Source organism: Sander vitreus, chromosome 9, assembly GCF_031162955.1.
Source record: "Sander vitreus isolate 19-12246 chromosome 9, sanVit1, whole genome shotgun sequence".
In the NCBI taxonomy this organism is placed as follows: domain Eukaryota; kingdom Metazoa; phylum Chordata; class Actinopteri; order Perciformes; family Percidae; genus Sander; species Sander vitreus.
The window spans coordinates 27,523,694-27,595,782 of record NC_135863.1 but is presented as its reverse complement, the minus strand read 5'-3'; the positions used below and the strand labels follow the sequence as shown (position 1 = coordinate 27,595,782).

Here is a 72,089-nt window from a genome sequence, read left to right as displayed (position 1 = left end):
ACGGGGGATAATGCCGACTCAGGGCACGCACTTACCATAGCTTTACTTATACTGTTTTTCAAAGCACTCACTACTGTATTGTGTAAAGCAGACCATTTCTGATTTAGTATCATGCATCTTCCATTTTCCTGTACCCCTCTATTCTGGTAACATCTTTATAAAAAGATGTATTGTTTTGAAGCCTACTTCTATATAGAATTGAGTTTGAAATTAATTATTTGGTTAAATAAGTTGCAGAATATATTTGACATAGATCTGATGAACAGACGTATTAAGGGATATGCAAATCCTGTTGTGTGTTCTAATTCATTTATTGGCAGTTTGCCAGCATGAAACAGAATGTTGGAATTTAACAAGGCATCACTAAGAAACACAGAGCTAAGTGTTGTGTTTCTCAGGGTTTGTGACTACAAATAGTTCTGCTAATCTCAGTTCAAAGGACAAACCAGCAATATTGCTGATGTGTCGTTGCCTTAGTGCAATTGTTGATAGTGAGGATGGTATTTTTAATGCTGGTTTTACAGAGTAAATTGGTTTACTGATTAAGTAAGGTTTGTGGTGTGTGCTCTACTTGAAGTGATGTTACTGCCTTTTTTTATTGTGGTAAACTAGTAGTAAAGGCCAAAATCACAAGGCTAGGTATGGTGATCCTGATGTGGGTGTTTTACGAATATTCTGCCTAATCTGTTCAGTTTTGGTGGCTGCAGCAGCACCCGTGGCTGGCAGACAAATGTCTGGACATGGACGCACAGACTGACAGTCTTCATCATATCATGTAGGCTTTGGGGGGTTGCAAGAGACACGTTGCCCTTAATATTTAGAACACATGCATTTTTCCCCCCAATAAAAATATGAAAGTGGCAGCTGACTTATTTTGAAGAACTACTAGAACGCGACTCATAGATGCAACAATGCCTCTGGTAATTTAGGTACCAGTATGCAACCTCAAAAGCAATGGTTGCAATTTGCCATAAAACAGAAAGAAGCAGATAGCGACAGATCATGCAGGGGGAGTCCTAAGGCAGGACTGGAGTAAAAACACAAACGCAAATTAGCTTGAAAACAAGGTAAAACAAAAGGCAGAGTTTAAGTCTGTCAACTACTTTACACTTTGAGGGAATTGTTCTTAAAGTGCTCATATTGTGCTTTTTGGCTTTTCCCCTTTCCTTTATTGTGTTATATATCTTTTTGTGTACATTATAGGTTTACAAAGTGAAAAAGCCCAAAGTCCACACCAAATGGACTTACCATCTTCCAGAGAAAACACTGTTCACAAACTGCTCCAAACAGCTCTATTGTAGTCCAGCCTTTACTTCCGTGACGAACGTGCGTCACTTTGTAACACACGTTATAATGCTCGCCTAGCTGCTAGCATGGCACTCCCTCATACTCTGCAACTGACTAGCTAGCAGTACTTAGTGCGCATGTGCGACTCCCAACAAAGATGGTACAGAAGTGAGCTGTCTCAATCTGTAGCTAAAACAGAGAGCTCAACACACAGAGTGAAAAGCGGAGCTGCAGCAATGTGCAGTACAACAAAAATACAACCTCTAAATACAATTATGAACCTGAAAATGAGCATAATATGAGCACTTTAAGGTAATTCTTCAACAGCATAAGTAGTTAACTATTGGCAACATTTATAGACCTCCCTCTGCACCTGATGACTCTTTTCACTGTATGGTCTCAAGGATAAACTCCATAACTTGTAAAAATTAATGTATTATATTCTGGGCCGTTAATAACAAACGTGGTCTGCTAAATTATCTTCCAAAGTAAAGAATATTTTTGGAAATATGAACTTAACTAATTACTGAGTCTCCTCGTGTTACATCTACATGTAAATCCCTGCTCGATTGGATACTTTTCTCACATCCAACATTCTTAAAATCAGGGGTCATGTCTGATTGCTTTAGTGATCATTCAATTGTATACTGTGGTATCTTTAGTTGCGATGCTGTGATGATGTGTGGAGAGGAAATCCCCTTGACACTGTACTTGATCATAAAGGTTTTATTACATCAAGTTTTCAGTATCAATGACGACTCCTGCAGAACCCGGAGAGTCACAGCCCAAAAATGCATTCTGCTCTTGCAGCAGCAAGAAGAGCAGGGTTATAAGGGGTACGTTTAGGTAACATGTTAGATAAAGTAAATAGATGTGAGTTGGCAAGTAAAGGTCCGAGTCCATCTCAGGGGCTCCAACACTACACATAAATTCAATGATCCCACTCAGCCACCAATCACAGAATCAAATATAACATCCTCTTCAACACATCACTCCGCTGAGAGGACAATCATTAAACTTAGGTCACTAACACAGTGCTCATAATGTCTCAGCACATTTGAGCTTTATACAGACGTTAACCTTATAGGGCCTTTAGATACCACAATACTGTATATGAAAGATCAAGTCCCTAAACTGCCACCTAAATTGAAAGTCAGGCAATATAAGAAAATTAATATCGATAATGTTATCAATTATTTAATAGCAATAAACGGGGACAGGTATCAACTAATTCCTGATGTACATGATACGAATTCACTGGGGTCATAGACAAACATGTACTCCTGAAGACTACTAAAGTCAAGGGAAAACATCTTCCTTGGATAACATCTAATCTCATAAGCACATTCAGACAGAGAAATAATGCTTGGGCCACTTTTAGAAAATCTAAGGATCTTGCTGACTGGGAACGGTACAGACAATTGATAAATGCAAGTAAAACCATGACCAAAAATGTTAAAACCAGAGGGAGGATCACGTGACCAGCACCCGCTATGGTTGCAAGAGACTAGAGTTCCTGCACTCATCTCCGCATTTCATTAAATAACCAGGTCTATTACTTTTTCTTCAACGCCAAATTGTTTGGTCTGTTATCACGGTGACTCAGTGAAACGCCTGCAGGCACAAAAAAGCAAGTCTCGTTGTCGCCTAAACTATCTACTCGTTCAGAGAAATCTGCTAGCATGGCGGCAGCTAATGGAGCAGTAGCTAACGTAGCAACTGATGTTAACGTGATCCCTAACATGGAGGACTTAATCGCTCAGGTCTTGGAAAAGCAACTAAGTATGCTTGAATCAGTGATCTACAACGCAGTGAACCAATTGTGTTAGCGGAAATTAAGGCCTCGCAGCAACACATCGGGGCAGAACCTGAGAGGCAGGAAATTATGGTATGCGAGTCGGAGCAATCTGACTGCGTCACATTCACGATCCAGCGGCTTCGGGTGCTTGAAGGGACACAACACGAGCTACAGGCTGAACGCAACTCAGACTTGTTTGTCCGCCGGGCCGCCCTGGGAGCGATCCATGGAGAGAGAGAGTTCGACTTTGCTGCAGCCGCGGAGCCAAGCGTTTTCTGGCTGGAGTTGGAGGCCGGCGTGACGCACACAAGGGCCACCCTGACTGTTGCCGACAGAGGAACCAGAGGGCGGCGGTGGGACTTAGCGTTCGCCAAAACTGGAGGACTCAGCACCTGTGGACTAACGGTATCTGGGCTATTGAACCGAGTTTGACTGGAGGACGCTGTGTGTAGGTTTTGGAACCAACCTTTGAAGGAATATTTAACCAGACTGTAAGAAATGATGAATGCTGGCTACTCAGTCTACAGTCTATATTTTGTGGACATTTAACCAGGCTGAAAAGAACATGATAAATCCTGAGGACACGGTATGTAAGTTTTGGAGCCAAGCTTTAAAGGGACACTTAACCAGACTGAAAATACATGATAAATACTGGCTGGTCAGTTTACAGTCTATGTTTGTTAACATTTAGCTAGACTGAAAGAACATGAGGGATGCGGTCTGTTCAGCTCATAGTCTGCTTGTTGCTCCAACTAGATTGGTGTGTTTTTTCACATAGCTTATTCCAGAAATTGTTTTTCACATAGCCTATTTCAAAACTTAATAGCTGGTTGAGACCTAGTTCTAAGATGTTTATAACATTGTTTATGTTTAACATAAGAATGCAATAGACCTGTTGAGTTTCACGCAAACTGCGTTTGATGTGGTCACGCATCTTACAGATAGGGGAGGGGGTCTGCGGTCTCAGAGGGTTAGGGGATTTATTAAATTTTTTATGTTTTTGTCACACCTTGCTCAGAGCTAACAGTTCACCCTTTGCTACAGAATTGTCAGCGAAATCCGGTAGTTTTTTTTTTTTATAAGTTGAATCTAATAAAAAAACATGTATACGTGTACATTTTAAATATGGCTGAGCTTTCAATCCTTTCAGTCAAACATCAGGGGGCTAAGAGGTAACCCTTTGCTTGTAAGCAGAGGCATTTATACTGTAAACCAGCTATTCAATGAGAAAGGTATGTTGAATTTTGAAGAGCTAGTTTTGAGGTCCCCAGGACATGCTTCTTCTTGTATCTGCGCTTAAGATCAGCCCTAAAATGTTATGGCGTGCCATGGGGAAACAGTCTTAAGGCACACCCAGTCATTAAATGGTTTGTTGATTTTCCTGTGAGAGGATTAGTGTCCAAGATCTATGCTAAACTGATGCAAATATCCATAGGAGAACTCCCAATAGTAAGGAAATGGGAGCGATAGCTGAGCCCTGAGGGGAACGCAATTAATTGGGAGACAGTTTGGGACAACATTTTCCATTGTTTCAAGAACCCAAAATCACCAGCAGATCCACTTTAACATATGTCATAGGACATACTGGACTCCTCAGAAGAGATACGTCTCTAAAGTTATTCCCACTCCCTATTGCACGTTCTGTAAACCTGAACAAACTGGAACTTTCCTGCACATGGTCTGGGAGTGTGAACAGGTGCATGACTTCTGGAATAAAACAACATCAATAATATCTGATGTGATAGGATGTCAAATTCCTACTGACTAGATTGTTACTTAATGACGACTCTAAATTACACCTGCTTGGGAGACAGAAAAAAGTTTGGCTAGCTGGCTCAACCGCAACCAAGAAAATGATAGCTCAACGCTGGCTTCCCCCCCGCACTTACTTTATATAAAACAGTGGTTGGCGTATTTTCTCTCTACAGCAAAGACAGCACAAGTATCAGTCCTAATGACCTCAGCATCACAACAATTAGAGGAGAGTGACTAGGCAAGGTGTGATTTTTGTTTTTGTTTTGTTTATTTGTTTTTGTTTTCCTCGAGACCGCAGTGGGTGGGGGGTGGGAGAGAGTTTTTGTGTGTTTTTGTATGTTCAAAAGTATAAAAACAATAAAAAGTTGATCTAAAAAAGAAAAATGCTAAAACCAACTACTATAAAGAATATCTTGCACATGACTTTAAGAACCCTAAACATTTCTTAAAAAAAATAAAAATAAAACTTCAACTAACCCATCATACTCAACCTTATCGACTCAAATTAGGGTCAACAACACTATACTAAATTTTTAGCATTTAATCAGCACTTCTGTTCTGTCCCACAGATTCATTTCTCTATGCTAGTGCTGATATTAATTAAGTGTTAGTCAATAACAGTACTTTCTACTTTAAGAAGATAACACCTGTCGAGGTTGATGATGGTATTAATGATTTCAAAACAAGCAGTGGACCAGGGCATGTTTTTTAAAATTATCATCACATATACGTATGTACCCTTATTGCGACCTTTTTAATATGTCCTTATCTACATGTGATATACCTCAATTATGGAAATGTTCACGAGATGTGCTGGAACTTAAGTTTAGAATATAGGTAGGTGGTGAAACCTGCTGGGCATTTCTGCCTGACGCACCTCCACCGGTGCCTAAGCAATTAAGATGTACATGTTGGAGAACACTACGGAGGGCATTTAAGGGTCATCAGCTGGGGACCACCAGTCACGGGTGTTTCGCTCCTTTAACCCCAGTACATCTCATGGTGGCGGAGCATCAGCAGGGAGTGGCAGGGAAAAATCCCCAACTCTTTGCCTTCCTTCTCAGCCACAGCCAGAAACTGCCTCTTTCTGCCTCTTCTGCCAGCTCTTTCATGGCTTTCCAGTGCCTTGCTCCTGTTGCACCCATGTCCTGTTGCACCCATGGAGCAGACTAGAGGTTGAAGAGCCCACAAACCCCCGGCACCCCACCTCCACAGGGTATGTGACTTCCATCCAACCAGCTGCAGCCAGGTCAGCATATTTGGCCCGCTTCCACTCATGGGCAGCTTCAAGCCCTCCTTCCCATGGGACTGTGAGTTCCACCATCAGGACAGTCTTGCAAGCAGTCATCACAAGGTCTGGACGCAAGGACGTTTCCACTTTCTCCCTGGGGAAAGGGAGCTGCTTCCCAAGATCGACTGCTAGTGTCCACCCCTTGCCTGGTGTGAGGTGTCTTGCTGGGTCCTTCAGGCGGTGGGTGTTGCCCCTCTCCCCAGCCCTCGCAAACAGGATGGAATATGTAATTAGGGTAGGGGCCTGCTGTTTGCTTCCTGCCTGCATGTCTCCACCACCTCAGCGAGCTTCTTCAGCACCAGGTCACGCCTCCACCTGTAGCGCCCTTGTGCCAAAGCTGTCTTGCAGCCCATCATGATGTGTTGGAAGCTTGCGTTGGTAGTATTACACAAGAGGCAAGATTCCTCATTGCCCATCCAACGGTGGAGGTTGCGGGGGCAAGGTAAGGTGTCATATGCCGCTCTGACGAGAAAACTTAGCCTGGCCTGTTGAGTTTTCCACAAGTCAGACCAAGACAGCGGTCTATCTAAAAGGCCTTCCCATGACAGCCAACTTCCCTGCTGGCCCTGGGACACTGCTTTGATGGTAAGTCTCGTGCTGAGCTCTCATCACCTCTGCTGCCTGTCCCCAAATGAGGCCTACCCAACCGCCCTGTACTCTGCCAACAACCTCCCGGTGTTGCAGCCTTCTCATTGCCAGGTCAACCACCTCCTCGGCTTTCCATTTTATCCCAGTTCGTACCTGGGCATCCGCAGCTCTCACCAGATGGTCTGTGGATCCTCTTAGCTCCATGACCAGCCGCGCCTTCTCCTGCTTATATCCCCCGCTGATGTAACGCAGGGGCAGTTGAAGCTTGGTCCTGCCAAAGAGGCCTACATCAGAAAGGCATCTTGGCAGACCGAGCCATTTCCTGATGTACGTATTTGCCAAGCTATCCAACTTGCTTACACTGGAGGAGGGGACTTCGCTCATCTTGAGTGGCCACATCATCCTCTGGTACAGCGTGAATTGGTAACAACAAACCTTGTACTTGTCTGGGAGCTGACTGTGATCCTGGCGAGGCCATCTGCCAGCTGCTTCTTCACCACGTTCCCCATATGTTTGTCAGAGAGGTCTGCCGAGTAGACTCGGCCGAGGCTCCGGACGGGCTGGCTAGATAGCAAGGTCATCTCCTTGCCTCCAGCGCCAAAGATGGTGCGGTCGCTCCTGATCCCTTTCTGAAGGGACAAGCTTTGTGACTTTGAGGGCTTGATCTTCATTCTTGCCCACTCCACGAGTTCATCAAACCTCTTGAGCAGTCTCACCGTACATGGAGCTGTCTGGAGTATGGTGGTAATGTCATCCATGTGCCCTCTCAGTGGAGGTAGCCTTTGACCTGATGGCAACTTCATTCCTCCAACCACCTGCCTTGCCCCAATGAGGATGATCTTGAATGCTGCTACAAACAAAATGGGGGAGTAGTGGTACTTCAAGTAGTTACCACTTTGTGGTGAAGTCTTCATGAGTGCAGCATATCCTTCTAGCCTTCTCTCTCTTTGCCCTCTGAATCTGTTCCCATATCACTGAAGGGACAACTTCTTTCTTCCACGCTGCTCCTAGAAGTTTCCACACAATCTTCTGCACACCAGTACAATGCTTGTACAGCTTGTATGGTATACCGTCGGGGCCTGGTGGGAACCCAGTGGAGTCAGTCTACCAGCATCACTGAACTGCTAACTGAAATGCTGTTCCAGCTCCTCCTTTGTTGTTTCCAGCTTCCCGCTCCTCTTGTCCTCCAGCAGCTGCCTTGTATGTTTGAAGGGATTCTTGAAGAAGTTGCTCCTCTCTTTCTCCTTTCGTTTTCTGCGCTTGTGAAAGCACTCAGCCCTTCACAAGCTGGCCAGACTCTTGTTCACCTCCTCCCACAGTGGCTTCAGACCTTCCCTCTCCTCTTCCTCTGCTTTCCTCCACTGCTTTTGGAGCTGGCGCAGCCTCTTCACCAGCTGCTCGATCTGTTGTTCCCTCCTTCCTTTCTGTCTTGGGCCTGCGCATTGCCCGAGATTGTTTTCCGAATCCTCATACAAGATGTCTCCGATGAAGTTGAGCTTGGCCTCAACATCGCCACGAACTGTTTCTGGACACGAGTGTTCCAGAATGGTACTGAGTTCCGCATCCATATGTTGCCACACTGTCATTTCCTTGGCTTTTGGCCACTTGACCGCTTGTCTCCGCCCTGGTTCTCTTCTGTCCCCTCTATGGACTGGCTCTTGGTTGTTAAGGTCGATTGATGTTCTGGTTGTGCTCTCCACAGGACCACCTTCAAGAGGATCACTCTCCACCATTGGGTCTCCTCCCTCGAGCTTGGTCTGTAATAATTACAGATCAATCTCAATCATCTGTGCTATTCCAAAAGTATTTGAAAAATCTATTTTTAATCACCGGTCTGCCTATCTCAATGAGTGTAATCTTTTATCACCCTTTCAATCTGGTTTTCGTTCAGACCACTCTACAATTACAGCTCTGTTAAAACTTACTAATGATATTTACTCTGCAACAAACAAGAATAAACTGCACGGGTGCAATTTTTATCGACTTAACAAATGCTTTTGATTTGGTTGACCACTATGTTTTGTTAGATAGTCAAGTAATGCTTTACTATGGTTCAATGCTTATTTACACAATAGAAAACAATGTGTAGTCACGCCGTGAAATAAATCTGATACCATCTTACAACAGCGTGAAGTTCCATAAGGTTCAACTCTTGGTCCACTTCTTTTTTCTTGTCTTTTTTTGTGATCAACTTTTTTTATTGTCCACTTCTTTTTTCCATCTTCATCAATCAAATCCCCTCTATATGTTCAGAATGTTGTGTTCATCTTCATGGAGATGATTATTTACACATCTTCAACAACCCTAGCACAGATTCCATCTTCTTTACAAACAGACTTACATTTTTTTACAGGCCTGGCTCATGGCAAACAAATTAATACTCAATAAAAGCAAAATCTCATATTATGTTATTTGGCACAGGTCAAAGCATCCAATCTAAGTCTAGAGATGCATCATGTCTTGATGGAACACCTCTGCAGAAAGCTGAACACACTAATACTTGGGAGTATGGCCGGAATCAGAACTTTCATATAAACAGCATTAGTCAAGTTATTAGGAAATTAAATTTTTCAGTTGTGACTCTACAGATCCAGACACTGATTTCTGTTAGAAAGAAATTATCATCACAACTTATTTTACCTATATTTGATTATGCCGACATTATTTATCAGTGTGCCTCCAAAACTTTTCTACTTCCCCTCAATACTGTTTGCAATAAATTAGCAAGATTTGTCCTTGGATGTTCTTTCTCAACTCATCATTGCATGGATCCCTAATCTGGCCTTCTTACATCAAGAAGACACATAACATTGGCTGCCATTTATTTTTAAATGTATTCATTTTAAGTATCCTCTCTATTTTAAGCAGCTGATGGTTCCTTTCTCTACCACTTACCAACTAAGACACTTCACAATATTTTATTTTCTGTTTCTGCAGTCTCCAAGTGTATAGCTAAATAGGTATTTATGTTTAAAGCTCCATCTGATTAGAATAATTTCCCTTACATTGATCTGTGTCATCTCTAAACTTATTACTTACTTACTTAAAATTATCTTTCATCTTATTATAGGAACAGCTGTAAATGTACTTAATCACAAATTGTGAAAAAATGTCTGAACTGTACTGTTTGCTGTCACTGATATTATTACTTTCCCATGTGACTTTACCCATTTGACTCTTCTCTATGAATATTGCATGCAAGATTAATGTTAAGTTTAAAAGTGTGTGTGTGTGTGTGTGTGTGTGTGTGTGTGTGTGTGTGTGTGTGTGTGTGTGTGTTGTTATTTGTCTTTGTTTTGTTTCTTTGTTTTTCCTTTTGTATGTTAAGAAATATGTTCTAAATATGTTTGTATTGTACTTATATGTTGTTGAGGACCCCATTGAAAACGAGATGGGTTCATCCCAAGGGGTTATTCCCAATAAAGAAGTAAGGAGTATTAGGGCCACTGTAAAAAAAAGAAATAATTTTTTTCAAGATTTAGAGAATAGACACGCTTTTGGCAATTTCTATTCTGTGTTTGTGAAGAATAATATTACTAATGATATTTTATTATTTAGTGACTGGGGAAGCCTGTCCCGCCCCTGGGAGCACTGACACAAAAAACACACACACACACACAATCTGCCATCAGTAGTAATGTGGCCCAATAATTAAGTTGTTTGACCACATCAAAGCCAGAGGCCTCTACATACTGTAAGTGTGACAATGCTGTTCTGTAAACTGTAAACTGCCTGACCTCTGCAGCGTGAAATCTACTGTCAATATAATGCAAAACAAAAGTCATATAGTAGACCTGCATAGTGCTTTTTTACTGAATCTTATGAAGTGCACTAAGAGAGAGACAGAGTAAGAGAGATCCACTGACAAACTATTTAAAATCTGGTCTGTTTTTTCCGTATCAAGGCAGAATTCCCCTACTCTGTCTGAGCATTCCTAAATCATTTCTTGGCTGTGGGCTTTGGCAGCAGCCCAGAGACGAGAGCGAGCATAAACATTTGGGAGCAGGGCCGTACACCTCCAGGCATGTGCACGTAGGCTCCCAGAGGGCTTGTTAATGACCAAATTATGAACCGGCTATACGTCACCGTGGTGTAATCTGCGTCATGTTCTGCCTCCTGCACGCTCTATCCAGGCGCAACATCATCATAATTGCTACAGTTACTATTGTGCTGTAAGAACTTTTCCCTGATTCTTGCAGTAACATTAATTTTAAAATATATACTCCAAAAAGTGCAAAACCAGTGCAGTAAAGAGCAATGAGAACAAAGGATTGCAACAATGGCTTTGCATTTGACTCGAAAGATTTTCATGTCATTGCACTGAAATTGATAGTATTTGCTAGTTGAGTTTATCCTTTCTCTTTCTTCACTCTTACTCTCTATCTCCCCCTCCTCCACTATGTCCGACATCACTCTTACCGTTTCAGCATGCAGACAACTCAAGACACAGTTCAAAACACAACAAACGGAGTTCTTCAGGGATTTAAACTGCCATGCTTAATGATGGCTCTTTGTTTGACAAAAATCATTAGAAACATAATTTCCGTGTGTTTTTCATGGAGTCTGTTAGTAAATGACATTGGGTCATTTACTTGAGGTCTTGTTGGATTTGACTGTTGACTCACTCCCAACTTTGCTTCATTATGGAGCTGGGGTTTGAGAAGCAAGGCAGGCTCCCACAGAGATCTGGCTCAAATACTTTGAGAATCCTAGAACATTTAGTGAACTTTGAGCACCAGCTGGGACAGGTTTGCTAGTTTATGACTATTGCTGTTGTTGGCTTCTTCTGAAGTGTTGCTGCATTTGAAATATTTACTTTCTAGTGGATCTGATTCCACTTCCTCACTCCTAAGCATGAAGCCTGGGTATCAACAACACTGACTGGTGACCTTCACTCTGCCCTGAAATGTAGACACAATAGTCCAGGTGAGGGTGCAGTCCACTCTGATTTCTTCAAAAACCCAAACAGAGTATCCTTCAGTGCAGAGCCTGAGCTAACAGCACAGACTGATGACTTCCTTAACGCAACTGCCTGACACACACACAGCACAATCGTGAGTGTGTGTGTGTGTGTGTGTGTGTGTGTGTGTGTGTGTGTGTGTGTGTGTGTGTGTGTGCAGTAACTAGCCAAAAACAGCACTTTAGCCTGTCTGCTTCCTTCCAACCAATTAGGGTTGAGGAGGGGTGGGTTTCCAGATAACCTGCTCAGGAAGTCATATGGAGTCTATCACTGACTTCACTAGCAAAGATTGTTGAAATTCAGAATAACATCAGAAAAAAAAAAATATATATATATATATATATATATGATAGCTGGTAGTAATGGAACACAATTGAATAATGAATAGCTTGAAGAGACACAGAGACTGGTCTGATATGATAATGCGGGGTACACACCACATGAGAATCAAGCCAATTTTGGGCCGTATTCCACCCTCCTGACAATCGTCAACAAAGCCCAGATTTGTTGATGATCCTAAAGATTAAAGAAAGATATAAAGAAAGGTTGTGAGGTATATCACAAGGGTTTTTTACATCCACCGATCTGCTTGGAAGTCCAATCCAGCCCAACCAACTTCAAATCGCAAATTAAAATGTTCGATATTTACGATCTAAGGGGCCAGCCAAGGACGCACATCTAGTCTTGTTGTACCTCGGCGAGATCGTTGCTCAAACAGGGATATGATGCATAAATACTGGAAAATAAGATGAAAAAAAAAATACACTTGAAGCAGTGGCATTAAGCCTGCAACTGGCGGTGGATTCATGATAGTTTGGACTGAGGGTTCATTCATGCACCTTATGTTGCATCTCCAGTTCCTTCCCTTGCGTCCCTACCATGCGTCTTAGCACCGCCCTCGTAAGATGCAAGGGAGAGAGAGTGAGGACAGTGGAATCGTTAGTTGGGAAATAGGACATCCTTGTTCATTCCAGTGTCACTTTTAAGCAGACTCCTTTACTTTAAAATAAATTCATCTGTTTTAATTCATGGTATTTATAGTGTTTTATTTTCTGTCCTGTATTTGTGTTTCCATGTCCTTTCACATTGGCATTCAGCGTCCTATAGATCCATGCATGGACCACAAACCTAGCCTAGAAATCTACATGCACCCTAGCGGCAGCAAATGTAATTTGCAGCCGCTAGGGTGCCAGTCAGTCTAGCAACTCTCTTGCTTGCAAGCTGGAAAAACCAAATACTGGTCAGGCCAATCACATCGTGTATATAGTCGTGGGTGGGTTTAACATAAGGACGGCAGAGTTGTGACGGTTCCGCGTGAATTCAAATCAAATCTGGCGCTGTAGGAGACGGCTGCCTCTCCAGTAGCTCTCCAGATTTCAGCTTTTTTAACCTATTTTATCCTCTCTTTCTATTTTTTTTTACTCTTCTTGCGAAGAGATTGTGTGTTTCATATATATCCTATGGATATTTCTACATTTAAAATGCAACCAAGAGCCAGCTTTCTCACTTACTCTAGAGAGGAATTGCTGGCTCTGCGCACAAAGGGATGAGCCGGGATACAGCACCCTATCCCGACGGAGCTGAGGAGGAGACCCAGGGGCTGCAAGGCTGGGGCCAAGCTAAAGGCCAAGCTAGCGGAGAATCGGAGGCGCTACAAGCCATCGATTCCATCTGTAATCATGGGGAATGTGAACTCGCTGCCGAACAAGATCGACGAGCTGTCCGCGCTGAACCAGCGGCTCTACCGTGAGAGCAGCTTGTTCATCTTTATAGAGACATGGCTAAACCACCTTGTACCGGATGCCAACGTTGACCTGCTGGGATTCACTGAGAGCCGACAGAGACACAAAAGCGAGTGGAAAAAGCAAAGGTGGGGGACTCATCATGTATGTCAACAACCGCTGGTGTAACCCAGGACATATCTCCGTAAAGACAGCCTCATGTTGCCAGGACCTCGAGCTGTTAGCCGTTAGCCTGCGGCCATATTATCTGCCGAGGGAGTTCAGTCACGTGATTACCGTCTGTGTTTACATCCATCCGAGAGCGGACACAGCCACTGCCTGTGAGAAGATCCACACCGTCACAGCAAGGCTGCAGACACAGCACCCGGAGGCTTTTATAATCATCTCTGGGGACTTTAATCATGCAACTTTGGATTCTACTTTGGCTGTTTTTCACCAGGTTGTAGACTGTCCTACAAGAAACAACAGGACAATTGATCTCCTGTATGCTAATGTGAGGGATGCATACAGAGCGACCCCCGTCCCCCCACTGGGGAAGTCTGATCACAACCTGGTTCACCTACAGCCACTGTACACTCCCCTGGTCCAACAACAGCCGGTGACAACTTGCACCATCAGGAGATGGTCAGATGAGATGGAAAGTGCCCTGAGAGACTGTTACAACACCTCAGTCCGGGATGTGCTGATCAACCCACCCAAAAAGGTGGAGCAGAAGCTGAGGGACAACAACATGAGGGAGGTCTGGGAAGGTGTGAGGACCATCACAGGTCACAACACAAAGACCAGAGCTACAGGGGGGACAATGGAGAGGGCGAATGAGCTGAATGACTTCTGCAACAGGTTTAACCAGCAATTGTCCTTGTCCCCCCCCCCCCCACCGCAGCCATCTCTCCTTCTTCCCTCTACACAACTCCCCCCTGACACCACAACCCCGCCCCCCTCCCCCCCCACCTCAACACAATCCCTGCCTCACATCACCACAGACCAGGTCAGAGGACAGCTGAGGAAGCTCCGGCCCAGGAAAGCAGCAGGCCCGGATAAAGTGTGTCCGAGACTACTAAAGACCTGCGCTGCAGAACTGGGGGAACCACTACAACGGATCTTCAACCTTAGCCTACAGCTAGGGAGAGTGCCTATCCTCTGGAAGACATCCTGCATCATTCCGGTTCCCAAGAAGAACAGGCCCAGCGAGCTCAACGACTTCCGACCGGTGGCACTCACTTCACACCTGATGAAGACGTTGGAGCGGTTCTTCCTCAGCCTCCTCAGACCTCAGGTACAACACGCCCAGGACCGGCTGCAGTTTGCGTACCAGCCAAATGTTAGTGTGGAGGACGCCATCCTCCACATGAGTCCACTCCCATCTGGATAAGGGAAGCGGCACAGTGAGGATCCTTTTCTTGGACTTCTCCAGTGCCTTCAATACCATCCAGCCCCCTATACTTCAGGACAAACTGAACAGGATGGGAGTGGACCCCTATCTGGTAGACTGGATCAAGGATTACCTCTCTGATAGGCCACAGTACGTCAGGCTGAAGGACACCACATCTGACACTGTAGTAAGCAGCACTGGAGCCCCCCAGGGCACAGTGCTGGCTCCTCTTCTCTTCACCCTGTACACCGCGGACTTCTGTTACAACTCGAAGCTGTGTCACATACAGAAGTACGCCGATGACACAGCCAACGTTGGGTGTATCAGGGGTGACAGAGAGGAGGAGTATCGGAGTCTGGTGGGGGATTTTGCTCTCTGGTGTCGCACTAACTGCCTACAGCTCAACACCTCTAAGACGAAGGAGCTGGTCATTGACTTTTGCGGTCTTTCAACATCTGCAGCAAACTGCTGTTGATGTTTTACCAGTCTGTGGTTACCAGCGTCCTCTTCTACACTGTGGTGTGCTGGGGGGCAGCATATCCAAGAAGGACACCTCCAGACTGGATAAACTGATCAGGCGGGCCGGCTCTGTGGTCGGCATGAAGCTGGACTCACTGGTGACGGTGGCAGAGAGGAGGACACTGGACATTACTGACAATGCCAGCCACCCCCTGCACAGCGTCATCAGCAACCAGAGGAGCCTGTTCAGTGGAAGGCTTCCCAAGTGTAGGACCAACAGACTCAAGAACTCCTTTGTCCCTCATGCCATCATACTCTACAACTCCTCACTCGGGGGGAGGAGGAAATAGAATAAATAGGGTAAAGAGAACAGAACAGAACAGGAAGGAAGGGAAGGAGTGGTAGCCACTCACTCATTCACTGTGCAATACATTAATAATCTACTCACATACATACTTGGACACTAACTGCTCTTAACTGCTAATTTATGCTAAATGTCATTTATTTATTAACTGTACAATAACACAATACCATACATAGTCCTATATATCTATATAGTTCTTTATTTATCTGTAGTTTATTGTTGTTTACTGTTTGTTTACTTTTTTGTAAAAAAATATTTAGCTAAAAGTTTATTGTCATTGTTATTCCTATACTGTATTTTTTCTATACTGTGTTTTTAAAAAAAAATGTATACCTCGTTATTTAAAGAGTGTTTTATATGCTGCTAAATCTGCTGCTGGAAATCTAATTTCCTTGCGGGAGTCATCCCAAAAGGATCAATAAAGAGAAGTCTAAGTCTAAGTCTATTCCCTGCTACTTGAAAACAAAGAAGATGACTGCTGCTGCTGGCGAACAGCGGTCTTTCAAATCGGCTTTAGCCGCGACTCTGGAAGACTTGGAGTTAAGCACTGAAGTAATTCTTAAAAAAGGAAGATGTGTGAATCTATCAACTAGCGTTGCTATGGTTGGCTATGAGTGCAGAGGAAATTTGAAAGACAACTGTTTATCCCGCCCCTCAGATTGAGCCCTGCCAATGGTGAGTTCCCAGACCCAACATCTTGATGTGGGCCTGGCTTGTCAGGCTACCACAAGCCACTATCAAGGGCTGAATTATAATCAATGGAACCATTATTCACTGTCTAAGTATATTTCACACCTTGAAATATTTGTAATAGAGAAGGATCTCCACATTCATTAAAGAGCTCAGCCAGTCCAGAACAGCTGTTGCATGCGCCATGACGACGCTGGTAGTGGAGCATTTATACCTGTGGAGCTATAACACTTTCACATAAGCTGCACTCGTGTATCCTTGCTTCCCTCTCCTCTGACCGCCTCCTCCCCTATCTAATGTTTCTGTTTACAACACTCTTCTGCTGGCTCTTGGAAACATTTAACCTCTATGTGCCCAGCTGAAGTTGTCAATGATCTATTTTAGCAAGTTGTAATTGCTTAAAGATGGCTAAACAAATGCAACATTTTTCATATAAAAGTTACACCACTTTGAGCAGATGTTGCACAGATGTGGTGAAGCAGAAAGAAGCATTTGTAATAAAAATGTAATCAAAGCTGCTTTGTGCTTTGCAGATCATCTGCAACGATTCAACAACTTAGGGCCCTATCTTGCACCCCTATCTTGAACCCCTATCTTGCACCCAGCACAGCACAAAGCCCAACGCAAGTGTCTTTGCTAATTTAAGACCGCAATTTCCCATCCAGCGCCCACGTTGTTTAAAAAGCAAATGCACCTGCCCCCATCTGAGCGCCCCTGGTCTTACAGGGAGTTGTGTTCAGGTGCATTCTTGGCGTATTGCTATCTTGAGGCAGCGGATAGTGATCGCGCCATTGACCAACAAAAACCTGGTCTAAAGTCGATAACGCAGCATTTCAGTTATTTTAACAGAGCATTAGTAAAAAAATGTGCCTAGGCTCGTGCACAATGCGCGCACACTATGGTTGTTACACACACACACAGACGTGCAGCAAAACATAAAAAATAATATTACGGTGCAAATACGCCATCATAATAACAATGTGCCAAGGTACATACGCGCCTGCATGTTATGTCCAAAACACACTTATGGATTAAGTACAACCCTTTTGTACCATGCACCTGCCGCACGGACCCTTTTTTCCGCTGTTAAACTAGCAAAAGTGGATTTGTACACACCCTAAACGCACATGTGCCAGGCGCTTCACGTGCACTTAGATCGTTAAAATAGGGCCCTTAATGTTACATTGTCACATCACAGGAAAGCACATTGAGTTCAGCTAATTTTCTGTAACATAATAAAGGCATGTTGGGTGGAATTAGCCAACTAGCCAGCGGCCGCAGCGGTCGGTCCCTCCACCCGCTTCGCTCCCCATCGCAGGGAGACTTTGCAGAGAGAATGGATGACAGCCTGGGAGATTGACAGTCTGGTTAGCTATTTCACACTGTACGCTGTCTTCCCGGCAGGGAGGGAAGCAAAGGGAGCGTAGGCTCTGTGCTGCTGTTGGCTGATTCAGTCAAACCCTGTTCAGTCGGCCTTTGTCGCTACTAGTTCTTGGCCTTCTGCTTGGTGTGTCAGGGCCGTAATTGTAGCAGGTCTCGCTGACACCGTGGGTCACCCTTAGCACAAACCACAGCCAAGACAGACTATTTGCAAGCAACACTCTTTATTTACAACTGCCCACACACTTTCAACAATAATGGACCTTTTCATAGCAGACATTTTGACTTGTCATAGTAGGAAAATCAAAGCTGAAATTGATAACCCTAACGATGACTCAATTCCATCAAGTGTCCCAGTAAGCCAGGGCCTCTCCTGAGTGGAATGCAGCCATCATTAATGGTTTTGAATACACCTGTGCTTTTCCTACTATGACATGCCCACATGTCTGCCGTGAACAAGATCTATTCACAAACTTTCTAACCGTGTACATTTGGCTGCCCAGGCACAGTCCTGTAGCTCACAGCTTTTAACAATGAACAAATATACCATTTCTCACAGTGTACCATTCGTACCTATGTTGGGTGTGCCATTGGAAGTCCAACACACTACTGTATATAAAGGGAGAGTGTAATTAGAACAACAAGAACCAGCTGTGTCAATTAACTCACATGGCACTGCTCTCATGAACTAGCCCCACACCTCTCTCCCTGCAGCTGAATGCTGGGGTTGTACCGACATGGTTAAATGCAATTATGGTAAGTCACTTTGGATAAAAATAGATATAATGTTAATTGTAATGTTTGCACTCTACTGATGAATGATTTTAAAGTGGCTGTACTCGACATTCAGGACAGACAAATATTTTCTATGTAAAGATATAGTGGAGTAATGGGGTTCTGAACATATAAATGGCATCCTACAACTGATAAAAAAAAATCAATAGTGAGTCCAATAATGGAGAGTAAAAGTACAAATTAAGTCAGTCTGTTTGGAATAAAGTTAGGAGGTCCAGGGATAGCTACTATTGTATCAATCAGTACAACGTTTATTTAAGGAGTGACCCTAGATCCCTCCAAATTACGTAAAAATTGTATGAGCATTAATGAGATATAAACTGTTCATATTTATAGTGCCCCCTAATGGCAAATGTTTTCTAATTATGGTCCAGAGCAAATAAAAACCTTAAGTTTTGCGTTGATAGCATTTCATTTGGACAAGGTTTTGAAGGTGCACGGTATAGGATTTATAGGGTAAAACACCTTATTTTTTTATTATAGTTCCCCCTTCTGGCAGAAGTGTGTCAATATTGTTTGCCTGAGGTCCCTGTAGGGTTCTGGACCAGCCCTGAAAATTGCACTGCCACACCATGCACAGTTTAGTCTGCAGCGACACTTTTAGCGACGTAAAAAATAGTAATAATAGGGTTCCGAGCCGGGTTGCTTTGCATACGTGGCTCCCAGCCTCTTCGGGCTTGGACCCCTAATAAGCTCAGTTTCTTCAATTTAAAACTCATTTGGGAGAAGTGCAACTGCCTTACAGTAAAGTTTGCTAGACACTCAAGTGATGCAGTAGAGCACCATTAAATACATTTTACTTTAATTCTACAATGGATTTTAGGATAGTTGACGTGGATTGCATTAAAATAATCTTGAATGGATAAGTTTACCCCCATTGCTCTCCTGTTTCATATGTCTCTACTGAAAACTATCAGCACTATATAGGCAAAACAGCCTGGGGGTTTGTATGTTGGTTTCCCGACCCATCCTTCTTTAAGTGATAGTGATGTCATCATGTTCCCAGATCTTAGCAATTAACTAGTTAAAAACAATGGTTTTATTATTGAGAGGAATGATTGATAATGATGAATAAACCAGATGTATCCTTAACACTCCCCTTGTTTGTGATTGTTATGCAGTCAGCAGGTCAACAGTAACTGCAGTGTTCTCCTACAGAGTGAGAGGGCAGTCAGGCTGGTGGGAAATTACTGAAGAACCTCACAAAAATTAAAATGCTCATATTATGCTTTTTGACTTTTTCCTTTTATTGTGTTATATCTTTGTTGTGCATGTTATACATGGATTTTTCGGCAATGTCATCACTGCTTGCGTACGCAACTGGGGGGCAGAAAGAAGACGTGTTACCTGTAGCTAGTAGTAGTAGTAGTAGTTGTAGTAGTAGTAGTAGTAGTAGCAGCAGCAGCATAGCGTAAGTCAAAATGCCAAGGAGTTGTTGCGTGGTTAATTGTACAAACAGAGCCAGTGATGGGTGCCTGATGTTTAACACACCTAGGGGGAAGCATGCTTTTGCCAAAAACCGGCGGAGGTTATGGCTTCAAGCCATAAGAAAGGCAGACTTGGGTCATACGCAAGAGTCAGGCTCCTATTGTATCAATCAGAAAAGTTGCAGCTTGTTCAGTTGTTCAGCTAAGTGATATCTACCTGTCAGGGCTGTAGTACTCGAGTCCGGACCATAGACAGTTAAAGGTCCGGACTCGAGACACGTTTAGACTGCTAGCTAAAGCTACGCCGATGTTTTGCTAACGTTAGCGCAACAGCGTTAGCCTAGCCTGCTAGGTAAATATTACGACTGCCTTCGGAGTTTCTTATATCTGCGTCCACGTTGTCAACATAAGACCTGTGGTGTTAGTGCTCCGTTTGTACCATCATTTTATTATTTATTATCTACGAGATGCGTGGGTTTTTATTACGTTACACATAAAGCTAACTGGCTATAGTTAGCCTGTACGTATACTAGCGGACATTAGCTAACGTTGCCGAGACAGCAGCAGTAGAGTTTCGGCGAGCTAACCACGACAGTGTTGTCGCCCTTTCGCCCACAATCAACCTCTGCTGCTAAAAAAAACTGTCAACCTGCAGTGATGTTTTGAAATGGAGACACACATATCGTACCTTTTCCCAGAAATCCTGGCCATTATTTTAAGGCATAAACCAACCATAGGGGTAACCCTGCTACTAACATTGGCTATTACATTAGCCTAAAATAATAATTATAGCCATACATATATATCACAGTAACACTGCAAAATTAAAGCCAGACAAACAGATCCAACTAAAATCACGTTTTATTGAGTCAGCAGTTATATACAAACAATAAGGAAAGCTTCAATACTTAAGGTTGTTGCAGTAGCGGACCAGCCCACCATTCTGGCTTTCTGCACCTGGTATGCGCACGCACCCTGTAATGTTTGTAAACAGGAAACCTGTGTATAGGTTTACAAAGTGAAAAAGCCCAAAGTCCACCCCAAAGGGAGTTACCATCTCCAACAGAAAAAACTGTTCACCAAATGCTCGAAACACCTCTATTGCAGTCCAGCGTTTACTTCCGTGACAAACGTGCGCCATTTTGCGTCACTTTGTATCACTTTGTATTACTTTGTAGTAGCTAGTTAGAGCAGAGGCCTGAAGAGTTCAGATAGTTGTATCGCCATGTCCAAGTGACAGTGCAGAATTAAAACGTTACGTATGAAAGATTAATTTGTCAAGATTTAAATACCACTCTGAAACGTTTTGCTCCAGTCTAGCTTGCGAAGCTGTTTCAGGTAGTTCTGCCTGTGTTTCGGGATCAGACTCCGAAGCCATGGTTACCGGCTAAAGCGGGTTTGTTTCGGATCACGCTGGCTTGCTTGTCAGGGCCCGCCCTACTCTGGTATTGACTGTCTAGTAGTCCTTACCTAGGTCCTACGCATGTGCGACTCCCAGCAGCAATGTGCAGTACGCCAAAAATATGGTGTTTTGTGACAATGAAACCATGCAAAACTTTTCAGGTTGTAGAGCAAATATCAAGAAATAGACTTCAGGGAGAAAAAAAGACCACAGTTATTATTTACACACAATGGAAATGTGATTGCTTACACCAAAGGCAATAAAGACAACATAGATAAGAGTACGATCATAGAAGAGCCAGACATCAAGGAAAAGAGGAAGAGGAATTTGCCTCTTAAATCTTTGCCAAAGATTAAACACTGGAACCAGTTGCTCAGGAAGTAACAGCAGTGCAGAGATGTGACACTTTGTATAAATGTCCTCCCACAGCACAATTGACATAAATATAGCTGATATTTTTATCTATTCCATATGGAGGCGGATGATTTTCAGCCCTGGGAAATGAGTTTCCTGAACACCAGGGGAACATCCATCTACACTGTCAATGTAACAAAGAAATACACAGGCTAAGACAACTTTTCTCTTACTGCTGTGTAGTTCCTTGGATGAATTAAGATTTTAAAGAGTCACTCTATTGAACAATGTTAAAATGATGTACAGAAGACAAAAGCCAGAGCTTGCACATATATCAGTTAAAGGCCTCCAGCATTTAAAATGGTAAGGTTTTTTTTGTTTTTTTGCAGTGCAGTCAGTTAATTTCAGTGGAATTTCTGTGATCGGCTGATTCACATGTGGAGGTTAAGTAAACCTGTGCAAATCTTTTACGTCGACTTTGATGAAGACGAGTGAATGCTATGGCAAACTGCGTTGACAGTGAAACCCAGGGAGGACAAATCACAGGAAGCTATTATTAGCTACGTTACACCATCCACTTTTATATAATCCACAGTATAAACTGCTACACAAAAAAACAACGTGAGTTCAGTATACCTTTGTTAGATCAGAGGTGGTTCTGCTGTTGTCTGTTGTCTGTCTATCTGATGATCTGATATCTGGTAAATCTCCCGTTGGATGACGAGCTTCAGAACTGGCTTTAGCCGTTTGCTGCTTCCGGTTTGGTGCTGGAGGGAGCACACCCATTGGTTGTTGACAATATTCACATGATTTAACTTCACTACCAAACTACCGACTGAGTTTTATGACCACCTTACACTAAACGATTAAGACTGAATAATAATATAATATCAAGTGAATGTACAGTAGCTAGAGTAAGTGCAGTTTGAGCACAAATAAATGCTGCAGCTCCTCAAAGGGTGTCTGGTCTTGTTTCCCAGCTGCTGAGTGGAGTGATTTTGGAGTGAGTGGTCATAGTGTGTTTCATTTTGCTCGGAAGCCGAAGTTGGGAATGACGTCACACACGAGTTGACCGCATTCCATTTAACAAGTCGGAATTTACAGTGTAGTTATGTTCTTGCATACAAACTGCGTAGCCTCGTCCACAGCTAAAAGTTGGACAGTACTGTGTGTACGACTGATTTAGTGAGACACAAATAAGACAGAAGTGCTAATGAACGGTACATTACTACAGCTTTCACTACTGTTGATGCACCGAACAGCCTTGTTGGATTTTGAGGTCAGCTTTGCTCGGGGTACTGTGAGGATTTCCAACTTTCCGAGTCGGAAATCTAACTTCACAGGGCGTTCCATTTGAAGTTTCCGACTTGGAAATTCTGACTACAAAAATAACGCACCTTTAGCTCCGGAGACTCCAGCCCCGTCTCCCGCCCTGTCCAACCATGGTCGGGAAGCAGAAGCAGGAAAAGCTAACACTAAGCTACTGTAAGCTATGTCATTAAGTTTCCTTTCAGTGAAATAATCTAAGTGAATTAAATTCCTCTGGTAAACAGTTCCACAGTGTAGCCATAGAATGTATCATATGTCTATGGCTTTTATTGTGAAAGGTAAGACCAGAGAGATGTCTCTGGTAAACGCTGCCTTTGTCAAGGTTGAAAGGAGTAATAAAGTTTGCCGTCTATACAGCCTTTTGTTGTTGTATTATGATCCTCATAAGTAAACACAAACAACACAATGTGATTGGTTGATTTCTTTATACGCGGTGCGAAAGCTCAGAAAAATCAACCTTGTTCCAAATTTTTTTTTTTAATGTTAATACTTAATCGCCGCGTTCTGTGTGAAGTGTTTACGACAAAATCAACAGTTTGCAAATTAATTTTACAAATCACACAGTGTGTAAAGGCCTTAAAACCCTTTTTTTACATTTCTGTTTGTGTATGGATTTAGCAAACACCATACAATATTATGTTACAGTTTTAAGTCTCTTAAAAGATGTTCGTAGGTCTATTTGAACTTTCGACAGAGCCAGGCTAGCGGTTTCCCCCTGCTTCCAGTCTTTATACACACACTTTATACACAGACATGACACTGATATCCATCTTATTCTGAGAAAGAAATGGCTTAGCTCAACACTAACAAAAAAGACCTCTATAACGTGTTTACTTATGGTATCTTAAGCCCTAAAATGCCCCAACTAGAAGACATTTATTGACTCTTTGCTGTCTGAGTTTTAACATACTTTATTTTCCCGATTAGTAAAAAGAGTACAAGCTGCTGGGGATGTGGCAACAATTACCACCCGGAGAGCCAGTAGACATGAATGAGAAATTAATGAACACACGCACACACACTTTTACACTTGCACCATTCAAACCACTCCTGTGGTCAACTTCCCTTTACCACTGTAGGGGTGTGTGTGTGTGTGTGTGTGTGTGTGTGTGTGTGTGTGTGTGTGTGTGTGTGTGGTACTAGCAGGGGTCTTGCCTCAGGCCACATTATAGCTCCTTATCACATGTGATCTCTCGGTAATAGCAGGCCTTGTAGTAGCTAATGGCAGCATCTCTCTAATGATGTCTCCATTGATCCAAGTCCACGCAGCTATTTTGAGAAGACCTGCGGCTTCTCCGCCACCCGCCTCTGCTCTTGTCTCTGTCTTTACAAGGTGCCATTAGTTGAGGTTGAGCCTGTGAGATGAGTGTGGCCGGGTTAAAAGTGGATCTGGGTACATGATGAGGGAAATGCCTGGGTTAATTGAAGGCCGCGTCTCTGGCTTTGGTTTCACAATGAGCCCTGCTGGGCTGGTGAAGGTCTGTGGTTCAACTCTCAACAACTGATTCTCTGGAGTTTATTTTTACACTTATGCTAAACCAACAGCAAGACAATGGCCGCCTTGCTATCTGTCTCATCCGGAACCAAATCTACTCATATCAGCAAATACAGTCCAACCACAGTGCTTTAATTAATTTATCTTTTCATATTATCACTTGATTCTTCTTAAGATTTTTCTTTTGTCATAAAAACATTGTACTCACGAAAGTAACTGCTGAGATCCGAAAACACAGTGACATCACTACAATGAAGTCAGATGGGGATATTTACTTTGTACAGTGGAGAGTTTGAGTTATAGCTTTACTGTTCACATTTGTTGTCTCTGCTAAATAGGACTAACCAGGGGTTTTTTACAACTTGCCAGACACCTCATGTCTGAATTCTTTGTAGAAATGACACCATGTTCTCTGATCTGAGCATTCAAATACTGTGTGTGTGTGTGTGTGTGTGTGTGTGTGTATATATATATATATATATACGGTTAATCTACAACAATCATACCCAAGTTGTAAATAAAGAGAATTCTGCTTCTGTAATGTTAAATGGGCCCCTTTAAGAATCTCGCATATTAACATGAATTGTTCTAAAGAGGCATAAATGAGAGATTTAAGATTTGCTTAGATTCACACTAAATTCACGGTTGGTCCATATGTTATATGTTATGAACATTTAATGAAATAAAAATATAAAAGACGTTAGACTTGCAAGCAAGTATAACGTGATCCAGACACCAAGATGCAATTTAGAGCTGGAGTTTCACTGTCCCAAGGTAAACAGAGGAACGCTGATCAGGGCTTTAACAGATAAGATAAGATAAGCCTTTATTGTCTCCTGTAGGAGAAATTCGCCTTGGGCAGTCGAGAGAATAAATAATGACATTTGATAAACCTCACACAAGAAACCCCCCCAACTTCTCCCACACTCACAGAAGAAAGAGAACCCACTGCACATCCTCCCCCTCATATTGCACTTCACTGCCCCCAGATTGCACATTTCCCATTTAAACATGCTGTGATCAATAACTTATGTATTGCAAGTCCAAATGCACAATTACACACTGCCGTATCAAATTAAAAATATTGTACAGTGCCCTACCAGATATTGCACATCCTACAGCCATAATAGTGAGTACCACAAATATTACCTATGCTTAAACTCAGTACATTCAAGCCCCCTAATACATACTTATCTCTTATTATTCAGTAATTTAACTTAGGTGGTGTAACACGTTTGGGCAGACAATGTTAGACAATGTATAATTCCCTCGAAGCACAGGCAGACACAAGTGGCTTTCTTGCTAACGGTTCATTTGAAGCTTTTCTCTCAATCCACTGTGAAAAAACCCCACGCTATAAACGAGAAAATATGGAGACCATGTTATCTTAACGTAAGCATGCACAGCATGTGAAATAACATTTTTCCAACGTAAAATACAGAAAAACAAAACAAGATACCTCACTGGCTACATGCCAATGTTTTCCAAACATTTAAATTAGTTTAAAAGTGTTGAATTCAATGAAATTACATTACAAAAAGCATTTCTGAAATGTAATTTCATTGAATTCAATACTTTTAAACTAATGAAGCGTAGCGGAAATTCAGTCAGGAAGACTCTTTATGCTCTCACTCATTCACAATCTCTCTGTCTCCCGCTGCCTGGCTTCTACTCTCTACTATCAGTTGACTATGGCTGTTCACTCTAAAGCTGTGTTCGAAACCGTTCCCTATCACGGAAATAGTGCACTGTAAAGTGTGTTCGCCATTTTGTAGTGGTGTTCGAATTCTCCGCGGATAATTTCATTCACTATATAGTCCACTATAAAATACCCACAATGCACTGCTAATTTGAGTGTACATACCAATGTACCCTACATTTTACTCCCGTAAACCACAATGCAACGCGGCCGTGTTTTCCGGAAGGAGAAGAAGCAGATGTCACCACGAAAACTGAAAAGGAAAAATAGAGCGGACTTTCGTTTCTAAACAGTGTAAATGTAGAATGCAACACATACTGTATACAACCTTTTGCGTTCCTCCTGAGTGCTCGGTTTGTTTCAGGGATGTATTAGAAGTATTTTTGTTTGGGTTTGTTCACATGACGCTGGAAACGCCCACCTCCGTCACACAAACAACGGGCGCATCTCCTGACGCAAGTCACGCAACGATGTGTTTTCAGTAAATGTCTGAAATCTGGTTTGGTCGTTCCCTATATAGTTCACTACTTAATAAACACTATAAAGGGAATAGTGAGTGAGTGAATGAGGGAACGGGTTTGAACACTGCTTAAGTTTGACCAACAAGTAGTGGTGGGCGGATCGGTCCAAATATCGATAATATCGATACCAACGTTGGTATTGATATTGATCAATACCAGTGTAATGAGATTGATACTTTTAGTTTCTCTCCAGTATGCACTGCTGCGGTTTCATCAAAGAGGCGAACTGGCTGTCTGTCACAGCGCGGAGCAGGCACACTTTGCTCCTGCTCCCCACTCTTGTGATTTGATGTTGTACCGTCACGTGACTCGGCGGCGCCAGGCAAACAAGCAAGCAGCCAGGCCTGGTGGCGGCCAGCACCACACACACACAAGCAGCACAGAGACGGAGCAGAAGAATGGCAGAGAGGAAGAGGAGCGCTGTGTGGCTACATTTTCAGGCCAAAAATTCAACAACGGACAGCTGTATAATTTGTAAGAAGGCTGTAAGATACAGTGGTAACACAACAAATTCATGGAAGCATATGAAAACTATGTCCTGGGTTTTAACTTATTGATAATCCAAATGTAAAATCACAAAAACACTTAAAGGTCATGAAAATTCATTCAGATTTAGCAATTTGATGATGAATCCACCTTAATTATTAAAGTATCGGTATCGTATTGGTCTCGGTATCGTATCGGTATCGGCGATACTGGCCCTGTATTTACTTGGTATTGGATCGATACCAAATTTTGCAGTATCGCACACCACTACCAACCAGATTTTGCCACTATCTCTCTAAGGCTATCATATCGTCACTGTCAAATTTTAAAGCTGTTCTCCTCTCTGCTGCTGTCGTCATTTCAGTACGAACCGATGTGAATGGCAAATGTTCTCTCTAGACACATCACTTCTCCCACTTGGGCAGCCTCGTCTGCTACTCCAGGAAACTTGCATGGACCACCATGCAGTATCCAGCTAATTTCAGCCCAGTTATCCATTCACGCCTACAGTCCCTGGAAATGCATCAGCCTTGATCATCAGCCTCGATCATCAGCATCCCTCATCGCTGCCAGGACTCCGACTCCAACTAGCCGCTCAACACACCAGCTTGCCCGGTGCATAACGTTAAAGTCCGGGACTTCAACTCCAGCTGGATCCCTCACGGCAAAAGAACCGACGTAGTTCATGTCATCTGATAAACTATCCATCCACATATATAAAAGTTAAGTGTGTCACATTTGACCTGTCTTCTCATCAATTCAGTGTTTGAAGACAACTGTTTTCATGGCTTACGGGTCATGCTGCTAGTTTCTGGGCACTTCTCCAAACTGTAACAATGTTTGCATTCTGTCGTCGTCCCCTGTGGATGTGGAAACAATTACTGTAAATTCTATAATACATCAGACCAGCAATACGTCATCCAAAGAAGGCTCTCGTGACCACGGCCCTTTCTGGGGGAAAACAATCCCGCATCCTTAACCCTAACCATGTAAGCAGAGCAAATTGAACATATCGCACAACTTCTACTTTAAACATACTGGTTTCCATTTGTAACGCTATGCTGAAGAGTTGCTGTGTAATTAGTGGTTGCACCAACAATACTGTAAAACAAATAACGTTGATCTCTGATTTATTCCCCTACCATGTCCAAAAAAAGATCTCAATAGAAGGGCTTTATGGCTCCAAGCTACAGTATAAGAAGAAACAAGGAAGCTATGGGATTAGCTTTAGCTGAAGTGACTGGGACACCAAGCAGAGCTGCAGCCTAGCGGCTAGCCTCCTGTCACTACAGTCACCTGTCAATCAATGTGGCCACGCCCTTAATTATGCAGAACTTTAAAGCTATAGTGCGTAGTTTCTGTCTCCCCCATGAGGAATTCTAAGTAATGACTAAACTGACGGCACGTCCACATGATACAGTCTTCCGTGATCACGCACAGCAACTCATTTGGTAATGGCTTGAATGTTACCAACATTCATTAATATAAAAAAAGTTACGCACTAAAGCTTTAAACCTGAATATAATTTATTTGAGTGAGAACACCACCCTCACAGTTGTCATGAAGGGGGAAGTAAGCTATAGAGACCAAAACCATGTTTTGTACCAGGCTGTAAACATGTTAAATTCTGCTGTAAAATTGGTTATTTTAACATGAGGGTCTATGTGGATTGACTCACTTTTGGAGCCAGCCTTAAAGGGTAACTACAGTTTTTTTTCAACCTGGACCCTATTTTCCTATGATTTTGTATCTAAGTTACTGATGGGAACAACAATCTTTGACATTGGTCCAGTATTAAGCAAGAAGCGGCGAAACAAGCTACAATGTAAGTTAATAGGACAATTGTCCAACTTGTATTTACCTTCACAAAAGTGCTCGTTTTGCCACCAAGTCTCTGACAACATTATGGAAAGGATCCCTTCAGAGATAGACCTTTAAAACCTTTTTGAGACCTTTCTGTTTAACCAGAAAAGCTCTGAAGTCGTACGCGCTAAACCCACCAGACTCCATTTTAAAAAAGCAATACTTTTAGCGTGTATAGAGCCAACATATTTTCACATGTAAATCGGTAAACTGTGTTTATTTCAACCAAAACTAGAGTCGTGATGGTTGGAAAAGTGAAAAGACGACCCAAAACAGCTTTTCATAGTTTTATTTTGTTTCTGTCGACTTTGAATGAAGTGTATTTTATGATGCTAAAATTACTGTTTATTTACATGGAGTCTGGTGGCTTTAGGTAACGCAATTTTGCGGATGTTTTTATGTTTACAAAAGGATCTTACTCTTTAACAGAAAGGTTGACCTCCTTAGAAATCCTTTTCATGATGTTGTCAGACACTTAGAATATTAATCTGAGCCTGTCAGTGGCAAAACGAGCACTTTTGTGAAGGTAAATACAAGCTGGACAATTGCCCTATTAACTTACATTGTAGCTTGTTTCGCCGCTGCCGACTGCAGTGATCTCGCTTAATACTGGACCAATGTCACAGATTGTTGTTCCCATCAGTCACTTAGACACAGAAACCTTGGAAAAAATAGGTTGAAAAAAACAGTAGTTATTCTTTAAATGGCCACTCGATGAACTGCAGTTTTTCCCACTTCCACATTGGCTTCATTTTTCAGCACCTGAGGTTGCTGCTTGGTAAAGATATAGCAAAGTAATGACGTCCTGAGCTGAGAATCAACTCGCACTCTCTCTGTGTGTGTGTTGAAATCCAAACTTATCGGTTCTTCTTTTTAATAGCTGCTCCATCCGCACCTGCATGTTGCTGTAATTTCACGTAATGAGAAACATCTGTGAGAGCAGACAGTGTGTAGATAATCCTAGCCCGCTTTATGTATTTTGAGTACAGCCTCTTTAACATAATTTACTATTCATTTTAGCTCAATGTTTCTTTGTTTGCTTAGGATCCTCATTAGCTCCTGCATTGCAGCAGCTATTCTTCCTGAGGTTCTTAAAGTGAATAAATGTGACGTTTCCCAAATAATGCGAATCTGGCTTAATGAAGCAACTGCTATTAAATCGGGGTTCAACTTAATGAAACATGACACCAGTTTAGCATGACCTCACTAATATATAAAAAGTCTGTTTTGTCAGGTAATAAAGATTATCTGTGTCTGATAACCAATAACGAAACGCTTACCTTGTTTATTCATTTTTTTAAATCTCTTTTGCAACCAAGAAAATATTTGTTATCTTTGCACATAAGCGATTTGTAAAAAGAAATGTACCCAATTTACCCAACCACCACAACCCTGTTTCCACAGCCATACCCATGGTCATAATGATACATTCATTATTTGTAATTAATTTATAAACCCCTGGATTTGAATAGCTCATATGTGTTTCCGCCAAGATTTCTGCTCATGTTGCATGCACGCACATTCAAAATAGAACTTATCCCATCTGTGTTCGCTGACATTTGGAGAATGGTCGTACTATTACGAGAATAAACTCTCAATTTATTGTGAATGAAGTCACAGTATTTCAAGAAAAACACCCACCTGCCCTATAGTAGCTCAATCCGTAGGAACTTGGGTTGGGAACCGGAGGGTCGCTGGTTCAAGTCCCAGTACGGACCAAAGTACAGAGTGTGGATTGGTAGCTGGAGAGATGCCAGTTCACCTCCTGGGCACTGCCAGGTGCTCTTGAGCAAGGCACCGTACTACCCCCCCCCAACCGCTCAGGGCGCTGGTCCAGCACTGGCAGCCCACTCACTCTGACATCTCTCCATTTGTGCATGAATAGGTCCTGAGCATGTGTGTGTGTGTATTGATTTCTAACAAAAACAGAGTGTAAATTGTAATTTCCCCACTGGGGATCAATAAACAGTATTGTTGTAGTCTGCTGTGCATTACTCTGCAGATATTGTAGTATCAGTAGATGGTGTTTCTTACAGACACAGAAACAGTTTGGGACTCTCTGCATGAGACAAGGGTGGTAAAAACACAACTAACTCGAAACACTTCTGATCAGGCATACATCTCAACCTTGTGTCGCTTATTTGTCTACACAAATGTTAACTTCACCACCTCTGATAAAGCACAGCTCAGAGCCGCGTCCCGAGAAAGAATACATATTATTTAATCATTATAAATCTTTGTTTTCAGACTCATGTGTGTCCATATCAAAAATATATATATATAAAAGAAATATATAAAAAATATATAAATATACATACAGTACATACACAATACAATACATCAGTCATTTTAAGGATCTGTGTGCAAGCTGTCATGCCAGTGTTTCCGGAGTTTCAATGAGAATCGAACGCAGCTCTTCCTAGGGCTTCTTAGAGCCTCTATGATGCTATTTTCTGACTCATCCAAACAACACACAAATGTATACATTAATTGCCTCAATAGTGCCTCACATGTAGAAACAGCAGCATTTACAAACAATTGGCTGGCACTATGCCATCTGGGGACTCGAAGCAGCAGCCTCATTGCATCATTACATGCCACAGTGAGTCTGCGCAGACTACTTCTCCTGTAGCTCCGCCAGAGATGAGCTATATACATCGGAGTGCAGAAGGCCCTAAATAAGTTACATTTTAGAGTTGCAGAACACACACTAAACTTGCGAAGCAATATGTTGGCCTGAGCATACAGCTTACAGCACTGTCTGTATATGTCTCTGTCATCGTTCAAGTCATCAGTTATAAAATGACCACTCATGTGTACTATGTCATATTTGATCTAATTTATTGTTTTAATCTAAATATCTTATATTTGCTGTGTCTATGTCTTTGCATGTGTTAATGTAATGCTGGTCTTTGAATCCGAGTCTTTATTTTATTACTGTTGTTTCCGGATCGTCTTGTTTCTATCAGGGTTTATTACAGGTGAACAGTGATGGTTTCTCCTGCTCTGCCTCTGTCTCTATTACTTTGACAACAGTGCCTCCCCGTGGCTGCATATAGTCTTGTATACAGTACTTGAAAGCAATACTTGAGTAAAAGTACAGGTATGTTACCAGAAAATGACTTTGGTAGAAGTTAAAGTCACCTTTTAGAATATTACTTTAGTAAAAGTCTTAAAGTATCTGATAGTTATTCTACTTAAGTATCAAACGTAATCTTCTGATATTAAATGTACTTAATTAGAGGTAAAAGTTAAAAAAAAACTTTGATTATGAACTTTAAAGCCAAATGTGTAGAACGTTATCTTCATCACCCCCCTGTTCACCACTGTAGAGCCTGCACCAGGTGCTTCCATGACGCTATCAGTCATTATGCTTCCTCCTCTTCTTCTTTAGTTTTGGCTATATGGTTTGTTTTTTAGGGCGCTTGGCAACAAACAGGCATCACGTCACCAACTGGAATGGAGCGTGTATTAACTTGCAGTGTAGGAGCAATGATTCGCCAAACCTGCTTTTTATTTCCAGCGTAACAAATTTCATCTGATTTTATTTTGTAGTAAAGAGTAACGAAGATGCTTAGGTGTAACGTAGTAGAGTAAAAGTAAAAGTTTCCGGAAATATAAATAACAAAGTAAAGCACAGATACGTGAAAATTCTACTTAAGTACAGTAACAAAGTATTTGTACTTCGTTACATTACAACACTGGCTGCATCTGTCATTGCACATACAATTACACAAAGCTTTACACAGAGTGACACCTGCAGCACTACAGAGGAACTGAGACCTCTAAACATTTGAATTCCACCTCTCTTACATATTAAACTACTGACATAAACACTCCTTTTAGGACTATTTCTTACCTGGAGGCTTGCCTTCTTTGTCCTCTGCTTCCAGACTGTGAAGGCCAGAGACGGCCCTCATAAGATATTCTTTACCACCCTGAAACTCATCAGGACACAGTGAAAACAAAGTTATAACAGTCATGATCTCCCCACTTCACACTAAGGGCAACCCCCCCCCCCCTGCTCTGGGCTGTTTGTATTTCTTTAAACCAATCACAATACTGATTTAATATATACTTATTCCTTTATATTGCACATCTCAATATATTTATCTTTAGTTTTCTGTACTGTTTGATTTTGCCTTACATTTGCACTTTACAATTTATTACTGTCTTGGTCATATTACTTATGTTTTTTAATTGTATATATTACTTATATTTTTTATCTTGATTTGTATGTATTTCTTATCTTTTATATTATACTTGTTGTATGTGTCCTTATTGCACCGTGGGTCGGGAAGAAACGTATTTTCAATTGCTCTGCATGTCTGGCACATATTGCAGAATTGACAATAAAGTTGACTTGACTTGGGTCGTGGCCATAGGTCTTGGCCCTGAATGCAGCGGCGGTGCCCTTGCAAAATAGTGGAACTTGTTTTGGTGAAACATTTGCACCTAGGAAGGCGAATAAGGCTTTAGTCAAAATTCTGTGTTAAGCCCTATTCGCCCAGGACTAGTATTACCTGGGGATCTCTAGTAACTTTTTAAAAATTACAGAGGTTGTCTGTGATCTTTAATTTGTCAAGTAAAAATTCCACCGCAAATTACCAACCATATTTCCTTAGCAATAATTAACAGTTTTAACAGAGAGTAATGTCAGTAATGTAAGTAGGCTTTTCTCAGATCTAATGACTGTAGTTGGACTTCTCTAACAAGTTCTGTCTTTAAAGCTTTAGTGCGTAACTTTTTGATATTTATGAACGTCCATTACATTCAAGCCGTTGCCAAATGAGTTGCTACAAAGCTAATCTATCAGATCTATCATTTATAACTCCACAGCCCTACACAACTCTCTCTGTATTTCTCAGTATGGCTATGTTCAGAAGATTGTGTCGTCCGCTGACTTTCCCACGCAGAAACTCAAGTGAAGATAATAACCTCTTCTTTAATCCTCTGTGTCCTCCTTGGTTACAAGCAACTGTGTGGAGGAGGCGTGGGGGCGGTGCACGATCACGGAAGGTTTGTATCATGTGGCTGTGCCGAAAGTTTTGTTGTCATTACTTAGAATTCCTCATGGGGGAACAGAAACTATGCTCTATAGCTTTAAGCTTTTTGAGTCTTATTTATGTATGATCTGCTTTAGCTTTTCCAGTGTTTTAGACCCAGATATGGTGATATTGATACAAAATGATGTGGTGAAAAAAGAAACACCAAACTACCACAAAGGGACACACACCGACTACAAAGAGACGCCAAATGAGCACAGAGACCCAAAACAACCCCAAAGAAAACAAAAAGGACCAAAAGGAGATACAATCCTACAAGGAAACAAAAAATGTATGGGGAAATTGCATATTTTCTTTTTTTTTTTTTTTTTTATTGAAAAACTTCACATTTTCTTGAGGAAGGACACATAAGAAATCAGGTGAAAAAGCTGCGAGACATTTTGACATTGACCCCAGGAGAATCCGATTCTGGAAGAAACAGAAGGATGAGCTGACAAGATTAGCCGACAAGAGCAGAGCACGGCTAGCTAGCTGGAGGTGAGAGGAAAAAATGTTAGCCTGGAGCTAGAAACAAATAGCTAGCTACCGTCTGTAACGTTAATCAGATACTGGTGTGCTGCAAACCAGCAATGTGTTTTACTAAACTACTGTATGCTCTTATTGTAATTACCAGCAATACCGTAGTAGCTGTATTTGAAATAAAAAGAACGGAGCATGGCTAGCTAGCTGGAGGTGGGAGGAAAAAAGTTAGCCTGGAGCTTGAAACAAATAGCTACCGTCTGTAACGTTAATCAGATACTGGTGTGCTGCAAACCAGCAATGTGTTTTACAAAACTACTGTATGCTCTTATTGTAATCTACCAGCAATACCTTAGTACCTGTATTTGAAATAAATACCCGGTGGTACATTTACAGGGTTCAAACTAACAAAATGGTGGCGTTTAATTCATTCTGACCCAAATTGCTTTGTTGCCCTGCAAATGTTTCTTAAAAAAATGAATGATCTCTGTCCACTGGAACGCTATGGCTTTTCATTTAAAACAGTTTATTTAAAACAATTATACTTATCAAACAGATGGAATTATAAAATAAAGGCCTGCCTCTAACGAAAGCCTGCTTCAAATAAAAGCCTGGTACCTTCTGCAGTTCAGGTAATTAAAGGCCCCAGTTTTTATTTGAGGAATTACTGTACATTCCAAAATGTCCAAAATTCAGCTGAAAAAGATGAAGAAATCTTTAATCTGATGCGACTATAAGGAAATATTTACACATAATCAAAAAAAGGCCCATTTGTTAGTCAGAGATGTGTTTATTTAGGTTATGTCTCAACAGTGCGTTTCCAGAGATAAAAATGCTGATTTCATATTCATGACTTTTTGTTTTGTGGGATTTATTTTAATACTACAACAAAATGACACATTGCCATAGAATAACTAATTACATGAAAAAAGTATCAAAATAATTTCCCTTCTATCTATTCTGGATTGAAAACTGACAGTGAAATTCAGATCCTTGGTGGTGGAGGAGGAGGCGACGGGGGAGATGAGGAGTTGTTTGACGCTATTTGATGACATCACTCAGCTGGAGGGGCCTCAGTAGGTTCACGATTGACTGGATCAAGAAAAGAAAGAAAAAAACCGTTAATGATTGTTATCTAATCATAATCTAATCTTGTTTCATAAAAAATTACATCAACTGCAAAAGTATAAAGTGCAATCCGATCCTTTTTCACATTCTTGCTTTATCAACAGAGAACGTGCTTTTGTAAAAAATGTAAATGCATAGTTCCTGAATATAATTAGAGATGGTCAGATACCATTTTTTGCTTCCTGATACCGATTCCGATACCTGAACTTAAGTCTTGTCCGATCCCGTGTACTGTTCCGATACCAGTGTGTCATATATACTGAACAAAATTATAAACGCAACACTTTTGTTTTTGCCCCCATTTTTCATGAGCTGAACTCAAAGATCTAAGACTTTTTCTATGTACACAAAAGGCGTATTCCTCTCAAATATTGTTCACAAATCTGTCTAAATCTGTGTTAGTGAGCACTTCTCCTTTGCCGAGATAATCCATCCACCTCACAGGTGTGGCATATCAAGATGCTGATTAGACAGCAGGATTATTGCACAGGTGTGCTTTAGGCTGGCCACAATAAAAGGCCACTCCAAAATGTGCAGTTTTACTGTATTGGGGGGTCCGGGGAGGGGTCTGAAAACCAGTCAGTACCTAACCCTACCCCTAATCATAACACCAGATACTGACAATATTTGAGAGAAATAAGCCTTTTGTGTACATAGAAAAAGTCTTAGATCTTTGAGTTCAGCTGATGAAAAATGAGGGCAAAAACAAAAGTGTTGCGTTTATAATTTTGTTCAGTGTATGTTATTATGTTTTAACAGCTGTATGCTACTATCCCTATATGGACAGGATAGGATTTCTATCATTGATGTACGGTCTGACTCAGGTTAACCATTTTATTATCCAATTTGACAGTGAGTCATAACGGAAAAAGAACATAAACTACTTTAAAAGTAGATTTTCTTCATGAATTACGTGGTATCAGATCGCTGCATAAACTCCAGTACTTTCGGATACCGATACCAGCATTTTAGGCAGTATCGGAGGCTTTTCTGATACTGGTATCGGTATCAGAACGGTCGGTATCAAGTTAATCATAAACCCAACATAAAAGTCTGCGTGCCTACCTTCCTCCCGTGCCTTCATACGCGCGACAAAGTTGTAGCTCTTGTTCCTGCGATAGTTCTCATAAGGGTCGTCCAGTGACACCCCCACACCTTTATACTGGTCCCACTTATCCCTGATGTCTCCTCCTTTGATGGGGTCCTGGATGCCCTGTTCTTTGGCCCCCAAACCACCTGAACCACTCCAGCCTACAGCAGACAGGACAACAAAAGAACAATACAAATCAACAACAATTAGCAATAGAAATCAGTACGTGCAGCATCTGGTTCATTTTTACGTTGACGCAAGTTCCCAAACACAGCCTGTACATTTTACAGTGTAATAAATTACAATATTCTTTCTTAATGGAAAAGATAGGGATGCACAATATGAGGAACATATCTTATCGGGATTATTTTTGATTGATATTTCGTTTGCAATATGATTCACGATATTGGAGGGAGTGATCGTTTTTGTATCATTATTCTCATTTCCATTGAAAAATATTAAAATAAAAAAAATAAAAATGGAAATGATTATTGTGTGATCTATGCGAGGATCTGTACCAAATAAAAGAAGGATTTTTTTTCTTTAGTCTGTAGGACACATTTTGCCGTTAACAAATATCGCGCCCCTGCGATTTGAATATTGCACTAGTCCATATAGCGACTTTGATAAAATTGTGAATAATTGTGCAACCCTACTGGAAAATTTAATAAGCTTAAATCTAAATTATGAAATAATGACGAAAAAATAAAGAGCATACCCATCTTCATCAGGAGCTGATGGCCCTTATTCTCCTCCCCTAGCCTCATATCTGATATCGGTTTGGGGGGAGGGACACCAATCACTGATGTGGAGCTGTAGAGAGCAGATTAGATATGTAATATAATACTACAGAAAGAAACATAAAGGGGTCTTATGAAAACACGTTATCAAAGAGCAGTGAAGGAGACTCACGGAGGGGAGGAGCTCTGGGATTTGGCGCCATGTTGTCTCTTGGCGGGTGAATGGGAACGGGATCTGGAGCGAGAGCGACTCCGAGAGGACCTGGATCTACTCCTGGACCTAAAGAGAGGTAAAATGGTAAGTGGACTGCATTTATTTAGCGCCTTTCTACCTTACGGACAAAGTGCTTTATGATTTGCCTCTCACTCACACTCACACACACACACACACACACACACACACACACACACAAACACACAAACACACAGTGGCGGGGCGGGGCTGCCATACAAGGAGTCTCGCTTAACGCAAACCTTGTGGATTTTTTTTGTGACTAACCATTTTTTTTATTTTTACCATACAAAACATACAACAAACACATCCCTCCCTTTGTCATCACCACCCACCCACAGAAAAATCAAGAAAAGATGACACAGTAACTACAATATTCAAGACATTCAACAAAATAGTAACTAAACAGACAAACCATAAACCAAATAAACTCATGTATAAATGACAAAACCATAAGCCCATCATACACATCTCTCAACAGCACAAAGCTTCCTAGGAGCCCTCCAGAAAGTTCAGGTACTTTCCCCGATGTTCTAGTACAGACATCTAATCTGGCAAACCGTTCATATGACATCTTTTCAAACGCCGCCACCATAGTCATCTCAAGCCCACTCCTGGATTGACGGCACCCCTTCATTCTTCCATCCTCTTAAAATAATCTGTCACGCTATCAGTAAACTAGTCTGGACCCAGCTTTTTATGTGCTTAGAACTGACCAATCTCCCAGAACAAATAATCTTGGGCTGAATGGAACCTGGGTCCCTGCAATCCGACATAGCCTATCATGTATCCCGGTGCAAAATGTTCAGGTGTAAGTCAAGCCACATGTGCGATGTTACAAGCACTTTTATTGAAACAGACTGATCAAATATAATTAATAATAAAGACAGGGTTTTCTTCCCCGTTTAAAAATATACAGCTGCAACATGTAAATTGTAGGGCTGTCAAAATAACGACTTTCGATTTTGATTAATTCATCTGAGAAAGAATAACGCGTTAAAAAAATGACGCAGATTAATCCATTCCATATTGACGTTTGACCCGGAGCCGTTCTAGCCACCATTGGACTGTAAAATGAAGGAGGGAGACGAGAATGTGCTGCCTGGATCATTGTTTGGAACATTTATTTGTAAAAATCTTCTTCCTGCCAACCCTGGCTACCGAAATCTGGTACCACTGATATGTCTGCACTTCTCTCTGATGCTCTGAAGACGATACAGGCAACACAAACACCGCTGCACATGACGCTAGTTAACACTATACTCGACAGCAGCTAACGTTAGCCTACCGCTAGCTAGTAGCTGGATTAAACACGGTTACAATGCTGACAGCTAACGCTAAATGGTGTAAAGTGTGACTGTGTTTTACTGTAGAGGATTCAACACCGGGATGTAACAATCTGCAGCTGCCGTCGGAGAAACAACACAGACAGTGCGTTCAATGAAACTGGTAAACTACAGCCTCGTGGTGCATTTGAAGTTATTGTAAATGTCCTTTTCCCATCTGGTGGTTGTTTTTGTCGTTCAACAGCAATTTACTAGTGAAATAAGTTATTGTTATTGTCATACATTATTATTAAATCATTTAATTTTGACCATATGGCCTTAGCAATAAACAAGCCGTTCTTTAATGTCACCAACTGTTGTTTAGTACCCTTTTTTTTCTTTTTTTTTACTTTCTTAAAAAGTTCAGGTTCAGGCACCGTTAATTATGTATGCGATTAATTAATCACAGAGTATGTAATTAATTAGATTACATTTTTTAATCGATTGACAGCCCTAGTAAATTGGGGAATATTTTGTCTGGTGGTGCACTGGTGGAAGTGGCGCGGTGTGGATGAATGAAAAAAAGGAAAACAAAAACTTTTCAGGTGGAAACGTGTTACTTGACATAGTAAATCTAATAATATTACCAAAATCCTATTAGTTATTGCGTTATATTACTTTCTAGGGCTTAAATGAATATATTACTGTGCCCAAAACACTATGTGACACATCATTGTTACTTAATGTCCTGTAATGTGTGTTTTGTCTCCTGGATGTTTTTTTTCCAGTGTGTCCAATGTGTTTAACTTCTGTTTGCCTTTTCTTATTGTTAATATTAATGCTGAACATTGTTGCTCTGTACAGCACATTGTAACCACGGTTTTGAAAAGTGCTTTATAAATAAAAGGTTATTATTAGGGGTGTATCGATTCAAAGATCCACGATCCAATATAATCGATGCAAAGTGAAAATATCGATACATATCGTCTGTAAGATTTCCCTTTACTTTAGATTCCCACTTTATATTTATTCAAGCATAGTTTGTTTTTCATTTAAATGCCTGGAAGAGCTCAGGTATTAAACTGACAAATCCCATTTAGTTTCTTATTTGAGTTGATATAACTGTAACTGTGTTAAATTGGAATATGATATTGTCTCGGATCGATTGCAGGTTGCTGAATTGAAATCAAAATCGCACCCTGACAGACTTTAAGATAGCGTAGCAAATATCGTATCTTTGTCCAAAGGATCAATATAATATCGTATTGTGATAAAGCTTGTGATTTACAACATTTATTATTATTATTATTATGATTATTATTATCAGCATAAAAAGTATCATACAGATGTGTGTGTGGTTTGTGTTTGCAGACCTGGAGCGTGAGTAGGAGCGAGAGCGGCTGCGGGAGTGGGAGCGAGACGAGCGGGACCGCGACCTGGAGGACTTTGAGGAGCGAGAGCTGGAGCGAGACGAAGATCGCCCTCTGCTGTGACTCCTGGAGCGACTGCCTCCACGGACACTGCAACCAGGAGAGGGGATGGAACGGAAGGGAGGAAGAGGGAGGGTTACAATTAAAATTGACATGATCAATCAATAAAATTGTATTTGAAGTGTAAAATCACCATTAAACATGGTCTCAGTGGTGCCCTTTACAATTACAGGAACACAGAAATAACAGACAGTAATAAAAGCAGTAAAAATAAACAACACAAAAACCAGCAACATAAGAGAATAAGTGAAAAAAGGTTTGTGAAGGAAGCAGAAAGGATGGTGTGTCATGGTTGGCTGTAGTATAATGAGTAGAGGTGGGTTTTCAATCTAGATGTAAAAATCTCATCTCAGTGAGCTTCTTTAACATGTAGTGGGAGGCCATTCCACAGATGAGGGGCACGGTAGTAGAATGCTCTATAACCAACTGATTGTCTGTTTACTAGGGGAATGACCAGGAGACCAGCATCAAGGGAGCAGAGTGCGTGCTGGTGTATATGGTGTAATAAGCTCAGATAAATAAGGTGGTGCGAGTCCATGCAGGGCCTTGGGAGCCAGTGAAGAGAGGACAGAGATATGTGATCATATTTTCTATGTTTTTGTCAGTATTCTGGCTGCAGTGTTCTGAGCAAGTTGAAGGCCTCTAGTGGCACAATTTGGAAGACCAGAAAAAAAAAGGACATTGCAGTAATCAAGTCAGGAAGACACAAATGCGTGGATTACAGTTTCAGCATCACGAAATGATAAGATAACATGATGATCATGTGGGGCAGGTTGGCAGGTAATGCACCAACAGCGACATCCTCCCCGCAAAGCCTTCTGTAACCGGTAACAAATATACCTTTTACTAGGGCTGTGCAATTAATTGAAATTTTAATTTTGTCTCCTAATGATCACAAAAACAGAGTAATTGAGAAAAAAAACGATTATTTTGGACATTACGTTTTGCAAGTCAACTCTTATTTTGTCTTGTGTTCAAAAAAAAAAAAAAAGAAGAAAATAAAAGTCAATTATTAAGGGAAATTTTACAGCTCAAGGCATTTTCAATGTTGATTTATTAAACTGTTTCACTGTTTTTTTAACTTAAAAAAATGCAACAGCTTTCCAAAAGACAAGGAGTAATCATGTTAAATAATCGTCTTTATGATTTTTTCCATAATCGAAGAGCCCTAACTTTGACCAGAATGAACAGAGTGCAATTCAAAAGCTCATGTTGACAGACAATTACGAAGCCCAAACACTAGCTGTAAACCTGGAATATGTGCGAAACACGAAGAGACGGAGAAAAAGGCAAAGAGCCAAGACAGAAAAAGATCAAAATGAAGAGCAAGGGGTTACCTGTTGCGTTTCTCCTGTCCCTTTTTCCGTCTGGCTCTAAACTTGGCCCTGAAGAACTCATACAGGCCGTTCTGCTCCCAGCCTTCACTGGTGGAGGAACAAACAACATCCAGCTAAAAGACAATGACCTACAGCAATTTCTATCAGAAGCTAGCAGTACTACACAGATGCTGCTGCAAACTACTGAAAATAACTCAGATGATGTCATGGTGATCGTTTGCAAGCAAATGGAACATTGTTCGAGTATATCTTTCATGTATACTTTTTAAACTACTTTATAATTAGTCTTGCATTGCCTGGCTAGTCCACTCAGTATTCTGGAATGGGAAGAAATGTGCTCTGGTGTATTGGAATTACTTTGCACCAATCACAACTGTCTCGGGCGGCGCTAAGCCCCACACACAATAATGGGGCCTCTGCAAAATAGCCTCGGGAAGGAACTCGTTTTGGTGGAACGTGTGTACGTTCAAAGGTTGTTTTAGTCGTGCAACAGAAAACTCAGACTGGACAGATAGTCTAGCTAGCAGTCTGGATTTACCCTGCAGAGATCTGAGGAGCAGGTAACCATAGTCCTCAAAAATCCAAATAAAGTTAAGAACGCCAACACAAAGAAATTGAATACATGTGCTATCAAACCCCAACCCTACATATGACAAGAGGGAAAAGGGTTTCACATTGACCCAATGGGTAAATTCTGATGTATACACAAAACTGCAATTTTAAAGTTCAGTCAGATTGGAGTGGAGGTTTGTGCGTACCTGTTCCTGGGCCGATCATGGGATGGAGGGCTGTAGAAAGCTTCCACAGCAGCTAGCAGGCGATCGCTGGGTGGCATGGGAGGGGGTAGTCGGATATCTTTGGGGTCCAGAGGTTTGTAATCACAGTCCTCAAGCTGAGCAATAGACATGAGGAGGAGGATCGTGAGACATGCAGGTTTTACTGCTGTGTGTAAATGAGTCTAACGAGCCAATTCTCAAACGGTACTGGTACAGTATCAGTCTTTTCAGATTTGGATTGGCCTCTATTATTATAATGATCTATTTGGAAATTTCTACTTGTCTGTTTCCCAAATTGTCTTAAAAATGTTCTGTAAATTACTTTTCATTCTGTAAGCCAGTGGGTCCCAACCTTTTTGGTTTCAGAAGCCCCCATAGTCCTGTCCGATGAACTCACCCCTTCATCGATTACAAATCCATGTTACAAATGGATACCACTATTCATTATTTAAAAGTGGATATTGTTAAATCATTTGAACTGTTTAGTTATTACTTTTAGCTTTTTTTTTTTTTTTTTAAATCGGGATGTTTTGACAATTTGCAAATTATCTGTATCTATGTATTTGCCTGACAACCGATAAAGTTAATGAAATAAAAAGTGGTCTACTTTGGTGGTCCCGCTGCTTCGGTTTCACTCACCACTGAGTCTGACTTAATGTCCCGCCCACAACACTATCTGACTCTCTGTTACTGGGTATTATGTTGAAAGTTTCTAATTTATTAAATAATTGCTTAAAGCAGTTGAACAAAGTTTCGTATTGGAGTTTGTAACATTCCAAAATCTTAATTTTGACTTAAAGATTTTCATTTTCACTGTAAATGCATATCGGTTCCAAATATCGGTTATCGGTTTTATTAACTACTAATAATCGGAATTTGCCCTGAAGAACCAGTATTGGTCAATCCCTAGCTTGCTAACTAGTTTTCCCACTCTGACATAACTGCAACATGTGGTGTTCAGGTCTTACAATTGACTCAATGTTAAAGGAGAATTCCAGTTGATTTCAACATGTAGCTCTGTTGTTTGTAAATGTGGAGTGCTGTCAGTAGCGAGGTTATCGCGTGTTATCCTCCTGCTACAGTTTGCACCCAGGAGGCTGAAACCGGGCAAGTTTTAAACGTGTTTTTAGCCTCTTAACACGTTCAAAATGTCATTACAAGTGCCTACCCATGTGAAGTGAATCCTTCTGAGTGAACACAGTGAATCTGACTGCAGTAGATGTGAAAGAAATGCATAAAAGTTGTGTTAATTCTTGGATAGCTCTGTTTAGTTCCGGTGTTGAGACGGCAAGACGAGTGTTTCGGGACCGTCAACAAACTACAACACCGAAAAGAGATACAACAAAAATATTTATTAACTTAATGATTAAATAAGGTAGTGTCTCCAAACTTACCTCAATTATAACTTGTCTCCTGCTAGTTGTACTACAGCACTTACTTTTAAAAAATAAGCATATGCCTATTTTTGAAAATATTTGCGTATCTCTTTTCGGTGTTGTAGTTTGTTGACGGTCCCTAAGCACTCGTCTTGCCGTCTCAACACCGGAACTAAACAGAGCTGAATTAGCACAACTTTTACATCTACTGCAGTCAGATTCACTGTGTTCACTCGGGAGGGATCACTTCACATGGGTAGGCACAACATGTTAAGAGGCTAAAAGCACGTTTAAAACTTGCCTGGTTTCAGCCTCCTGGGTGCTAACGCTAGCAGGAGGATAACACGGTGTAGGCAGCACCGATTGTTTTTCTCGCTACTGACAGCACTCCAAATTTACAAACAACAGAGCTACGTGTTGAAATTGACCGGAATTCTCCTTTAATATGTGAATATATTCTTTTAATCAAATGACTATTTCCATTTTATTTATTTTTTTATTAGTTGAGCTACTCTTCAATCCATCCATGTAACCCCTGGCAGCCACTAAAGTACCCCTGGTTGGGAATCACTGCTGTAAGCCACTGTGGCAGTGCTACATCAGTCTTTACCATTGTTGTTTTCTCCTCTGGTAGAATTCAATCATGATTGCTTTCTTCTGGCAATAAAAGTACATTTGTCAGCTGATAACCATCTAACTTCACGGCATGCCCTTGTCCTCCAATCAGAAGCAGGTGACTTACTTTGACCAGAGGAGCCATTAGACCAGCTGGCAGGTCAAAGTAGGGTACGTTAGGCACCAGACTGGGGTCGTCCTGGACCGGATGCTGCCGATGGCGCATGTGGGGGGAATGGCCGTTGAAGCCGTGTGGGGGTGGGCCAAAATCCGGCTGGTGGCCTCCACCCCAGGGAGGATGTTCAGCCCCCATACCTGGGGGAGGGAGCCTCTGACTGGGATGGTGGTGGGGGGGAGGACCTGGTATGTCTAGCAAACAGGGGGGGGGAATATTGTTAAAATACAGGTGCAAAAACAGGCAGCTTTACAGATGCATTTAAAGGACCAGTGTGTAGGATTTAGTGGCATCTAGCAGTGAAGTTGCCGATTAAAACCAATCTAATTCCCCTTCCTTCACTCCTCCCTTTTAGTCCAGTCATTTTATGAAAAAAGGTAGGCCAAATTGCAACAGAAGTAAACTCAACTGATTTTGTATCCTCAATATGTCCAGAGTAAGGAAAAAAAAAAAAAAAGACCTGAAGAATCCCATTCGGGGAAACTTTCGAAAAAGACCCAAATGTAGCCTATTCATACGCCTAGTCATTCTTTTTCTCACGTGAATAGGGTAAAAATTGTAACCTTTAGATATCACAATTTAAATTACTGAGTTGATTACTGACATCAAGACATACAAAAAATGTATTACAAGTTTTTTGAAATTGTTTCTTAACATGGGCAAACGGTGTATTATCTAATTACATATGTGCTAATTTGCATAAATACCACAAGAGATCTAAACATTGGGTATACCTAGGTGAAAATAACTTCTTGAATCTTGTTGACATGTAACAGTAAAATACTTAATGTTAAGGTCTGAATGGAACCCATTTAGGCTACCCATGAACAAATACATAGAGGCAGGAAGAAGTACTTTAAACCAGCCGTTCTCTAGTGGTGTGTATGTAATTTGATTGTTTGATCCAGACACTTTTTATTTTACCTACGTTTTGTGTTCTGCATTCTCTTACCCTTGTCTCCTGTTCTTCCCTCAGAGTCATCCCCCAGAAACCGTCCCACGGACCCAGTCCCAAACCCCATCTCTGCAATAATAATTAATAAAGGCTGGTTTAAAGTATTTCTTCCTGCCTCTATGTATTTATGCTCATGGGTAGCCTAAATGGGTTCCATTCAGACCTTAACATTAAGTCTTTTACTGTTATATGTCAACAAGATTTAACAAGTCATTTTCACCTGGCTATACCCAATGTTTAGATCTCTTGTGGTATTTATGCAAATTAGCACATATGTAATTAGATTATGCACCGTGATTATACACTTATGAAAACATAATTATGAATATTATATTCCATGTCTGCCAATAGATCTGCCTGAATTCTACACAATGGTCCTTTAAGTGAAACTACGGCTCAATCACGTACCTCTGCACTCAGCTCCGGGATAATCTCCCTGAGCGTAGTCAAAGCGGTGTGGAGTGTATGGCGGCCGGTCATAGTGGTGTCTGGGAGGGAAGTCGTCCTGCATGAAGCGTGGCGGGAAGCGTCCGAAACTGTGCGGTGGTGGGGGCTGGTTGAAAGGAGGTGGCTGCTGGTGAGGAGGGAAGGGCCCTCTGAAATGGGGAGGTCGCTGTTAAAAAAAAAAGCAAGTTGGACACAGTCATTCATGGAAATGAGCAGCAAAATCACGTACTTGACGCAACAGAAAAATGTTTAAAGTCACATTCAGACTAGGATTGGATTTCAGAGAACACACCAATGGACAGTTTATCAAATCAGGATTAATGAAACCTAAAGGCCTTGTTGAATTAAATACTTTTTGGTGATGCCAGATTATTATTATTTTTGTTTTGGTCTTCTCTCTCTTTTCTCTGTAAAATTGGCTGTTAACTGACCGACAGTCTCTTTTTCTGTTTGTTGTATCATCTGAGAAAGGGGCTGGTAAAATAAGATTTTTGTCTTCATCCAGCTCCTTTCCGATCATAAATATGTGATGTAATATAGCAAATAATGACAAAAAATGTGTGTTTCCATGAGCGGAAGTGAAGTGAAGGATAATTACAGATTGTAAATGTAGAGTATACAATGCAAGACAATAAAAACTGGAAAAAGAAATCACTGCAAAGACAGTCAAAGCACAGCGGATATCTATCACATGCCTGCATGCGTGGAGGAAATGGGGGCTCCCTCTGGCCCCATGGAGGCTGGTCAGGCTGGTTCCCCCATGGTGGCTGCTGGTCATATGAGTTCCAAGATGGAGGGCCTGGGTCAGACCCACCCGGACCGCTCCAGGGGCCTCCTTCTCTGGGTGGACCCCCGCTCCAGTTTCCTGGGTCCCTCTGGTCATTCCACATCCCCTCATGGCTGTTCCAGGGAGGGCAGGGAGGGGGGGGCTGGTTTGGGTCAAAGGGCGGCTGGAGACAAGGACAAGTCAGAAAGGGCCATCACACACACACACACACTCACAAATCACTGTTCTTTTAGTTTAAGCTGTGTCACTCTTCATCACACATCGTATACTGGCTGTCGCGCTGGCTGATTTGGAACTTCTAAGCTCTCTGATAAGCACTGGAGCCCTATCTTTGCCAATGTTAGCATTTCTAGTTTAGAATACATTTTTTTAGGTGTGTTAGGTAGAGGTCTATCATTATATGCCTCCAGCATAACGGTTGGAAATTATTTTCCACCTAAGTAGATTATGTAAGCAGAATCCTTCTCCATCTTCAGAAATTGCCCACCTATCTCTTCGGAGAATACATACACATCTAATATGCTATCTCTCTATTCTTCTCTCTCTTTAAAAAAAAAAAAAGAAAAAAAAGAAAATCACTTGCAGCATGAAGTTGTGGCACTTGTGACAGTTGGAAGATGGAACTGAGTGTTGAGACATGATCTACTGTGGCTTGGAAGTACCTTATTTGTAGGTTGCTTTGGACACAAGCGTGTACTGAATAAATAAATGTAGGCGATGGATAGCACGGATGAGTCATTACCTTTTTGTCCCCACACAACCCAGCCACCCACCCACCCACCGCCACACACTGCCACACACTGCCACACACACGTCTTTACCGGCTGGTTGGGGTTCCAGGGGCCTATGTGCTGGGGGTCATACCACCCAGGTTTGTTAGAGGGGATATCTGAGGGTCCACTGGGGTTGCTGGGGTCCTGTGGCCTGGATGAGGGTCCATCAAACTCCCCTGGAGGAGGACCCGACATGGGAGGCTTCACATCCCCTGCACACAAAACACACACACACACACCAACCCATTACAACACAAACACACATGTACTTGCCCATTGCGAAACAGATCACAAACCTATACAGCAAAACCTAACAAGACAAGTTGAACAAAACAACCATCCACTCATTTCATGAGTAACAATGAACTGGTGTTGTATATTACCTGTATGTTTTTCTTAAATAAAGTAAAAAATTCAATTCAAGTTTAAAATTGAAGTAGAGTGTGACTGCACTGTATTAATGTACAGCACCTTAACATTTACTTTTAGCTGTGATGTAAAATATAAATCTGGCTTCATGCATCAGTCTGTGCCTCTGGTTTTGTTAAGTGTGCGTCTTCTCACCAGCTTTTGTGGCCATAGGCGGGGCCTTTTCAGGCTCAGCAGGGGTAGCTAGCGGCGCTACAGGGGCAGGCTGTGGCTGCTGCTTCAGGCTGGAAACAAACTCTTCATGCTGGGTCTTCAAAGCCTGAATTTGCTGCTGGAAGGCCAGCTGGATCGGCTGCACCGCCGCGGCATACTCGGTTATCAGAGACGCCTGAGAGAGGGCAAGGGATTTAGATTATCTAAAAATGTTATAAAAGGGTTATCAGTGAATGAAAACCACCAATTGTTTTATTTTCCTGAAATGGGGCGCAAACACAAGCAAAATCTCCAGCTGAACACATAATTGGGCATGACCAGGCGCAGCTTGCACGGCGTGGAAGAGAGCCTGAATACATACGATAGCATACACAGGAAGAGGAATACAATATCAGCGGGTTGAGTCAGCTGTGCGTAACGCATGCCAAATTTTGGAGAGGTGCGAGTGTGATCCTCTGCCATCGAGTTGGGTCTGAGCGGAAGGAAACACGTGAACGTGCTCCAATGAAAACATGAGCGTTTCTGACTCCACAGCACTAACACTAACGGCTGGTTTTTGTTTATTCTAATAATTTATCACCTCTTTCAGTTGTGCAGCAAGCTCTTGCCTTCGCTGCCCAGCAGCACCTTTGAGCCTGTATTCAATTATGGTTCAAGTCAGGTCTTATATTGACGGGTCGAGTCAAGTCCAGGAATTGATTTAAAGATAATTTCCGTCTCTGGCGCTGGTACAGGCATGCAAACTAGAACCGTGCGAGACTCTGCTCCGAATATTATTAAAAAAAACCCGGCCCTTACATAAAAACTTCAAACACATTCTCTTTATTTGCAAAATATAAGATGGATCATTCTGCAGTGTTACTGATTACGTGGATATGCTTCCATGCACTTGAGCCACACCCGCAAATATTAAACCATGATTGGAAGTGGCATAACTGAAACCGCACTGTAATAAACTTCTTGACGTGACACAAATCAATGTTTGAATTCTCCAGGAGAAGGACAGTTTGGACTGCTTCTAATTAAAATGTCCCGCGGGATTTGACAGAGCACAGCATGCATCCTGATGACAGCTGCGTTATTCCAGAGGATTTTTACTAAACTTGGAATCTGTGAGTAACAGCTTTCCAGTCAGAGGTTTAGAAAAACACACATTAATTACTGTGGGAACCTGACCTACCCTGTGACCATGTCTGGAGATATAAATAAGTAATCAATGACATTGCTACTGCTGTGTCATGCTGTAAAAATCACAGACAGCTCCTCTCTTGTATCCGAGACTGTAGATGTGTGTAGACACGTATCATTACTGCGGTTGTGTGATGACTAGGAGGTATTTAATTAACTGCACAGAAAAGATCCAACATTCCACAGGTTCCAGATTTCTGTAAAACTTTGAGTCACTCTAATTCACTTACGATTAGATGGATGATATTAGGGCTGAACGATTAATCGTTCTCAAATCGAGATTTGAAAGAATGCGATTAGGTAATCCTGAAGACCGCGATTAATCAAATGTGAATACCGTATTTTCCAGACTATAAGTCGCACTTTTTTCCATACTTTGGTTGGTCCTGCGACTTATAGTCAGGTGCGACTTATATATCAAAATATATATATAATTTAACATGTTTTTATATGTTATTTCATGCTGAAAACATTACCGTCTACAGCCGCGAGAGGCGCTCTAGGCTTGTGACAACTACATGCTGCTCCTAAAGACAACTGAGGAAGAAAAGAAACTGCAGGCGACTGCAGGTAGTAAAATACGCAGCCGAAAACAGTAATCGAGCAGCAGAACGAAAGTTTGGAGTGAGTGAGAAACTTGTGAGGGACTGGCGAAAAGGTTAGTCTTACTGCAATGAAGAAAACAAAAGAAAGCTAGTCGCGCGCTGAAATCCAGATGGCCAGAGCTGGAGGAACGAGTCCAGCAGTTACGTTAACATATCGGACACCTACCATATTCAGCCCCTTGTTCTGTGTCATATTGTGTAGTTTAATAACTTGCCTTTCCAGATTAAATGTCTAGTCTTGGTCTTGGATTTTGTGAAATAAATTTCTAAATAAATGACTTATGACTTATAGTCCAGTGCGACTTATATATGTTTTTTCCCTCTTCATGATGCATTTTTTGACTGATGCGACTTATACTCCGGAGCGACTTATAGTCCGGAAAATACGGTATTTAGTTCAATGTTTGGTGTAACATTTGATTTAAAGTGCTCATATTATGCTTATTTTCAGGGTCATAATTGTATTTAGAGGTTGTACCAAAACAGGTCTATGTGGTTTAATTTTCAAAAAACACCATACTTTTGTTGTACCACACATTGCTGCAGCTCCTCTTTTCCCCCTGTGTGTTGAGCTCTCTGTTTTAGCTACAGAGTGAGACATCTCACTTCTGTTCCATCTTTGTTGGGAGTCGTACATGAGCAGTAGCTAGGTAAGGACTACTAGTCAGTCAGTTGCAGAGTATGAGGGCGTGCCACGCCAGCAGCTAGGCGAGCATTATAACGTGTGTTACAAAGTGACGCACGTTTGTCACAGAAGTAAAGGCTGGACTACAATAGAGCTGTTTGGAGCAGTTTGTGAACAGTGTTTTCTGTTGGAGATGGTAACTCCCTTTGGGGTGGACTTTGGGCTTTTTCAATTTGTAAACCTATAACATGCACAAAAAGATATATGACACAATAAAGGAAAGGGAAAAAGCCAAAAAGCATAATATGAGCACTTTAACATTTATTCCTCTTTTATTATTATATTTACTGTTTTGTCGTAAGATAAATGCTGGGATAATGTTACATATTACAGATTGTTTACAGAAATGTCCTGTCTTCAGTGGATTTTTCATTCACGTTTTATTACCGTATTGGTCCAAATATAAGACGACCCTGATTATAAGACGAATGTCTATACTCTTCTATGAATGTGGATAACATTAGTGATAGCGACATGCTTGCTACGGTTACATTTCTAGTGATGAATCGGCGAAAACGCGTTTTATTTCTCTGATTCACTCTCTATCTGGCTTGAGCATATAACTTTACAGTGCTTTTGGGCAGTCGTCGAGGCTCCGTCTAAAACTCAGCCAGCTGTTTGCAACATTAAAATAAAATGGATTATGGATCATTTCATTTCTAGAGTTTTATAGCTGACTTTACCAGCTGACTTCTCTATTGGCTGTTGAAACGGGAGACGTCCCTTACGTTCTAAAACCAGCCTCTGCGACTTGAACAGCTGAAGGTCTAGACCCCAAATTTAAGACGACCCCACTTTTTCAGACATATTTCCAGGAAAAAAAAAAAGTCTTATATTCCGACCAATACGGTACTTTATTTAACATGATGGTAGAAGGTGTAATATGTAGATGCTGCTGTTGAACTGAGGCATAGCAGACATTTCAGTTTACAGGAAAGTACTGATATTTTTCATTGGAAGTTTTTTTATTAGTACTACTTTAGCTTTTGTGATAAATGTTCTGCGTTTGTTCAATGTTCCATGCTTATTAAAAGAGAAACACTGTTCTCATCCCTGCATAAGAATATAGAGCAGTTTTGATGGTGTCTCATGTTATAATGCTCCATGACACGTTTGATCTGTTACATAGTGAATATTGAACTTTAGCTAAACTTCAAATCAAAAATCGCAGTATCTGGCAGAAAAAACTTAATTTGATTTTTTCCCCCCAAATCGTTTCGCCCTAGATGATGTTGGTAAAAAGTATTTTTTTATACACATATCAAGCTTAAAGAAAACACTGGCAGGAACGCAGAGCCTTAAGTCTTATTCCACTCACTTGGTACTGGCCGAGCCCCAGCGCTGGATTCTGGAGCTGCTGAATGGTTTCCTCATCAAAGTACCCGTTCTTCTCCCACAGCTGCAACAACTGGAAAGGAGGGGGATGGAATAATCAGAGAAAATTAGCTTTTTAACATTTTTCACCAAAAACAGGTACAGATTATTTCTAGCTTTCCAATTCAATAAATGAAGCAAGCAAGAAGTGCTGAGGGACCTTTATTGTCTAAGCTGTATTACAAGCTATTTATGCATTATGTATGCGAGTTAGACTGCAGCATTGTTTGCTAATATACAGCCTGTGATTGACACAGTCCAATAAAAACAAGATACACTCAAGTCAGCGCAACCAACATGATGGTAGGGCTGTGCTCGATTGAAGGAATTCAGAGTCGACTAACGCTCATTCAATTGTATCGACTAATCGATTAGTTGATTTAATCGACAGATCTGTAAATCTGAGTTTCTCCGCAAAGAGTCATGCAAAAGCACCACTTTAATTCTTGTGTTTACCAGAGATGTGCTTGTACGTTTCTTGGAAATAAGTCATTCAGCATGAAAAAAAAGCATACAACATGACTAATCGACTAAAGAAATCTTAGTTGACTAAGACCAAAACGACCGATTAGTCGACTAATCGGCTAAGAGGGGGCAGCCCTACATGATGGTATTCATTATACTATATACCACTACCACATTAACTATAACAAGCCCTAAAACTGAACTCCCTCAAATTAATGGCTGATTCACATTTATGCGAATGTTCTATTGTAATTATTCTGGGTTAAATGGTAGTACGAGTATGAATGAGTAGTGTCCCATGATGTCATTGTTATTACCAGGAATAAAATATTACCAGTAATCTGTAGGAAGTTACCCCGATTTTCCACCGTGCGCGTCTGCGCTGCGTTCCGGAGGCGCCGCGGTCCCCCGCGAGCAGTCGCTGCCATTCAAGTCAATGCTTGATATTCCACCAGCTGCGTCACGGCGCGTCCCAGAAGCGTGCGTGAAGCGGCTCGCCGCTGCGCTAAAGACATGCGCCAGGTCTATTTTCACGCGAGGCGTTAGGACAGACGGGCAAGAGCATCCAGTCAATTTACCAGAAGACCCCCACCCCCCAAATATCGTTTATGTCTTCTTTACAACACCACGGACGACGAGAGATTCATCTTGGAGGTTGAAAAACATAATACGACATTACAGATCTTTTTTTTTTTAAGGACATCACCAGAAAAGAGAAGACGTGGAGGTAAACTGTAGGAGTGCTTGGAGTGGAAGGTAGATACTAGCTTAATAAACACGCGATTGTTCTGTAAAGTAGTCGGGCAGCAAGACGCTCCGCTTCTGAGACGCTCCCAGTGGAAAATCGGAGTTAAAGATGTACACAAAAATGGACACAAAGTCCATGTGTTTACCCTGGTGATCTTCTGCTGCTTCTCTTCCTCTACAGCCAGAAAGCTGGTGCAGTAGATGGGAACCACAACTTTCTGCAGCGCTGCCAACAAATCCTTCTGCTGCTTCCGCTGGCTGGGAGGACACATTTAAACACGTTATAAAAAGGAATATACTGAAAGCTGCTCAAACTATTTTATTCGCACTAAATGGCGTGGCTTGTGGCAGAATGATCCTCCGGCCACATGTCAAAGTGTCACTGAGCAAGACACTGAACCCCAAGTTGCTCCCCGGACATCGTATGTATAGCTGTCCACTGCTCCCAATACTAGGTAATAATAGTTATGTGCGTTAGCTTAACTTACAAACATATAGTTAGCCTAAAACTGACATTTGGATATTTGACTTGGTAACAAAATGCTTGCTGCAAACATAAAGTCAGAACATAACTTTAGCTTAGATTCCCATTCTCCCTGCTGATTTCTCATGTCCGTATCCACTTTTGCCTTCATAAAAGCTCAGTTATTTGGGTCGGCAGCTTGTAAAAACTTAAGTCATGGGTTATTCACCCTGTTGGGCTTTGTCTCTATGTAACACTCCCTAGAAGGAAGTCTAGGAGTCAAGGGATCGACATGCGTTTATTCATGCATTTAGGTTTGTGTACCAGTGATGGAGAACGTCATTGGTTAAATAGATGAGATGTAGGCGGAGCTCAAAATGCGCTCCATCAGCAATGATGCGGTTGCGAAGATGTGATGTCATCAGTTCACAGTGCAGTGGAGACTTGGCGTTGTTGAACATCCAGTTCTTACCGCCCTGACAAGAGGACAAACAAATTAGTGAGATATAAATCTTTTTTTCAAACTATTTCAGGAATCTACAGGCATAAGCATCCCTAAAAAATAAATCTCCATTATGGCAGGCTTACAGAGATGGCGTCTTTGGTGCAGGTGTCTATAATGGGCTGCAGGAGGTTGTCAAACTCTGTGATGTCCAACTGAGTTTCCAGCAGCAGTTTTTGGGTCTGCTGCTCCATAGCCAGAGATATGGCTGCAGTCACTTGTTCCTACATTGAGAAAGACAGAAAAAAAGCATCAGAAAAGGCTATCAACCATCTTCCTGCTTTGCTGCTTGCTCCTGCCTCTGCTTGCATATTTCTGTTGATAATCTTGCTTTTCCTCTGTGAGAAACTATGAGCAGTGTCTCCTGGATCCATAAATCACTGGACATAGTAGGCCATCGCCATATTTCAAAATTTTTATGACCTCCTCAGTACTGCGTGAGCGTGGCCTACCAATAGCACAAGCCTGTTCTACAGTGACTGGAAACATAGCACTTAGCTAAAGCTAACTAGCAGTAAGATTCCTCACCTCTCCCTGGATGACTACTACAAACTCCTACAGAAGATTGCAGTTCTGAAAACCAAAATTCACAGTTTAGAAGTAAACGTGGAAGTGAACGGACCATGGGGGAATGACACCACTTTACCATGGACCAATGGACAAAAGCATGCTAACACACAGTTAATTAGCACCAACAAGACTACAAAGAAACAGGAGGGCAGTGGAACGGGTATTAAATCAACAAGTGGTAGTCCTCCCTGGAACTCTCTTGGCGCAAAGCCTAAGAGTAAATCATTTTCCTGGGAAATGGGAGGACGAGTAACGGGCACAGTGCCCTGAGATTTGGGAAATGACCGGCTGACCTGCATTATCTTCCAGGCAGAGCGCCTCTTCAACCCGTGTACTTAGTAGGACACAGCCGTGGACAGCTGTGAAAGGGAGAATTAGTAACAAAATGCTAACGACTAGGCCTCAAACTGTGATTGTGAGTGACTGTAAGAGATGTAAAAGGCATGTTCAGTAAAAACACCAAAATACACTGCTTTCCCAAAGACATGGTGTCTGACTTGGCCGAAAGATATCATGGCAGCACACCCAACATTATACTGCATATAGGGTCACATGACAGTGTTTCCCCACACATAGACTAATGTGTGGCGGTGCGCCGCACTATCAACACCGGCCGCCGCACAGTGTTTCATTATTAATTTATAAATAAATAAATATAAATTTAAACGCTATTTAAAAACACGTTTAGCTGCATTTCGTTTCCCTGCCCTCCTCCATCTCTCTGTCACTTGTGTCTTGCTCACACGCATACACAAACACACACACACATCTCCTCCCACCGTGCGGTGTTTGGCGTTTTTAGCCCCCAATGTCGCCTTCCAGGCAGCGCGGCAATGGTTATGTTTCAAGGGTTAAGGTGAGGGTTCTCTTAATACATCCATGGAGGGTTAGCTGCCTGGAAGGCGACATTGGAGGCTTAAGACACCATCGAGCCCACCGTGCACACAGTGTCTGTCTCCATAAAGGAGAGAAGACGGCTGGCGAAATTCACAAGTTCACGAAAGGTTGGTATCTATCTCGTTAAAAAGTGCTATAAAAATATTTTATATTCTGAATACAATGTTGAGTCCCGACCCGACTCTTAGCAAACAAGCGATTGCGCCTGCTTTAGGAAGTTAACTAGTCGCAAGTTTGCGGTAAAATGCAGTTGGGTTGTCGAGGTCAAAACACTATATGTAGCAGCTGTGAATCAAATAAATGTATTATAAATAATGTTATGTCATTTCTTACTCTTACACTGAATGTTTGCTGCTTCAATCCAGATGAGTATTGGAATTGTAACTATGCATCTGAGCATACAAATACGACGTGCCGAGTTCCCCAAGGCTCCATTCTGGGGCCTCTTCTGTTTAACATCTACATGCTTCCACTGGCTCAGATTATGGAAAACAACAAACTAAATTGCCATAGTTATGGGGACGACACACAAATTTACATAACCTTATCGCCAGGGGACTATAGTCCAATACAAAAACTGAGTAAGTGCATTGAACAAATTAACAACTGGATGTGCCAGAACTTTCTTAAATTAAATGAAGAAAAAAAACTGAGGTGGTTGTTTTTGGAGCAAAAGATGAACGATTAAAAGTGAGCGCTCAGCTTCAAACGACAATGTTAAAAACAACAGACAAAGCCAGAAATCTTGGTGTAGTCATGGACTCAGACCTGAATTTCAACAGCCACATTAAGACAATTACAAAGTCATTATCACCTTAAGAATATATCAAGGGTTAAAGGACTTATGTCTCAGCAGGATTTGGAAATACTTGCCCATGCTTTTATCTTCAGTAGACTTGACTACTGTAACGGTGTCTTTACAGGTCTCCCTAAAAAATCAATCAGACAGCTGCAGCTGATTCAGAACGCTGCTGCTCGAGTCCTCACTAACACCAAGAAAGTGGATCACATCACCCCAGTTCTGAAGTCTTTGCACTGGCTTCCTGTCCCTCAAAAAATTGATTTCAAAAATACTTTTGCTGGTTTATAAATCACTAAACGGTTTAGGGCCAAAGTACATTTCTGATCTGCTGCTACACTATGAACGACCCAGACCTCTCAGGTCGTCTGGGACAGGTCTGCTTTCTGTCCCCAGAGTCAGAACTAAACAGGGGGAAGCAGCGTTCAGTTTTGATGAAACTGCAGGTACACTGCAACTCTGTTCTTTTAAATCAAGGCTAAAGACCATTCTTTTTGATGCTGCCTTATTATTGAATAATTGTTAATTTCTTATACTGCACTTGTAACTTTTATTCTCGTATTTTATGTTTAAAAAAAAAATGTAACTGCTCTTTAATGTTTTATGTAAAGCACTTTGAATTGCCCTGTTGCTGAAATGTGCTATACAAATAAAGCTTCCTTGCCTTCTTCATCCTGTCAATGTTCTCATAAGTGTCAGAGGAAGAAAAAAAAAAGTTTGAGTTGCTAAACAAAAGTTGCAAAGCGCAATGCAACTTTTGTTTAGCAACTCAAACTTTTTTTTTTTTTTTTCAAAAAAGGACAAAAAAGGATGAATAAAAAAGGATGAATAAATCATCATCCTGTGCCAGATATATTCATTTCTCTCTTGCTCTGTACCTGTCTGAGTGTGTGCATATGCTGCTCCTGCTGCTGCAGATTCCATAGGCTCTGTTGGATGAGCTCATCCATAGAGGGCGCGGGAGGCGGAGCAATCGGAGGCGGAGCAATCATCGGCATCGATGGAGGAATATCAACCGCGTCTTTGGCGCCCGGGTTGTACATTTCTGCAAAGAGAGCAGCAGGAAAAGAGCGGGGGAATATGAACATTCGAAGTCTGAAGGTTTAGCAAAGCTTTGATTTTGAGGCTGAGGTTAGGCGGGTTGATGCTGTGCCACTGCTGACGTGATGTAGATGTCCAAAGAGAAAGTTTCAGTCCGTAAATCATATACAAGGCAAACATAGCATGGTTTGTTTACTTAAAAGTATTTAAAATCAAAGAGACCTCAAAAGATAAAGCAGATAAAACATGTCAAGTACAAAGCAGAAGAGTGAACAAAATTTGAAAGACATGCAATCAGCACTAACCCCCCTCCGACTACAGAAACAACTGCAAAAAGGAAACATGTTAGCACCTCAGAAAACTAGAGCCCATCTTGCGATGGGATCACATCAGCTGCGGCGCCAAATTGGACCAGGGGCGTAAAGTGGGAGCAGCAATGATCCCTTCCCTACCCCGTACTTCCGACGCTCTTGCTCGAACCACACCAGGGCTGCACAATATATCGTGTTTTTTTTTACCGTCATCGTGGTATCAACTATCAACTAGCGCAATACACACATCGCGAAAGCAGCTACATATCGCGAGAAACACTGACATTTTTTGTTAGTTGAAAGAAAATAGCAGTTAAAAACAACTCGTTCTTTTTTAAGTGGTGCCTATTATATTCCATCCAATGTTTAATTTGCTCAATAAAAGAATGTTGGAAATTATTTTTTGTTTCATTCATTTTAAATTCAACAAGCATTGTTGCATTTTAGCAGAACACTGAAAGCAGCAGAAATGGAGAACTGAGTACACTTTAATGTTGGTTTATTTATCGCAAGTAATATCATTATCGCAATATTCAACAACGCTATCGCACATTTTTCTCATATCGTGCAGCCCTAGACCACACCCACAAATCGGCTTTCATTTTGATCTCAACCAGTAATGTTTCGTGACTGCATCTTGCACGATTATCGGCCCAATATACAGCAACTATTCTATGTTCGACAGAATCCGAGAAGTCTATAAATAAGGCGGCGTGTCAAAAATGCTCTGAGCTGATACATTTTGGGCTGATCAAAGGAATCATTAATCAGCCATGTAAAAACTATCAATTTGTAATCTTTAGTTTAATCCTTTAACGCCTGAACAAATTTTAAAATGTATGCTGATTTTAGGCCTCTAGTTTGACAGCAGTGTGGCACAGCAGTAAGAGTGAAAAGGTGGTAGTGTAAACTTTATAGGCACATTTTTTTTTTTTTACCAAGAACGAAGATCATTATTCAGATACTATTGTTCTGAACACAACACTTGAATTGTTGGTGAAATCATGCTACCCTTGCACTTCAATCGCCCTGAATCGTGACAACACAGTAAACAATACAGCACAAACTCAAAAAGAAAAGAAAAAAAACATACCGACAAAAAAATGCAACTGAAAACAAACCAAAAAAAGCTTTCAAGCACAAATGTGATCATGTCCATCAAAACATGTGCAAAAACAAAATGACGGTTCAACTGGAATTTTGAATTTGTCCGACCAATCTGGTTCCAAATAAATACCTTCAGATTTATACTCCTCCCCATCTTGGGTAGAGGGATCTAAGTGGAGAAAAGCAAACTTTAATGCATTCAGTGGTATTACATAACTGACAGAACTCCATGCAACCCTGCACAACACTGTGCTATTATTACCCGGCTGTTGATAATCTGATTGCCATACAGTGACCAGAAAACACCGTGGGCCGTGTAAGAAGCTCTGACTTCCTCTGCATCAGCAACAAGTGGCGGTAATAGTCTGATGAATCAAAACTAAGAGTAAGAACATAACAGTTCAAATCTGTTACTTTCCCTCAAATCAGTTTCTTCAGTAAATTAATTTACTCTCCCATTTAGCATTTAGTGCTTTAGAACAGGGATCTTCAACAGGGGGTCCGGGACCCGTATGAGGTCCTCAGAGTCAATGCAGGGGGGCCTCCAAAATTTTGCAAAGATTTGGATGCCCCCCTGCATTGAAGTTTTTTTAACAAATGAAAGTCTTAACATGAATAGAACATTTTATTAGCAAATAGAAATCCCCACTGATGATAGGCTTACTGGCCTACAGGTAAGGTAGTCACTTAGATATCCATCCCCAGATACAGTTCATCCTAAGGATTTAACATAAAAATACGATTTATAAAATCATGCCAACAATTATTAGGCTATTTTAATAGCTTTGTATTCTATGCCAAAAAAGGTATGTATATAGGTTTTAGGCCGCCCTATATGTTATTGTAGGCCTAGTTTAATATGCAACTTCATTTCATACAACATATATAGTAGGGGGTCCCTGCTCCTTCTCTCTTTCAGTTAAGGGGTCCTTGGCCTAAACAACATTGAAGATCCCTGCTTTAGAAGGCTGAACCTGCTCCTCCTTCCCAAATGGGAGCGTCTACAGAAGATTGCCCTTAGCCCGCCACATGCCTCACAGAGGCAAAATGTAATGGATGCCGTCTTCATCACTTGTGAAATCAACTTTCCAGGTTCAACTAAAAGTTCCCCTGAAACTGCCAACGAATCGGCAAACGGCAGTAAACTACTATCTGCAGCGCACTTCTATGATTTCAGACTTCTGTTTAGTTAAAAACTAACATTTCTCACGATGGACAACTGTCAACCAGCATACCATATTCATTGAAAGAAAGTTCAAAGACTGATGAACTGATTAATCGATTATCAAAATAGTTGCCGATTAATTTAACAGTTGACAACTGATCAATTCATCTTTGCAGCTCTTTATCACGCTTCCATTATTTACATCTTTAAGTAGTACTTTTACATGCCATTTAAAAGATTGAACTCACTGTATTATTTATTTACATATTTGGTTAAACATTTGACTCATCAGATATGATGATGTATGATGATGTAATCAACAAGTTTGTGCATTTTGCAAATGGCATGCGTCTAGTGTCTACACCACACCTGGCTGAACACATGGTGGGGCTCATTAACACAGCAGTGCATTATAATGCAGATGTTGCACCGACTTCTTGAGTTTTTATTTCAACTGATATTTTCTGCTTTTGAACAGTTCTTAGTTACGAAGAGGTTTGCTTCTCACATACAGTCCTCAGCAGACCAGAATCCTATCAGCTCCGGCTGCTTGCATCTATCATGACGGATACACGCTCACACACCTCATTCAGGTGCAGAGAGAATATAGGATACAAACGACCAAATGAAGCACATGTCAAATGCTGCAGAAAAATTCTAACAGCAGCTAACAATTCAGTCTCCACTACAAGGCCACAAAGGAGGAGTCAGAGTTCATATCACCAAGTCATGCTGCTCAGTTTTCAAGAGGTATTAGGATATTAAATAGGGGAAGAGGGTTCTTGTTTAGGGCTGGCCATTGAGGTTTAGCCCAAATACAGGTTATATATACACACACACACAACATAAATACAGCTGTACAATATACCTGACATATCAAAAAGTACTTAATCAAATGGACCTAAAAAAAATAAAATCTATTATTTCCATTAAGCAGTTTTTACAACTTTTTATGTATCGGCAAGGCGTGGAAACTGCTAAAAGGGAGGGAAAGTGGCCTATGAGGTGACAGGTGTGAACTGATAATCAAACAGTAGCAGGCGGTTGAGATGTTCTTGTAAACGATAATTTTTACAGTGTCTGTTTCTCACAGCATTACGTGTTGGAAATGACAGAATAGTACCTTTTCCACTTCAATTCAGCCACAATAAGCCATGCGAAATGTGTGTTTTTTAGTCTGTACTTTTAGGACGCCGTTAGTACACCTGGTATTTTGCTTACGTGCCTTACAGTAGTGCTGATGGTTCGGGTTTCCCATACACCCAGAGATAATAAAGGACATGGACATGTTAAATAGTAGGTATAGATGGTATGTCAATATCTCTGACAGTTGACAGATTTGTCCTATTGATATTGCCCACCACTAATAAGAGCCATGCCTAAATACAATCAACTATAAAATTGAGAACATTCTGATTTGAATAATGAAATATCTTCAAATAAGAAATATCAGTTGGCACTGAATGTCAACTGTAGGTACTTTAATTTAGTGCTAAAGACACAATTCAAGGTTGCGTACCCAGCCCTACTTGTTTCAAATAAAGAGCAAATTCCATGTGCCATACAGCGCAGCACTGATGAGCGCCACATGGCTTTGTTGTGAAAACGTGGCCTAGAAGATGGAGGCAGCTTGTGGTTGTACTGTTACTCTACTGTAGAACACAGCTGACATGGCAAGAGACATTAGGTTCTACCCTGTGCTAGAAGTAGACACAATAAAGTAGGTAAGTGTGAGTAAGTACAGCATTTGCTTGATGGGCTTTGAATGCCTAAAAACACAAAAGACAAATCCACTCCTAAACAGAATACACATTATTAATATGATGTTGGCCAGTTCAATCAAAAAAAAAAATCTTCTGTCTCTATATGGATGCACAAGGTGTTCCAATTGGTTATGTACATTAAATGCAAGACGACATGCTATAATTTAATAAAATTAATTACATGTTGATGACTTATTGGCCTGTAAAATTGCAAAAAGCTGCATTTCAATTAATTTTGTTTCTTATTTTCATTCATTTCATTAGGGGCTCTATAGCACAGCGAAAGACCTAATTATTTTGAATACCAAATCAACTGAACATTACAACATCATACAAATATTTATGTGCAAATTCCAGTTAAATGGTGGACTGTTCCTTTAACTACATACGCTGCTGTTGCTCTATAGCAAGCTTGCACTTGTAGTAGCTGAAGTAGTCTCCTCCAAAGAGGAAGGAGAACTTAGGGTTGTCCTTCTGTTTCTCCATTGTCATCTTTTCAAACTCTGGCCCGTTCCGAGCGACAAACTGGGCCAGCTTGTCAATGACATTCTTCAGTTCTTGATCTGCACCAGAAAGAGAAAAAGAGGAAACAAATACAGTAAGAGCTGAGGCAGCTGGTGGTTTATCTAAAACTGGTGGCAAACAAAAGATATTCAAAATTACCACAACTTGTGCTATTCTGACACTTTTAGAACATTTATACTGACTTGGCCACAGTCTTTGCCCTCGGGTGTTATCATTATATTCCAGTTACAGAGCTAAGCAGTTTTTTTGAAAGACAAATATCCTTTGATCTTTGAAAGAACAATGGTTTACCTACATTTACCTCCGTTTTTGTAGGTGTTTCCAGAATCCTCAAAGACATTTGTACCAATCTGAATGAAAGAAGAATCCCATCTACTGCAAGATAAACAAAAAGTATTGACTCCGTTTCCCATTCAGGAGCCTCCTTCATAGTGGAATATGTCCTTGCTCTTTTTTCATACACTAGATCAATATAAAACATACAACTTTGTATGAAAATCTACAACAATGGGAAGCAACATCAATAGTCACAACTAGAATTATTATTATTTTTAAATTTGGGTTAATGTTGTTCAAATTGAGCAGGGAAATATATCACTTGAGGAAACACTGTCACAATTTGGGAAACTGTTTGGAAAAACCTGTTACTCTGCAGCAGACAGTATTTTTTTTTCTTCCATCCAGATAGTTAGAAGAGTCTTTGAGAATCCTGGAAATGCCTTTAAAACAGTCAGTGGTAAATGTAGTTAAACAATCTTCTGTTTTGTTTGGGGGGGGGGGGGGGGTTTAAAGATTGCTGCCTGGGTATTAATCTTTCAGAAGAGGCACAAACAAGGGCTCATTCTAATCAGCATTGTCAGTTGATGTTGTTGTGCCTTTTCAGTTAACGTTAAACACCCACATAATCAACTGTGTACACGCATCTAACGAATTTATATTAAGCATATTATATATATATATATATATATATATATATATATATATATATATATATATATATATTTATTTTTTTATTTACAGACATAGCTAGTAGTGGAGTAGCCTTAGGAGAGAGGGATCCTAATCCATAAATTGTCTGCACTGAAAATCGATGTTTCAGCTAGCTAAATGTGCGGTGACCATGTCTCACAACTTTATATATGACATATTTTACATTAGCTTGGTTACTTGACTAACGTTTAAACTAAAAGGGGAAAAAGTTAATTGCAAACTTGGACGAAAAATAAATTACTTTAGCCGTGAAAGGACGCGAACTTAATAATACTTTGTAACAACTAACGTTAGCTACTTAGCGCTAACGTGAACGGCTAACGTTACAAAACGTTATTATTATTATTATTATTATCATTATAATAACCATTATTGTTCATACTGCTTAACATTGGTGCAACTGTGTACACAAAAACCTGATGTAGCTACTGATGTTACAATCTGTGGCCGAAATACTAAATGCAGCGGTGATGCATTGTGTTGAGCAGTAGCGCCAGGTAGCATGATGCTAGCTAACGTTGAATGACAATAATACAACGCTGCAGCGCAACGTTAACGATATTGCTTACCTTCGGGGGGATTTGGGATATCCATGTTTGGCTCTAGTTACAGCGAACTCGCTGCACTTTAATAAATAGTCCAGAGATCAGTCAACTCGTTTTATGTGTCACTAAATTCACAAAATTGCCCCTGGAACGTGCACCGGAAGTACTATTACACAGCACAGAAACTGCGCCACTAAACAGTCGTATTGTCTACAGCGCCACGTGGAGTTTAGTGGAGGACATTCTTCCACAGCATGCCAGTCCTTGGTGGAATTCGCATTGACATATTAAAAAAATTGGATCTTTAACCCTTTTCTTTTTTGGCTTTCCACCATTAGACATTATTGAAATAAGAGGCTGTTGCGGCCCGCCGCACGGGTTGAGCAGAGGCTACACAGTTTGACGAGCGCGGGCAGCGGCTGGTGTTGCTATGAACTTTCAATGTAGGCTATAACTTGTATCAGACCGGGCAATAACCGAAAACACTACCGGCCCACCGGGAAAAGTCCCGACTCTCCCGATAGCCACTCCGCCGCGGAGTGGCTATCGGGAGAGTATGTGTGTATGGGCGGAGGATGACACTTGAAATATAGACACTAGGCGATCTTGATTCAAGTATGTGCTGGATATTGACAAGCGTTTCACCTCTCGGTGAACGTTGAATTTGTTTGTATATTCGACTTCCAACACGTCATCCATTCTCATTCTGTCTTTAGGTCTGGCTGTTGCGCTCGAGTGGGGGGCGGGGCAGGGCAGATATTTGAACCCATTTTTCTATTTTTCCAAATGTCCGTTTGTGCTTTGAAAATTTAACTGATAAGCGTTACACGGACCAGTGAAGGCCATTAGAAGCACTTTTCCGGTGATGGCTGAGCGTTACTGCGCAGCCTCCAACTGAGAGAGACAACGTAAATGTGCCGTAAGCAACCTGTCTGAAAGTTGTAAGTCTTCTGGTAGCTGTGCCAAGAGAAATCTCAATCATATTGCTGAGACGGAGAGCGTAGGTATATGTAAGGCGATAACATAGGCACAGGCTAATTATTGCTAACTAAAATGCTAGTTAACATTAGTAATTAAACTTAAACAGCTAATGTGAGACGAAACTGCCTGCGCGCTTCTCCTGTACTATACGGTAATTCCTCTACTATGCGACAGTAAGTCACGTGGTTATGACACAATCGTTAGCCTATTTTTACAAAAACGTCTGCTACGGAGCCATAACGTGAGGTACAAGGTAATGGAGCCTTTTATACATTGTCGTGTTTCTTTAGAAATAAACTACGGACAAATAGAGTCTTTAAACGCTTCAGATGTAAAGTTATTCGCTGTCAAAGTGGCGCCAAAATGAATGGCAGTCAATGGAATGCTAACGGGAGGTGATGGCTTTGTAGCATCAAAATGGCGCCATAGGAGGTTCGCGGTCCGAGGAGAAGCTTACCCCCTTGGGAATTCGGAGGATCCTCGACATTCGAACAGTCCTTCGACGGACTTCAATGACGTAGCATTCTCGAAATTCAGGCTTCGGAGGATCCTTCCTTGACTTTGAGAAACGGCGTAAATCGTCCATTTTGATAGATATTTTCCACCTGACAGAATGTGCTACGATACTTTTAACTACATTCATAGAGTAGGTAGTAGGCTATATTCTGATATATATATATATATATATATATATATCCTTCTTGACAGAATGAGCTACAATACTTGTAACTACATTTATAGAGTAGGCTAAATAGTACATTCTGAAAGATATTTACTACCTGACAGAATGAGCTACCCTACTTTAAAAAACATTTATAGAGGAATTTGTCTATTCTGATGGATATTTCCTACCTGACAAAATTAGCTACCCTACTTTATAGTTAAGTTATAGAGTAAGTAGTATATTCTGATAGATACCTGACAGAATGAGCTACTATACTTTAAATTACATTTATAGAGTAAGTAGTATATTGTGATAGATATTTCCCACCTGACAGAATGAGCTATGATACTTTTAACTACATTCATAGAGTAGGTAGTACATTCTGATATATATTTCCTACTTGACAGAATGAGCTACAATACTTTTAAGTACATCTATAGAGTAAGTCAATTCTGAATGATACTACCTGACCGAATGAGCTACCATACTTTCAAAAACATGTACAGAGGAAGTAGTCTATTATGATAGATATTTCCTACCTGACAGAATGAACTACCTTACCTTAAACTACATTCATAAAGTAGCCCATTCTGATATATATTTTAAAATAAGCTACCTTACTTTTGACTACATTTATGGTTGAAGTAGGGCATTCTGATGGACCTGACAGAATAAGCTACCCTACTTTTAACTGCATTTTCAGAGTAAGTAGTTCATTCAGATATATATTTCTTACCTGACAGAATGAGCTACCATACTTTAAATTACATTGATAGAGTAAGTAATCCATTCTGATAGATATTTCCTACCTGACACAATGAGCTACCATACTTTTAAATCAATTCAGTAAATAGTCCATTCTGATAGATATATCCCACCTGACAGAATGAGCTACCATTCTTTTAACTACATTTATAGATGAAGTAGGGCATTCTGATTGTTATCTCATACCTTACAGAATGAGCTACATTACTTTTAACTACATTTAATGAGGAAGTAGTCCATTCTGATAGATATTTTCTACCTGACAGAATAAGCGAACCTACTTCTAACTACATTTATACAGTAAGTAGTCCATTCAGATATAAAGTTCCTACCCGACAGAATGAGCTACCGTACTTTTAACTACATTCATAGAGTAAGTAGTCCATTTTCATAGATATTTACTACCTGACAGAATAAGCTACCCTACTTTTCACTACATTCATAGAGTAAGTAGTCCATTCTGATAGATATATCCCACCTGACAGAATGAGCTAGTATACTTTTAAATACATTCATAGAGTATGTCAGTTCTGATTGATATTTCCTACCTGACACAATGAGCTACCCTACTTTTAAGGCATTCTGTAGGGCATTCTTATAGAAAAATATTGCGCACCTTTGCAAAGGAAGCTCACTTCCATCCTCCGTCTGTGGAGATAGTCAGATGGAGAGTTGTATATTCTAATGAGCCTGCATGAGACATAGAAAAGGGAGCCAAGTCTGAATGGCTTGTTGAATCCCATGTTTTCTGATCTAGACAGCCCACAAAAAACTGAACGGGTTGTCCTATTTCACATGAAGCTGCTTCAGCTATCCCCATGTCCACATAAGAGGAACTTCTTTACCTCCTAATGTGGCTTAGTCACTCGCACATGATGGACAGGTACTGGGTCAGCTGCACCATGGCAGTGATAATGGTTCCTCCGATCAAAGTGCAGGTTTGCTAGAACAGGGAGTGGAAGATGGCGACACGACTCTACCAGGGGGTTTGTAAAAAGTTTTTTGATAATTTATTTAAATTATGATATAAAAAATGCAATTGATGTTGTAAAAAATAATATTTTAATCAAAAAAAAATCTATGATAGTTCACAGATTATGTTCCAATCAAAGAAATCCATACTAAGACTATACAAGTGTAAAAACATACATGAGGGGGTCCCCGGAAAATTCTCTTATCTTGTAAGGGCAACATTGGCTAGAAAACGTTAAGAACCTCTAGTATAGATCTAGGCAGCCCACAAACAACTAACTGGGTTGTCTTATTTGACAGTTTGAGGGTTGGTAGGTACCCGGGATACACAAAGGTATGTGCACAAGCACTGAAAAACAGTATTTTTGATATGTCCCCTTTCAAAGAAATAGTTCAACATTTTTGGGAAATACACTTACTACACACTCTCAAAAGTATATGCTTCTCGTTTTAGCTGCTTTTAAATTAGATTGTCACTGATGCATGTCTTTGAACCCCAACATTCCAGCTGTCACAGACAGACCACTTCTGGGCATGAAACAGCTTTTTCCTCTGTCTTTCTGTCTTGCCCCCATGAAGCTGGTTCAGTTGTCCCCATGTCCATATAACAGGAACTTCCTTTTGAACTTCCTTCACTTCTTAATGCGGCTTTGTCGCTCGCACATGATGGACAGGTACTGGGTCAGCTTCACCATGGCAATGATAATGATTCCTACAATCAAGGTGCAGGTTGGCCAGAACAGGGAGTGGAAGACAGCAACCCGACCGTAGATCTGTGTCAGGATGGCACTGTCAGTTCTGTCTGTAGGGTCCACGAAACACTGAACTGTGTGCTGAGACCTGAGACGCTCAGAAATGTTCTGAATGATCACATGCATGGCTGCATAGTCCTTACGGCACTTTGGGAAGTAGAAGCACTGAAGGAAAGAAGAAAAAAGAGAAGACAAAAAAGACATTGTTTATTTGTGTAGAGCTGGCTCGTGTGTGTGGTAGTCCAGGTGTTCTTAATATTACAGAAGTGTTTTGTCCATTTGCAGTCCAGACCTCAGGGTTGCTGTCCTGCGTCTCCTCGTTGTGCAACAGTCGTAGCACCTTTCCTGAGGAGTTGAGGCTCACGTAGACCTGGAGACAGGGATAACGGGAACGCTTCCTGCACTCTGCTCCACAGCTGTATGAACAGTTGACATCGCCCACGATGGTGGAGTTCACGATAGTGCAGCTAGCCTCATCAGTCCACACGCTGTAGAGAAAGAGCAATTCTTTTCAATGCATGCTGCAAACACACATTCAATGAGTTAGTCACTGAGTTTGACTATGCAGAACAACACAAGGTTTGAATGAATAATCAAAATTAAGTCAGATTCTGTTTTCTATACTGAAACGGTCTGTAGGTGACCTTGTAGGGTCTGGCTAGTCCACATAGCATTCCGGGATGGGAGAAAAATGTGCTCTGGTTTATTGGCATTTCTTTAAACCAATCACCATTGCCTTGGGTGGCGCTAAGCGCCGGACGCAGTGACAGTGCCTCTGCAAAATAGCCTCAGGAAAGAACTTTGTGGTGGAACATGTTTACGTTCCAAAGTTGTTTTAGGTTTGCAACAGAAAACTCAGATTGGACAGATAGTCTAGCTAGCTGTTTGGATTTACCCAGCAGAGATCTGAGGAGCAGTTAACCATAGTCCTCAGAAATCCACCGGAGTTTAAAATTACAACACAAAGAAAGAGGAGGGTGTGGGACATCTGGCCTAAAAAGAGGGACAGCTGGCGGAATATCCGGTGGCACCTGAACAATCCTGGAATCGGAACGTCGTCGATATCGACTAGTGACTTTGTGACTTGTTATTACCTGTCAGAGTAAGAGCGCAGTATGGTGATTCCCAGGACAAAGTACATCATGACAGAGAAGACGACCATGCTGAGGCCCAGCAGTATGGCTCTGTCCTCTCCTGCCCTAAGAGCTGTCATCGTCTTCCTCTTGTCCAGGACATCATATTCACGGAACTTCTGGTAGATGGAACTAAAAAAGGTTAACGTGTGAGATGTCCCTTAGAAGTTTGAAATGTTTTACAGTCAACATTGGACACATTTCTAGACCTTCTATAGTGTAAAATGCAATCTCCTTTAAAAAAAAAAATATAAATCACCAACTGATGTTAAAGCATTTAATCATCCATCGAGAAAGAAAGATTATATTATTTTGGTGCTAGTTCTCTTCACACTCGGTAAGCGGAGCAACAGGACACACTCTGTGGTGTCCTTTAAAGCATAACTCTCGCCAAAATGCAACCTAGGGTCTTTTTGTGTATGTACCCGACTCAAGCTTTCGTTTAAAAGCATATTTAGGACGGAAGCGTCACTTTTAAGATTTACCGTATCTTCGTTTTTCGGTCAAATGGCCTTTTGAATGGCAGTGCTAGGGGCACTTTTATGCTAGCCTCAAAATAGCTATTTTTAAAACACTAAGAAGGCTCGACACAACATGAAACTTTGCTCCAAGTATCACCAGGGGCTCCACACCTTAACGAAAGCATTGACAACATTGTGTACATCTGTGTACAACATTGTACACAGAGTTTACTAAAAAGAAAGGTTTTGAGCAACTCACGTTAGCAGTTGTTGTTTATGTTATCCGCCATTTTCCCAGTCAAAAATAGGCGCTCTCCGAATGCGAATGAACAGACTCCATAGGAGGAAATGTCATTCTTATATGAGGCTCCTTTTTCAACTACAAGGTCAATATTGTTTTTCACTAACGACAACAAATTATCCGTGTATTTATATGGAACTAAGCTTTAGGAGCTTTCCATCTTTACTCTCCTCCCTCGACTATTTATGACTGGCTTGATAGACGGCGACCGGAAGAACAACAGCTACAGTGAGTTGCTCAAAACCTTTCTTTTTAGTAAACTCTGGGTACACAAACAATGTTGTCAATGCTTTCGTTAAGGTGTAGAGCCCCTGGTGATACTTGGAGCAAAGTTTCAGGTTGTGTTGAGCCTTCTTAGTGTTTTAAAAATAGCTATTTTGAGGCTAGTATAAAAGTGCCCCTAGGACTCCCATTCCATTTTACCCAAAAACGAAGTAAGTCAGAAGTAAACCTTAAAAGTGACGCTTCCGTCCTAAATATGCTTTTACATGAAAGTTTGACTCAGGTACATTCACAAAAAGACCCTAGGTTGCATTTTGGCGAGAGTTAAGCTTGAACTATGTCTATCAATGTAATACCTGCCTTTAGTCCTTGCACTGCCCACTCGTTTGCAGGGTCCACGAAATAGGGAACTGTGTGCTGAGACCTGAGAAGCTCAGAATGTTCAGAACTATAGGTTGTGTGATTGCACAGTATCTGCCTCCTTCATATTAGATGAATTAATATTAAAGCAGCTGAGCCTTATATAATAGGTTCATGGGGGAGTCATTACATGCGAGGCATTTGGCATCACTATGCAATAATGATGGTGATTCCTGCACTGGCTACCACAGACTTTTGAACACTTTTTTTTAATGCAGGTATGTGTCTGCATGTTTACCTTATAGAACCTTTACCTTCTTATGAACCAGTATGCTACATGATACCCTCATGATAAAACTGTGCTAGATGTTCTTAAGCCAATCCTTAAGGGATAATAATTACCCATCATGACATCAGGTAATTAAATCATTTGTCTTCTTTTAAATTACTTCTGGAAGCCAACTTCTGTAGACTGGCTTTACTGTTATTTTTATTAAGTCTTTAAATCAGAATTTTACTCATCTATTTTTTTTACATTCATGTATTATATGTATCTAATTTTAGATTCATTTCAGATCATCTACTTTTATTACTGATGTTTCTCATGTTTTATTACTATAAAGGTGTGTCATTACACACTGTCTTGCCCCTTTTTTTTTTTTTTACTGATACTTTCACTACACTTAAAGTGATAATTTAAGTGTGTTGATCTCTTCAACTGACAGTTCAACTGCTTTTGGCCTTGACTGCTAAAATACTCCAACTGACATGTTAAACTGTTGTCACTGCTTACATACTAACTGGCACTTCAATTAGCACATACTTATCTCTGATGCTTGAACTTGAACTGAAATTGTAATTTGTTACATCATCTAACTGCGTCAGTGATTTTCTATGAGGTCAACTACTTTTCATTTTAACATTTTAACCTGTTATGTCCAGCAAACTTACACTTTCTTCAGAAAATGTAGCCTTTTCTAGAACATAGTTTTGCATTAATATTGAAACAAACTGAGCAAGGCAGTATTCAATACCTGCGGTCACTTCTTCCATCTGTTGCTTTACTTCCTGCCCACAGAAACATCCTATCTGAGGAATGTGGGGACTGTAGTCCACCGATGCTGCCAGAGGGGCTGACCCACCTGCAAAATATATGAGACAGTTATTCAAAAACCCTACAGAATCTAACCTCTATTGTCCTGACGGACCAGGAGACGGAGGCCAGAAGTACTATGGGCTGTGGCTCAGATCCTGTGGTGGAAGTACTCAGATCTGTTACTTAAGTTAAAGTAGCAATACCACACTGTAGATGTGACTGTGAGCGCGAATGGTCTTTCTGTGTGTATATTTCAGCCCTTGTGCCCAATGTCAGCTGAGATCGCCTTG

The 72,089-nt window shown here is 41.2% G+C and overlaps 2 protein-coding genes across 7 annotated transcripts; both read right to left on the bottom strand.

Moving 5' to 3' along the window:
* Positions 1 to 35,352: 35,352 nt before the first annotated feature.
* On the bottom strand, positions 35,353 to 64,278 carry cherp (calcium homeostasis endoplasmic reticulum protein). 6 transcript variants are annotated; one of them, XM_078259491.1, is made up of 21 exons: positions 64,117 to 64,278; positions 62,422 to 62,595; positions 59,235 to 59,273; positions 57,524 to 57,690; positions 54,466 to 54,603; positions 54,202 to 54,353; positions 53,561 to 53,672; positions 52,147 to 52,236; positions 48,333 to 48,525; positions 47,817 to 47,980; positions 46,904 to 47,158; positions 46,170 to 46,374; positions 45,759 to 45,830; positions 44,759 to 45,000; positions 42,623 to 42,756; positions 41,865 to 41,951; positions 40,411 to 40,557; positions 37,713 to 37,820; positions 37,519 to 37,613; positions 36,776 to 36,961; positions 35,353 to 35,674 (listed from the first exon to the last, which is right to left on the bottom strand). In XM_078259491.1, the coding sequence occupies exons 1-21, from the start codon at positions 64,139 to 64,141 to the stop codon at positions 35,637 to 35,639; spliced, it is 2,823 nt and encodes a 940-aa protein (XP_078115617.1). In that variant the 5' UTR covers positions 64,142 to 64,278; the 3' UTR covers positions 35,353 to 35,636. The 6 variants fall into 6 exon arrangements, with proteins under 6 accessions (XP_078115617.1, XP_078115618.1, XP_078115620.1 ...); XM_078259492.1 differs by having other exon boundaries at positions 54,202 to 54,344; XM_078259494.1 differs by lacking the exon at positions 45,759 to 45,830.
* A 3,277-nt stretch (positions 64,279 to 67,555) lies between these two features.
* On the bottom strand, positions 67,556 to 71,839 carry s100p (S100 calcium binding protein P). Its single transcript, XM_078259501.1, has 4 exons — positions 71,738 to 71,839; positions 69,321 to 69,491; positions 68,519 to 68,714; positions 67,556 to 68,391 (listed from the first exon to the last, which is right to left on the bottom strand). Exons 1-4 carry the CDS (start codon positions 71,785 to 71,787, stop codon positions 68,107 to 68,109), a joined length of 702 nt encoding a protein of 233 aa, XP_078115627.1. The 5' UTR covers positions 71,788 to 71,839; the 3' UTR covers positions 67,556 to 68,106.
* Positions 71,840 to 72,089: the final 250 nt, after the last annotated feature.

Bases quoted from the DNA above. Each gene is read 5' to 3' on its own strand.
- s100p (XM_078259501.1), bottom strand. From the start codon at position 71,787: ATGTTTCTGTGGGCAGGAAGTAAAGCAACAGATGGAAGAAGTGACCGC. The intron at 69,492-71,737 runs GTATTGAATACT...AACCTTTTTTAG, and splicing joins GATGGAAGAAGTGACCGCAG to TTCCATCTACCAGAAGTTCC. The intron at 68,392-68,518 runs GTCTGGACTGCA...TCTTTCCTTCAG, and splicing joins CGCAGGACAGCAACCCTGAG to TGCTTCTACTTCCCAAAGTG.
- cherp (XM_078259491.1), bottom strand. From the start codon at position 64,141: ATGGATATCCCAAATCCCCCCGAAG. The intron at 47,981-48,332 runs GTGAGAAGACGC...TTTTGTGTGCAG, and splicing joins GCCTATGGCCACAAAAGCTG to GGGATGTGAAGCCTCCCATG. The intron at 46,375-46,903 runs GCATGTGATAGA...TTTTTTTAACAG, and splicing joins CATTTCCTCCACGCATGCAG to CGACCTCCCCATTTCAGAGG.